This window comes from Megascapheus bottae, chromosome 1 (genome assembly GCF_031878675.1).
Source record: "Megascapheus bottae isolate mThoBot1 chromosome 1, mThoBot2.hap1, whole genome shotgun sequence".
Lineage (NCBI taxonomy): Eukaryota > Metazoa > Chordata > Mammalia > Rodentia > Geomyidae > Megascapheus > Megascapheus bottae.
Window position 1 is genome coordinate 16,077,592 of NC_143509.1, and position 65,007 is coordinate 16,142,598.

At 43.3% G+C, this 65,007-nt stretch overlaps 1 protein-coding gene across 3 annotated transcripts; it reads left to right on the plus strand.

Annotated features, from left to right (window-relative positions):
• Positions 1-23,132: 23,132 nt before the first annotated feature.
• Tiparp (TCDD inducible poly(ADP-ribose) polymerase) lies at positions 23,133-56,278 on the plus strand. 3 transcript variants are annotated; one of them, XM_090338057.1, is made up of 6 exons: positions 23,133-23,219; positions 26,566-27,530; positions 44,459-44,627; positions 46,575-46,735; positions 53,084-53,362; positions 53,827-56,278. In XM_090338057.1, exons 2-6 carry the CDS (start codon positions 26,599-26,601, stop codon positions 54,272-54,274), a joined length of 1,989 nt encoding a protein of 662 aa, XP_090194183.1. In that variant the 5' UTR covers positions 23,133-23,219; positions 26,566-26,598; the 3' UTR covers positions 54,275-56,278. The 3 variants fall into 3 exon arrangements, with proteins under 3 accessions (XP_090194183.1, XP_090194177.1, XP_090194192.1); XM_090338051.1 differs by lacking the exon at positions 23,133-23,219 and adding an exon at positions 23,226-23,400; XM_090338066.1 differs by lacking the exon at positions 23,133-23,219 and adding an exon at positions 24,221-24,294.
• Positions 56,279-65,007: the final 8,729 nt, after the last annotated feature.

The window sequence follows — 65,007 nt, forward strand, 5'->3', positions numbered from 1 at the left end:
CCATCTCTGGTTCAACTAATAGAAGAGACTGGACTTGCAGAACTGGAGGCAGGCGATGGAGTTAGGGCCCGTGGGGGTACGGTAAGCCTGCCTGCCTGGCACTGAAGACACAGAGGCAGGCTGTTCTGGAGGGCTGACTGGAAAACCTCCTTCTCCATTCACTTCTCCTCACTCCTTTCAGATTGCCTGACTTCCACCGGAAGCGGCATGTAATTATTTTTATCGCCTCTATTCCTTCTGCGACAATCATTTCCAAACTCCTACACACTCTTTCTCCTACACGTTCCTTTTCTCTTCTGGCAGAGCAGTGCACCATAATGGTACAGCATTACTCCACAGCATGGCACCATGGTGGGCCAGAGCCAGGCCTGGCTACCCAGGATTGTTCTGCTTTTTACCAGGTTATACTCCACAACTTCATCTATATAACCTAACAGTCACAGTACTCTTTCTAGAATGCTGAGGAGAAAATTGTGAGACAATACTTGAATGTTTCACATGATATGGTCAACCATTGTGCTGTTGGAGCCTGTTCCAGGGAGAAGATTGCGCCCCCCCCCCAAAGTAGCCAATGAAGTAGAGTGGTAGAGACATGTGACACTTCAAGGCTGGGACCTGACCAGCCATGGTCAGCCATGTTCCAAGGCAGTAGCAAAAAGGCTACAGAAAAGACAGAGCTGGCATGCCTTCCTTCATTGGCATAGCGCAGAAACAACAAAGCCAGCCAGTCACGGACCAAAACTTCCAAAATTGTAAGTCAAAACAAATCCTTCCCCACCAGAGAGATCTTTTCCTGGGATTTTATCACAGTGATGAAAAGTCACAAATACCCAACTTCACCATCCTCAAGGATGTGTAAATTAAAACCTCCAGTCAACCTTCCATATCCACCAGAAGAGCTAAAATGTAAGGGTGCAACACACTGTCAATGAGACGTGAACAATTAGAAGTCTCATACTCAGCATTATTGCATATTATTCAACATGTTGAATGTTTATACATTTCAAGTCCATCCACTAGCCAAGTACTTATGAAATATTCGTCATGTGTATAATTCTGTACTGGAAACCTGAGATACACAATGTGAAATGAATAGGCCTGAACAATGACCCCACTCTGAAACTCTGTGACCTGATGACAAAGTTTTTATTTGGGATGACGAAGGAATTTTTGGAAGAGATGGATGAGTGTACATTATGAAGGTTACTGAATTGTGTACTTTTTCTTTTTTAGGTCTGACACCAGGACTCAAACTCAGTACTGGATGTTTTTGCTTATGGCTAGAGCTTTACCAACTGAGCAATACCTCTAACCCCTGAAGCATACACTTTAGATGTCATTTTATGTGTTATATTTTACCACAATAAAAATGAGAGTCCATATTTATGTATTGGTTTAAAAAAAAATCCTAAAATTTTCTATTCCAACTTTGCAACCTGTAATCCCAGCTACTCAGAAGGCTGAGATCTGAGGATCACAATTCAAAGCCAGTCCTGGAAGTCCTAAGACTCTTAGCTCCAAATAAGTATCAAAAGGCAGGAAGTGGATCCGTGGTTTGAGTGGTATAGCATCAGCCTTGAGCAAAAGAAGCTCAGAAACAGTGTTCAGGCTTTGAGTTCAAACTCCAAGACTAGCATAAAACACACACAAGAAGAAAGAAGAGCTGGGCACAGTGGCTCACGCCTATAATCCTAGCTACTCAGGAGGCTGAGATTCAAAGCCAGCCCAGGCACAAAAGGACCTGAGACTCTTATCTCCAATTAACCCCAAGAAAATGGGAAGTGGGGCTTGGCTCAAGGGTAGTAGGGCGCCAGCCTTGAGCTGAAGAGCTCAGGGACTGTTCCCAGGCCGAGTTCAAGCCCCATGACCCACAGAGAAAGAAAGGAAGGAAGGAAGGAAGGAAGGAAGGAAGGAAGGAAGGAAGGAAGGAAGGAAGGAAAGAAGGAAGGAAGAAAGAAAGAAAGGGGAAAAAAAAGAAGAAAGAGAAAATCATATATATACCTCATAATTGTTTCATTTTATCTGTAGCTAAAACATGGAAAAAAATAATATTCATTGGTAATGCATTTTAAAGTCTTTAAGATAAGGGTGTTTGTGAACAACCTGGCAGGAAAATGAAAGTGAAATTTAAATTCATGTTGGCATATTTTACATACCAAAAAATGTCTCATCTATCAAACATTTGTCTAGTAAGATAAAACTGCCACCAACTCCACTATGGCTTGCTTCCTACACAAAAGCTATAAAAATATAAGAGATCCTGCACCTGTTAGCAGAATTATGAATTGAACTATCTTGACTTCCGGTGTTATATTGAATGACTACATGATTAATGTTACTGTGCTTTAGAACTTACATAACATTCCTTTTGGCATATTTTAGATGCCTTCATAGAAACTGCATTTGTTGAAATGGTCAGTTTTTAGGACATATTCTCAAAAAGGCACCATGAAAGTATCTTTAGTTATTATTTCAGACTTTTAAAGCATACAGATGAGTGCTTATTCATGTATATAAAATATTTACATATTTCTCATCCCTTGAGAGAAATTACTTCTTGAGAATGTATGGTATCTCAAATGATTAAAATTACATAATAAGTTCAGAGAAAGAACAGAGAGTTTTGTGGTTAAATTAGTTTTGACTGGCATATAGCGCTACTTCCTACCATAAAAGCAGAATGAAAAAGTACCCCATGGTGTGTTAAAAAGTCTTTTATCATACTGATATTTTCTTTATGTGCCAGCACTGGGGCTTGAATTTGGGGCCTCCAACACTCACTCACTCAGCATTTTTCCTCAAGGAAAAAGGCGCTTTACTACTTGAGCCACAGCACCACTTCTTTTTTTCTGTTTATGTGATACTGAGGAATCAAACCCATGGCTTGAGGAGCTTCAGGCATGCTAAGGCAAGTCCTCTTCCCCTAGGTCACATTCTCAGCCCCAGGAACCTCTTCAGTGTTTACTCTTGTTAAAGTCGGTGAACTGGATCCATGTTTCTCGCTTCTGATTGAGAATGGCAAGAATCACATCAGAGAAATCTGTCTGGAGGCGGAGATCGCCAGAATCTGTTTTGGCTTCAGCCAAATTGGTGGAAGGGAAATAAAGATAAAACAGATTTGAAAGTCATTGCAGAGAATCACAGGACTCACCGACAGCCTAGGGGATGAGGAAAGGGAGCAGCGTTGGCTTGAATAAATCTTTTATTGAATTGGAAATGCTTGGGAGCAATACGTTATGCTAGGGAGCTCTGAAAGAATAAGGAGGTTGCCTGAACCAGCCCAGTGAGGGAGCTCACCCCTGGCATCCCAGCTATAGTGACTCGGGATAGTAAGGCAAGGGGACTGTGAGTTCAAGGATAGCCTGGACATAATAATAAGACCCTGTCTTGAAATAAATACTTTAAAAAAGTGCAACTAAATATGCTTTTGATTGACGGTATATTATGTTTGAGGGGCTGGGAGGGGGGGCAGTCCCACAGTCACTCAGTTAGCATGCATTAATGATATTTAAAGAAATGCCAAAGGAACTGCATGGTCAGAAGCTGCAGAAAAGATGGTAAGGAACTGGAGATGGCACCACCAAAGAAGCGGAAAGAAAACCACAGTGAAGGTACCAGAGAACCAGCAACGGATGAGGAGGTAGCTTGAACACTGATGAGTAATGAAGACTAACTCTAGACTGGGTCACTGGAGGCCTTTACCAGACAGTTTTAGGAACACAAAGGATCCTGTAGACAAACCAGAGAACATGAGAGAGGTGGGTATTTTGAGGCGACACTAGCAGACAACTTTGGGAGCCTAGATCACAAATCACATGGGATAGTGCATGCCTGTACTCCCAGCTACTAAGGAAGCAGAGAGGGTCTCAAGTGTGATGCCAGTCTGGGCAGTTAGTAACAGAATAAAGGCAGGGCACAGTGGTCCATGCCTGTGACCCCCAACCTTTTGGAAGGTGGAGAAAGGACTATAGCAATTCATAGCCCACCCAGGCAAAAGAGTTGTGAAACCCTATTTCAAAGAACAAGCAGGATGTGATGGCATGTGTCTATTATCACAACTACATAAAGGGAATAGGTAGGAAGATTACAGTCTGAAGTCAATCAAGGCTCAAGGCCTGAGATTCTGTCTGAAAAGACAGAAAAAACAATGGCTTGGAGATGTGAGAGTGGATTGTAGGCTGAGAGTGCTTTCTTTGCATGCAAGAAGCCCTGGGCTCTTCAGGAGAATGAAAGCAAAAACAAAACAACAATAAACCGGAAAGTCTAGAGAAGGAGACAGGAGTTACCGAAGGAAGCTGGTGGGAGGATGAACTAAACTGAACTAAGCTGTGAGAACAGCGCAGAGCACCCAAGGTAAGTCTGTCCAGACTTCCAGGTTCCTGTTCTGAGCGTACCACCCCTCAGCTTGATGTCCGGAGACTTTACATGATAAACCCAGAGCTTCATCTTTCCCAGCAGAAGTTAGTGTGATCTTTTGGGCAAGTTTTGGCCCGATAGTTTCCTTCAAATAATGAGAGAGGGCATAAAAACCACAGCTGGGGAGGTATGTGAGAATGTAAGTATATATGGCCTCGTTGTCATTTTCTCTTAGTTTTACTAAAAAGTTTTAAGATTCTCAAAGGAAATGCTTTCTTGTTAGAGTAGCATGCAGACATAGTTTACAAGATGTTTGGGGTTTCTTTTTCTTCTTTAAAGTGTTGAACACAGCTGGGTGTCAATGGCTCATGCCTATCTTCTAGCTACTCAGAAGACTGAGATCTGAGGATTGTGGTTCAAAGCCAGCTTGGGCATAAAAGTTCATGAGACTCTTATCTCCAATTAACTACCAGAAAATTGGAAGTGGCACCATGGTTCAATTGGAAGAGTGTTAGCCTTGACCTGTAGAGCTCAGGGACATCACCCAGGCCCAGAGTTCAAGCCCCATGACTGATAAACACAATATATAAAATAAAACACACCTCTATTCAAGTAAAAGTTCCCATGACATAGGAACTGACTCAATTATTAACAGTAAGACCACACCCGATGTGGCTGACCAACCACCAGAGACCCAAAGTTGTCAGGTTTACAGCTTCACCAAGTGGGAAAGCAGTGCACCCGCCTCTTTTTTGTGTGCTAATGTCATTCACTGACTTATACCATTTTTTTTCCATCTAAGAAAGATTGCAAGTTCACTGGGCACAGTGGCTCACACATGTAATCCTAGCTATTCAGGAGGCTGAGATCTGAGGATCAAGGTTCAAAGCCAACTCAGGCCCTGAGACTCTTATCTCCAATTATTCACTAGAAAACAGGAAATGGGGCTGTGGCTCAAGGGGTAGGGCAGTAGCTAAAGAGCTCAGTGACAGTGACCCAGGGGTAGGGTGGTAACCTTGAGCTGAAGAGCTCAGAGACAGTGCCCAGGCCCAGAGCTCAAGCCCAAGGACCCCCGCCCTCCGCCCGCCAAAAAAATAAGACTACAAGTTCAATATTAACAGAATAAGAACAACACACAAGAATAGCACAACCAAGAAAGAACTACTTCACGTGCTGGGGGCATAGATCAAATGGTAGAGTGCCTGCCTAGCAAGCAAGAACCTTGATCCAAACCCAAGGAAAGAAGGAAGGGAGGGAGGGAGGGAGGGAGGGAGGGAGGGAAAGAAAAAACCTCAGTGTGTATATGCCTTTCCTAAGGCTGTTAAAACAAAGTACCACAGTCTTCTTGGTTTAAAATGACACAAATTTACTGTCTCTAAGTTAGGACTTTTAAGTGCCTTTTGGGAAAAGATACAGTCATAACACTCATTTTCACAGAAAGGGAAAGTAATAGTTAAATGTAATGGGTTAACACTTTTCAGAATCTATTCAGAACACTACAAGTTAAGACACAGTACAGACATTTGTATATCCATTTCCATGTCTGCATTATCCGTGCTAACCAAGCTATGGAAACAGCCCAGATGCCCTACAATGGTTGAGTAGCTCAAGAAAATGTGACAGACAGACAGACAGACAGACAGGTAGGCAAGCAGGCAGGCAGGCAGGCAGACAGACAGACAGACATACATAGAGGATTTTTATTCATTTATCAGAAAGAATAATAAATATTATGTCATTTGCAGGGAGTCAGAAGGGTCTAGAAAAAAAGTTAAGTGAATTAAATCAGGCTCAAATGACAGGTTTTCTCTCATACACAGAAGTTAGATTTCAAATGCCAATGTGCATGGAACTATACTCAGGGTTTTATGCATATCTACATAAATTGACTAATGGGTAGTATACTCAGGTGGTGTAATGTCGCCGAGCAATGAATGAACTGTTTAACAAAATGAACACCAGGATGCTGAAAAAGTTGGGGTGATGATGGGTGGGGCACACAAATGGAGAGAGAAAGGGTGAACAAATGCAGTCATTATTTATGTTCAATGTACATTATGTAAGAGTAGAACTACATAACTGAACGGTAGGGATTGGATGTAGAAAGAGGGGGAAATGTCTTTTATGTCAAACAAATGTGTATTTGTATTGTGTACGGATATTTCCTGGGATTATTGGCTTTACTGACTTCAGGGGTAGCATTACTGCTTATTTCCAGCTAGCATGCCAGGGAAATATTTAGACGGTGAGCCTAACTCCTTGACAAGGAGAAGGGATAGTTTGGATTGAGATCAAAAACTAGCAAACTGCCCTGTGCGGTGTGCCTGGGCAGAGTGACAGCATTGTACCCTTTGCACAAAAGTTGCCTCGACAAAAATCTCCTGTATCTCTTCTCTGTCTAGTCATTTCTGACACAGGAGACTTGTGCATTTCTAACTCAAGTGGTAACTGTGAAGATGTATTATACTTACAATCTGACTTCCAGAACTGAAATCCCATTGTATAACTGCCTCGAGATAGCAAATATTTAAAACACCACCACCCAAAGAGGAGAGGCTGAGAAGGTAGTTGTGGCCATTGGTGTTTCCAGGCACTCCTTCCCCGCTCTCTCATCTTTAGGACTTCCACTGTTTGGTTCAACTACACTTTCTTCTCTAGATGCTGTTGTGTTGGTCGGTTACTTCTGTCCACTAAGTATCTGGGTGTAGTTGCTGGGATTGTGGGAAAGCAAGGCAGAGGCCCAGGCCCCACCTGTGTTACCAAGCTGGGTTTTCTAGGCTTTCCTGGGACTCCCTGGTTCTTTTGGAGCTAACAGATTCCAGAGTTGGAGAAGCTTGGGCACACTGCTTACACTCCACCATCACCTTTGCCAGCACCACACACGACTCCATCACCCATCACGGTGACTCAGCCAGCACCAAGTCCTTTTACCCCCAATGACATTCCCGTCCTCCTCATCAGAGCCAGCCCCTCCCACAGCCTGGCTCTGGATCTTGTCATGGGTTCCCCAATCCAGTGTAACCAGTTTTATAGTGAATGAGCTGCATTCTACAGGGCACAGTGACAACATCGATTCTTTCCTTTGCCCTTTCCACCTCCTTTGTCAGCTACTTGTTTTCTATTTGTTTCCTGCTCCCAAGGGCAGGCGACTAACTCTGGCTACTCGCAAGTCATAAAGCTTCTCCGGTAGCTCTCAGTCACAAGAATAGTCTCAGTTCAGCAATTAGGATGCTCAATAAAATTCAACCTACCTCCATCATAAAATGTGACAACCAAAGGACAGGGAAAGCCCATGCAGGGAGGGAATACAAATGGCTGCTTCTCTTTTCCATCCTGACTCCCTGTCCTCACTCCCATCCTCACAGTCCATATCCCTGTCTGACTTCCTCTGTCTCCTCCAGAAACGGATCCTGGAGAGGGAAGGGAGGCCATTAAAGCATAGACTCTGTCACTCCAGGATCACTTGGTGTTCATTCACTGGGTGTTTTTATAAATTGTGGGCAGACTGCACACGTGGCTACTGATACCAGCTAGCAGAAATGTAACGCATCTGGGAACTGTATTCTATAGAGCTAATAAATGGTGGAATAAGCTGGCCACCCCTAAACCCGCCTGACAATGAAATGGAGGTGGGGGGGACCAAAGAATGAGAAAGTAAGGACAAATGAATGAGGAAATAAATGAGGACAGTACATTTCCTGCAGGCATCACAAGTCTACAGGAAATAGAGGAGACCCAGCAATCAGAAAGCCATCCTCACTATTGAATCAGGGCCAAGCTCTGTGTTGAGCAAGATGAAAGAAGATGACCCAGGATAGCAGAAATAAGCTAAATTGCTATAGCCTTTCCACATGCTCTCTCTTTTTTTTTTTTTTTTGCCAGTCCTGGGCTTGAGCTCAGGGCCTGAGCACTGTCCTCAGACTTTCTCAAGGCTAGAGCTCTACCACTTGAGCCTCAGCACCACTTCCGGCTTTTTTCTATGTATGTGGTACCGAGGAATCAAACCTGGGTCTTTATGCACGCTAGGCAAGCACTTTAACCACTAGGCCAAACTCCCAGCCCAAACACATGCTCTCTTTCTCTGCCACATTTTTCTCCTAACAGACTTTCCTATTATCATTACTTACGTTTGTGTTAAGCCTAAAGGATCAAGGTGGTCTGGTCTGGTTTATGTATAGTATATTAGCCAGGATATGAGATTGTGTCTTTTCTTTTCACTTTTGCTCTTCTCCCTCCCATTAACCTTCCCGTTCCCTACCTCGCCTGGCACTTAAACCAGGGTCTGGACACTGTTCCTGAGGTTTTTATTCTCACTCAACGTCAGCACTACTTCTTGAACCACAGCTCCACTTCTGGCTTTTCTTGGTGATTAATTGGAGATAAGTCTCACAAACTCTTCTGCCTGGGGTAGCTTTGCACTGCAATCCTCAGATCTTAACCTACTGAGCTGCTTACAGTTAAAGGCAGAAGCTAGAGCACCACCTGAGTATGACTTTTTCAGACTTGACTATACTCCTGTGATGGAGGTTGCACTTCTCTTCCTGCTTGGTCCCTTTACCTTCTTCCTCAGCTCTGGCTGGCTGTGCCACTCCCTGTCTGTGGCCACACAGCTGCCTAGAGGCAGCTGGCTACCTGGAAGTCTGCTGTTGTCCAGGCTGGTTCCCTCACAGGCCCTCTGGCAGGAGGAACACTCCTCTTTGGTCCGCAGGCAGCTTGCTCCTCCCCTAGCTCAGGAGTTACTCAGAGCTGTTCCTGCTAGACCTTGATGCTCTTCAAACATGGAAGGAAACTTCAAAGCTCTTCAGATCCTTTTCTTAAAATATCCTTCTCATCTAATTTTAGAAGAGGAAGGGTAAACGCCAAGGCACTGCAACACTTGCCAACAAAAACAAAAACAAAACCACCCTGTTTCTCAGTTTTCAACGCCAGCATTGTACACACATTCCAAGCCCCTGGGTAGGACAGCTCTCAGTCTCACCTATTTTCATGTGTACCCATGTGCTAGTGCTTGGGTTCAGACTCAGGACTTGTTTTTGGCTCTCTACCATTTGAGCTGCAACTCCACTTCAGGTTTTTTCTAATTGGAGGTAAAAGTCTTGAATTTGGGGACCAGGAGTTTGGCCTAGTGGTAGAGTGCATGCCTAGCATGCATGAAGACCAGGGTTTGATTCCTGGGTACCACATCTATATAGGAAAAGCCAGAAATGGTTCTGTGGCTCAAGTGGTAGAGCTCCAGCCTTGAGAAAGCCCAAGGACAGTGCTCAGGCCCTGAGTTCAAGCCCCAGGACTGGTTAAAAAAAAAAGTGAAGTTGAATTAGAAATATTTTTACAACATTGTAACTACAAAGATAAAATAATGCAAGTGAATCCAAACTTAGAAAAGACTATGACATTTTGTGAAGGCATGAAAAGATGCTTAAGCCATATGGTAAGTTTTAAGATCACAAGAAGTACTTACGTTCAAACTATTATGTCAAGGGTTTTTACAAAGAAATGTAAAACACTTGAGCGTCACTGTGATGTTTTAAATACATTAAAGAAAAATTACTTTTGCTATCTTTTTTTCTCTTTTTCTTACATTTAAAACTGTCCATAAGCTAGGCACTGGTAGCTTACATCTGCAAGCCTCGCTACTGGGGAGACTAAGAGTTGAGGATCGAGGTTCAAAGCAAGCCTTAAGCAATTAACAGGCAAAAAGCCAAAAGTGACGTTGTACCTCAAATGGTAGTATGCCAGCCTGGGGCTGAGGTCAGGCCCCAGTAAGGAAATGCACAAAAAATAAGACAGTTCTTAATATCTTAGTAATGATTGTAATTTTTCACACTGATTAAGATCATTTCGTTTAGTCATTTTGTGTGCTGGTCATAAGGCTGGAACTCAATGCATGGGCATTGTCCCTGAGCTTTTTGTTGTTGTTGTTCAACTCTAGTGTTTTATCACTTAAGCCACAACTCCTCTTCCAGCTTTTTGATGGTTAATTGGAGATAAGAGTCTCATGGACTTTCCTAACTGGGGATGGCTTTGAAACAAGATCCTCGGATCTCAGCTTCCTGAGTAGCCAGGATTGCAGGTGTGAGCCATTGCATGGATTATTTTAAGATGATAAGAATGCCAGCATTGCCGCTTTGAGGGGCAATTTGTCTTCCACACAAGATATTTATCTGGAATTTTGTCTTGACTGGAGCTCAAGGTGATTGGCACAACTCAGATCAAAGGACATAGATACAAAGTTGGGGAGGGGGGTCTAGCAAATTAATTTGCCGGGTCTAGCAAAAGCATCTTTTAAGTTGCCTCTTACAATTGGAATTGCCCTATTTTGCCCAGCAGGACCTTTGATTAGGCTTATGTCCCTCGAGTTGTCCCACTGACGCTTGGGTGCTTACTGGGTATTTAATGCTGATATTATATTTGGATAAATGTAAAAACATTTTTATATCTAAAGGAAGATTCACTTCTTCCAGAGAGTATTCACAACTGCTTGCTGTGAGAGGTCAAGACCTATGACAATGATAAATCCCCTTAATCCTGATCAGTTAAGAGGATGCTAGAGGATTTCCAGGTGGGGGGATCAGGTCTTCTGGAAGGCCAATCAATTCCTGGTCGATCCAATCTAGATCTTTGGTTTCCAGCACAAAGCCTGGGGGCTGAGAATGTGGCTCAGTGGTAGAGTGCTTGCCCAGCATGCATGAAGCCCTGGTTTTAATTCCTCAGTACCACATACACAGAAAAAGCCTAGCATTATTCCCTTTGACTTCCTCAAATTTCAGTTTTATATCTCTACCTCTATCAATTTGCCAAAAAGTTCTCTGTACAGCTGCCCAAGCCACTGCTTTGGGAAAAGTGACTTTAAATTCTTTCCTCAAGTTGCACATAGATCTTCTTCCTTTCATTCCTTGTTACCGCTCAGAGTGCTTTTAAAAGCATTGTGTCCAAATTTTGTGCGTTTTCTTGGTAAATTAGCCTGAATTACCTACTCTATTACTGGAAGTGAAAGATTACCCTTATTACCTATTGGCATTAAAATAAAAATATGGTCATTTTTTAAAGTAGAAACAAAAACTAGAACAACTTGCACTGTCCTTCAGAATCCTTAATGAGGCTGATTCAGCACAGCCCAGTCGCACCCCTCCACTCCCTCCGAATGTCAGCACCCGCTCTCTCTAAACAGATACACTTTCACAATTCTGCCTTTGTGTCTGTTGTCCTTGTCCCTGATAAGGTTTGAAATTTCAAAGTTTGAAATTATATTTTGACTTTTTCATTTAAAAATATTGTTGTATTGGCAGCTAGGTGAGTAATTCATGCCTGTAATCCTAGCTACTCAGGAGGCCGTGATCTGAAGATTCTGGTTCAAAGCCAGCCAAGCAGGCCAATTCCAGAGGCTCTTATCTTCAATTAACCATCAAAAATCAGAAAGTGGAGGTGTGCCTCAAAGAAGTAGAGTGCCTACCTTGAGTGAAGGAGCTAAGGGACAGTACCCAGGCTCTGAATACACACACACACACACACACACACACACACACACACACACACACACTATACAAAATGGTTTCACTGTACTATTTACAGCATGTACATTGGTCAGATTTCTGTATTTTTATTTCAGTGAATATTCGAGTAAAGTATTTCTCCCACATGCTCCATGAGGGCCCATCCTTGGTGTCTTTACTTGGTCCTTGGAGCAGTAGAAATTCAGTCATTACTAGAGGATCCGTGACTTATAATTTACCTACTCCTCAGAAAACAAAAAGCAAAACAAAAAGCGAAAAACAAAGTATCTCAGGCAAGTAAGTAAAAATAATGTGTAAATTTTTTTCTTAGTATAGACTGGACTGGTACAGTAAATTTCCATCTGGTTTCCATTTGAAAGTAAGAAACGGCTGCTTCTTTCAAGTGCCCAGGCAAGAAGCCAGCAAATAATAACTCTATTCATCCTCTGCATTTTGGTTGTAAAGCCAGATTTAGAGCTGGGCAGCCCTGGCTCACAGCTGTAATCCTAGCTACTTAAGTGGTTGAGATCTGAGAATTCCAGTTCAAAGCCAGCACAGGCAAGTAAGTCTATGAGACTCTTAGCCACCAAGGAGCTGAAGTGGAGCTGTAGCCCAAGGGGTTGTGCCTGGAGCACAAAAGCTTTGGTATAGTGTTCACCCCTGAGTTTAAGCCTCAGTATCAGCGCTCTCTCTCTCTCTCTCTCTCTCTCTCTCTCTCTCTCTCTCTCTCTCTCTCTCTCTCTCTCTCTCTCTCTTTCTCTCTCTCTCACACACACACACCAGATTTAGCTTAGATTACTAGAAACTTGTATATGCCACTTTCAATTTTTGTTTTCATATTTTAATACTTGACCTGGCCTTTTCTTTCCTTACCACTAAGGCCGTGTTTTATGCCTTTAGCCACTAAGTCATTTCCTAAGTCAGCTTCTTTGAAAGGGGTCTCAGGTCACCTTAAATTAGCTCATGTTCATCAGAACTACCATTCTCCCTGCTGCAGGAACAGGAAACTGTTCGCTGCTAGGCAGGGCTGAGTGGGTAGGCCACTTGTGCTGGAGTGGGGAGTTAACTCTCAGATTGTCTTGTTTTCCAAAGGCCACTGCAGAGAAATGCGTGAAGAATTAGTCAAAGTCCTTTGTCACTCTTCCCGTTATAATACTAAATTCTCTCCCCAAGGCATTCCCCACCCTCATTTTGGACCCTATCTCCCAGTGTGGAAGAAACTTTCTTGTATTAATATGCATGAATTTCTTCAATAAAAGAGACATCCCCTGGGAGCTCCCCTCGCCCCAGACCAGCCTTTCCTCACTCTTCTTTCCTAGATGAGTCGGTTGGCTTTTCACCTGCCTAGAGGCAACCCAATGTATTTGGTTACAAAATGAGGTTATAGGCCAGCGGTGACTACAGCTCACACACAAGTTTCCAGAAAATAAAAGGCCCTCCTTTGCAAATGTAGAATGCAGCCCACCCTTCCTTATTTCAAAGACCCAAGTTTAAGCCCTCCTAACTGCGCAGCAAGTGGAAAAGAAGAACCATGGGTTTGTGTTGTAAGTGTAGAAATGGGCCATTCTTAGTTACAATGCTAGTGTTTCCTCTAAACTCTGAACTTCATTATTCAACAGCCTACCAACTTCTCCACTTGTATCTAATCTGTCTCCATAACAAGGCCAAAATTACACTCCTGTTCCTCCTGGCTATCAAAAGCCTGCTGGTCCCCCAGTCACCACTATCTCAATAAACCACAACCCCACCCTTCCAGGTGCTCTAGCTAAACTGAGGAGCCACTCCTGCCTCTCCAGCCCCTCTGTAAGCCCATACTCAAGTCCATCTGTGGTCCCCTCAGTATCAGCACGAAATTCCCATGTTCCCTTGCTAGTCCAAGACACCTTGAACCTCTTTCCAGAACTATTAACTAACCTTGTTTTACATTCCTTTCCAGAGTAAACATTACTTTAACATTTAATTTACATTAAGCATGTAATGTACATTGATTTTGATCTCAAGGTAAAATCCAAAGAACTTATAAATGCACACCTACATAAACTGCTCAAACAGTGCTCAAGTCCAGACCAGATTGAGAACCTATGGTGTGGGCATCATCTGGCTGCTGAGAAGTCAGAAATGAAACGCAGCCCTCCCGACAGTCTGCCAAATCACTATACTGAGTTTGGACATCCACGTGAAATCTTAAACCACGTGCAAGGGTCCCCAACAGGCACAATCCTTAGCTTTCATGACAGTGCTGAACTAAAAGTTCACTGAAACATAGAATGCTCGCTTTGCAGAGACCCAAGAGTATAAGTGGAAAGTATTTGTGGGCCAGAATGTCTCACGGCAATATAAGTGAGGACTGAATGAAATTGGATGCCAAGACCCCACTTTTGTGCCTGGACTGGCACAAAAGTGCCTAAGATCCTAAGATCTCAGCCTCCTGAGTAGCTAGGATTACAGATATGTGCCACTGGTGCCCAGCAAAAAGTGTGTTTTAATAGATATTATAACTGAGAAATATTTTTTATTTAGAAATGGTCTTCAAAATGAATATTCCATTACCTTAGGAAAAATGAAATTTAAATTTACAGTTCTGAAGGCATGTTTATGACAAACTCTAAACCAACTTACCTTTAAGCATTGAATTAATTCACCCTTAATTTATGCTGATTAAGTTCTCTACTTTAGCTCTTTCTTTTTTTTTTCATTTTTTGGTGGGTCATAGGGCTTGAACTCTGGGCCTGGGCCCTGTCGCTGAGTTCTTCAGCTCAAGGCTACTGCCCTACCCCTTGAGCCACAGCTCCACTTCTCATTTTCTAGTAGTTAATTGGAGATAAGAGTCTCTTGGTCTTTAGTGCTCAGGCTGGCTTTGAACTGAGATCCTCAGACCTCAGCCTCCTGAGTAGCTAGAATTACAGACGTGAGCCATCTTGCCCAGCTTCTACATTAGTTCTCATGATAGTGTTTTGAATAGTATTTTCCAATTTTCTTCCACCAACACTCTTTAAAAGACACTTGGAAGGGGTGATATTGATTAAGATGTATTGTTCTCATAAACCCAGTTTATGGAATTGTAACCTCTTTGTACAAATACTTAATAATTAAAGAAAATAATAAAAGCAACTCGAGGTAAATGCATTTCTGGCAAAATCTTATCTTGCTCTAGAACTCCAGAGAAATAAGAAATCTTCCCTCAACTGGTCATTCATGGCTCAGGCCTAAACTTCTAGTTACTCAGGAGCTTGAGGAGGTTCAAAGTCAGCCAGCCAGGGATGAAAAATCCATGAGACTCTATCTTCAGTTCACTACAAGAAAGCTGGAAGTGAAGGTATAGCTCAAGTGGTGAAAGGCCAGCCTTGAGCAAAAAAGCCAAGTGAGAGTTGATGCTCTGAGTTGAAGCCCTAGTATGTTTATACCACACCCCCAGCATACACACCTGTTTTTCCTTAAGTAAATTCTAGAAGTTAGCACATTAGTAATTTGAAGATAAAATAGCAGTACTATTTTTATATTTAAAAAGAATAAAAGCCGGGTGCAGTGGCTCACATCTGCAATCCTAGATACTCAGGAGGCTGAGATCTGAGGATCAAGGTTCAAAACCAGTCTGGACACAAAAGGACCTGAGACTCTTATCTCCAATCAACCTCTAGAAAAGGGAAGTGGGGCTTGACTCAAGGGTAGAGTGATAGCCTTGAGCTGAAGAGCTCTGGGGCAGCACCCAGGACGAGTTCAAGTCCCATGACCAACCAAAAAAAAAAAAAAAAAAAAGAAAAAAGAATAGTAATTTCGTTATGTAGATAAGCATAGTCTAACTTTTCTTTGCTACACACATACACACACCAATGAATTTTTTTTCAGTTAAACAATAAATTGCCCTAAATCTAAGTTGATTGTAGAAAACATAACTTGAACTTAATACTCAAAAATTAGGAGTTGGGCTGGGAGTTTGGCCTAGTGGTTAAGTGCTTGCCTAGCATGCACGAAGACCAAGGTTCGATTCCTTGGTACCACATACATACAAAAAAGCCGGAAGTGGTGTTGAGGCTCAAGTGGTAGAGCTCTAGCCTTGAGAAAGTCCAAGGACAGCGCTCAGGCAGTGAGCTCAAGCCCAGAACTGGCACAAAAAAAAAAATTAGGAGTTATGGGTATGTCATTTTTATATAGTCTGTCATTTTCCCTACAGAAATACTAAACATAAAGCTTTATTCAAATCTTGGTCTTTTCTTTGTGCTCTTACTTACTTTGGTTACTGTTTTGTTTCTGGCATGTTATCAAAAGTGGTTATCTTTTCAGCAAGAGGTGTTGGGAAATCAACTATTACTGATAATTTCCAAAATAGAAAGCAACCGAATATTGACATTTACACTTGATAACATTTACTGTTAATGAAAATGAAAACGGAAGGACCTTGAGTCACTTGAAAGCTCCAGAAAGAAGTCTTGGCTTTCATGTTGAAATTGTTCCCTGTGAGTATAGACCCATGATGATAAGGCAAATCTAGCAGATAAGAATGCTGGAAATTAGAATTAAAAAAAAAAGAAAATTAAAGTAACTCCATTTTATAAGCCTATTGCACAAATCCAAGTATATTTACTAATATAAAAATAAATAGCCATGGTGCTGAGAGTTTGGCCTGGTGGTAGAGTGCTTGCCTAACATGCATGAAGACCCTGAGTTTGATTCCTCAGTATCATGTGGTATTGTGGCTCAAATGGCAGAGGGCTAGCTTTGAGAAAGTCCAAGGACAGTGCTTAGGCCCTGAGTTCAGTCCCTAGGATTGGCTGGCAAAAAAAAACAACAACAGTAAATTCAAATACAGAGCATATTATTGCATAGATATGTGTCTTACAGGGTTGTTGGTTGTTGTTTTGTTTCTTTCTTGGTTGAGATAGTGTGTCCCTATGAAGCACAGGCTGGCTTGGAAGTCAGGATACTCCTTCTGCAACCTGCTGAGGACTGGGGTTGCTGCTGTGTATCACTGTTCCTGGCTTATTTTGTAGTTTTATTGGGACTCTATGGGAGTCTTGGCCTGTGAACTCAGGCTTTGTGCTTGGTAGACAGATACTCTACCTCTAAGACTGCCCCCAACCTATCCTGTAGTTTTGAAGCACATTAAGGAATCCATCTCATTCCTCCGTGTATACTCATAATATTTAATCCTTGACTTAAATGTAGAGAAATAGTGAATAATTTATTTGCTAAAAGGTAGCTGGCGGGGGTGTGGGGGGGGAGGGAAATGGGTACCAAGACATGTGAAAGGGTATCAATGTATGTGAATTAATGCACCTTCTATCTGGCAAATATCATGTAACCCTTTTACTAATTACAATAAAAAAAAAAATAAAAGGTAGCTGGTGGCTCACGCTTATAATTCTAGCTGCTCAGGAGGCTGAGATCTGAGGATCAAGGTTCAAAGCCAGCCCGGGCACAAAAGGACCTGAGATTCTTATCTCCAATTAACCTCTAGGAAAAAAAAAAACACACAGGAAGTGGGGCTTGGCTCAAGGGTAGGACGGTAGCCAGGAGCTGAAGGGCTCAGGGACAGCCAGGCCCAGGGGGTAGGGTAGTAGCCTTGAGCTGAAGATCACTTGGACAGCGCCCAGGCCCAGGGGGGTAGGGTGGTAGCCTTGAGCTGAAGAGCTCAGGGACAGTGCCCAGGCTGAGTTCAAGTCCCAGGACCCACAAAAAAAAAAAAAAAAAAAAAAGGAAAAAGAAACTCTGTAAGACTTTTATTCTCATTAACCACTCCCCAAAGACCCAGAAATGGAGTTGTGGCTCAAGTGGGAAAGCACTATCATTGAGCAAAAACACCTAAACATGCACACGCACACGCACACACGCACGCACACACACACACACACACACGCACACACACAGAGTGAAATAATATGCTCAGTGACAAGAAGCCAAATAAGCCGAACTTGTCATTGCTATTTTGAATATTAGTACTCTACTTGTTTAAAAGAATATGCTGGAATCTTTGTTATGCCATGTAAATTCCCTTTTTCATATAATTAAAGGAAGGTTATGATAGAATGATTAATTTATTTACATCCACTTGTAGCAGTTACATGAGAATCTGAATTTTGTCGTCTTTGGGTTTGTTCATTCCTGTGAATGATGGTACAGTTAGGTGAGATTTTCTGTTATGGTACCCAAACTCACCATTGGTCCTCTTTTAACCTTTAAGGGTTTCAGTAAAAATTGTTCACTCATTAAAAAAAAAAAGAATATGCTGGAGTTTTTAACTCTAATTACCTGCTTGGGGAACAGGAAATGTTTGTCTCTTTTTCTATTTCTCCTTACTTTAACTGGGTTATACTAAAATAAATGCTTGCTATAAAAAGGATTATGTTAATATAGAAAGCTATTTATGAATGTTAGGTAAACATAAATATGTCACAATGTTAGGAAAATTTTTGAATATAATAAAACAAAATATAACTATACCAAAATATTAAAATAAGACTAAAAGAATTAACTATTGTTATTTCTTCTACTTCCTATTTTTATTTGATACATGTCAATCTTAATAGTTTGATATATACAGCATGAATTAGTGGGAATGGTACAGTGGGAATGGTCATCTGATTTGTAAAGACTGTAAGCAAGAAAATTAGCCAGGAGTTGGGTGTGGTGGCTCATGCCTGTAATTCTAGCTACTCAGGAGGCTGAGATCTGAGGATAGCAGTTCAAAGCCAGCCTGGGCACTAAAGACTAGAAGACTCTTATCTCCAATTAATCACTAGAAAACGGTTAGTGGGGCTGTGGCTTTGGGGGTAGGGTGGTAGTCTTAAGCTGAAGAGCTCAGGGACTGGATCCAGGCCCTGAGTTCAAGCCCCCTGACCCACCAAAAAGAAAGAAAGAATGAATGAAAGAAAAAGAAAGAAAGAAAGAAAGAAAGAAAGAAAGAAAGAAAGAAAGAAAGAAGGAAAACTAGTCAGGAGAAAACTTACAACAGTTCATCTATTAGCCAAGAGAATGTTCAGTAGTTCATTCCAGGAGGCAGTATAGTAAATTGGGATTTATTTCCAGATGTAGATCTAGAGGTAGCTATTCTAGTACCATTGTAGCAGCTTTAGGATGCCATGAATGACCCAAGTTCCTCCTATCTTTCTGCCCCAGAATCCTTAGCTTGTGGCTTTCATCTCCACATTTTTCATATCACAGCTTTATTTTTGTCATGAGACTGTATCTTCATCCTCCTGCCGGTATTTAAAGGAAGAGGAAAAAAGAAAAATTGGAAGGTGGCTGGGTAGTAGGGAAGGACCTGTTTTTCTACAAATCTTGAGCATATGACTTCAACAATCTCTCCTGGACACCTGTGATTGGATGGGATGTAAGGAAATGATTTTTCAGCACTCTGACCTCCCCTTTCAGAAAAAAAAAATACAGTAAAATTTATGCCAGTACTAGGGCTTGAACTCAGGGCCTTGAGTTCTTAGCTTTTCACTCAAGGCTGCTGTGGTACTATTGGAGCCATACCTCCCCTGGGATTACAGGAGTGAGCTACAGCACCCAGCTCAGAATCTCAATAGAAAGAAATGGAGATGTGTCTTCTTGGAATGGTCCTCTCTTGTACCTCTGAGAAGACTATTCTGAGGAGGCCCTAAACTACCCCCAAGGACCAAAGACAATAGTCTTCTTCTATACCAACTTTTTTTTTTTTTTTTTTTTGCCGGTCCCAGGGCTCCTTCTACCACTTGAGGAACAGAGCCCCTTCTGCTTTTTCTGTGATTCACTGGAAACGGGAGTCTCACATACTTTCCTACTCAGGCTGGCTTTGAACTCCAGATCTCAGCTTCCTGGGTAGCTTGAATTCCTGGTGTGAACCACTGGTGCTTGCACCAACATTTTTTTGTTGTTGTTGTTTTATGATTGTATTTTATTGTTGGGGTAATGTTAGAGGGGTTACAGTAACATTCATCACGTAGTAGGTGCATTACTTCTCCAACCTTGATACCCCTTTTCTCATGTTTTTGTCCCCCTTTCCCTCCTCCCACCCCTACCTGTACCAACGTTCTTTTTTTTTTTTTTCCGGTCCTGGGCTTGAGCTCAGGGCCTGAGCACTGTCCTTAGATTTTCTCAAGGCTAGAGCTCTACCACTTGAGCCACAGCACCATTTCCAGCTTTTTCTATGTATATGTGGTACTGAGGAATCAAACCCGTGTCTTCGTGCATGCTAGCCAAGCACTCTACCACTAGCCCAAACTTCCGGCCCTGTACCAACATTCTTATCTTTGTATTTACCGTATTTTTGTCATGAGAGTCCGCTTCCATCCTCGTGTCATGAGATGTGATACAAGACACTGGAGCAATTCTAGTTGGGCCCTGGCTATCACAGACTCGAGCCACTTGTTCTGTGTGCTGACTAAATTCTTGAACAACAGAATCTGGAATCATGAGCAAGTTAGAGTCATTGTTTAAAGTTACTACATTTTGGGATGATTTGTACACATCAGTAAACAACTGAAACATTACCCCAAATATCAAATCACATATATCAAATAACTTGTTGGAAGTGAATGGAACTTTTAAAAAGTCCCAAAGAAAGCAAGAAAGGAAAGGCAAAGGAACATAGGATAAGACAAATCAGACAAAAGCAGGAAGGTGACAGACTTAAATATCTGCTTTGGGAAGGTCTACTTCAGAAGAGTAGACACAGGTGAAGATCTTGTGTTTGTATAGTTTTTAGCCTAAAGATACTGTCTTTTGCTACTATCACCTGTAAATTCCAGCCAAGTCACTCTCCCTAGAGTTTAGTGGCCCTGCCTTGTTTGAGATAAACCTGTTAGGGAGATACCTTTAACCAGAATTAGAACATGAAGATAATAAAAACTAGGAACCAAAACTTCTTATTCCCCAGGGTCTGGAATTACTAGGAATTTTTGTGGATGTGTGTTTGTTAGTACTGGGCTTGAATTCAGGACTTGAGCGCTATCCTTTAGCTTTCGCACTCTAGGCTGGTGCTTTACCACTTGAGCCACAGCTACCCTTCCAGTTCTGCCAGTTACTTGGGGATAAGGGTCTCCCGGACTTGTCTGCCTGGGCACCCTCAGATCTCAGCCTTCTGGGTGGGTCAGGGTTACAGGCCCACCTGTAACCGGTCACCTGCTCCGGTGACACCAGGAAGTTTTGCTTTCCAGAGGATTCTAGGAACTCTGGGTTTCTCTCGGCTTTACTGAAACTCAGATACGCTGACTTAGAACCCAGAGACACTTTACAAGGCAAACAACATGGCAGCCTCATGCCTCTTGCCTGAATGCCTTGCAGGTATTTATCTGTAAGCACACCCCCAACAGGCGTGGGGAGGGCATGTGAGGGCTCAGTGTTGCCAGGTCCTGGGGGACTGGAGTTGCAGGGTCACAGAGCCTGGGGGGTCGGGTCACGAGGTGGGAGAGGTGGGGGGGAGACCTAGCTGCGGGGATCCTGGGGGTAAGGTCACAGGGGGGAGACCTGGATTAGGGGGTCTTGGGGTTCGGGTCACAAGGGGGAGACCTGGGTTAGGGGGTCCTGGGGGCCGAGTCACGGGGGAGAGACCTGGGTCGGGGGTCCTGGGGGGTCGGGTGTGGGGGTAGACCTGGGTTGGAGGGTCCTGGGAGGTAGGGTGGGGGGGAGACCTGGGTTGGAGGGTCCTGGGGGGTCGGGTCACGGGGCGGAGGCTTGGGTTGGGGGTCCTGAGGGGTCGGGTCACGGGGCGGAGGCCTGAGTTGGAGGGTCGTGCGGTGTCGGGTCAGGGGGCAGAGGCCAGGGTTGGGGGTCCTGAGGGGTCAGGTCACGGGGCGGAGGCCTGGGTTGGGGTCCTGAGGGGTCGGGTCACGGGGCGGAGGCCTGAGTTGGAGGGTCGTGCGGTGTCGGGTCAGGGGGCAGAGGCCAGGGTTGGGGGTCCTGAGGGGTCAGGTCACGGGGCGGAGGCCTGGGTTGGGGTCCTGAGGGGTCGGGTCAGGGGCAGAGGCCAGGGTTGGGGGTCCTGGGGGGTCGGGTGTGGGGGTAGACCTGGGTTGGAGGGTCCTGGGAGGTAGGGTGGGGGGGAGACCTGGGTTGGAGGGTCCTGGGGGGTCGGGTCACGGGGCGGAGGCCTGGGTTGGGGTCCTGAGGGGTCGGGTCACGGGGCGGAGGCCTGAGTTGGAGGGTCGTGCGGTGTCGGGTCAGGGGGCAGAGGCCAGGGTTGGGGGTCCCAGGGGGGCGGGTCAGGGGACAGAGGCCAGGGTTGGGGGTCCTGAGGGGTAGGGTCAGGGGCAGAGGCCAGGGTTGGGGGTCCTGGGGGGGTCGGGTCAGGGGACAGAGGCCAGGGTTGGGGGTCCTGAGGGGTCGGGTCAGGGGGCAGAGGTCAGGGTTGGAGGGTCCTGGGGGGTCGGGTCAGGGGGCAGAGGCCAGGGTTGGGGGTCCTGAGGGGTCGGGTCAGGGGGCAGAGGCCAGGGTTGGGGGTCCTGAGGGGTCGGGTCAGGGGGCAGAGGCCAGGGTTGGGGGTCCTGAGGGGTCGGGTCAGGGGGCAGAGGCCAGGGTTGGGGGTCCTGAGGGGTCGGGTCACGGGGCAGAGGCCAGGGTTGGGGGTCCTGAGGGGTCGGGTCACGGGGCGGAGGCCTTGGTTGGGGGTCCTGGGGGGTGGGGTCACGGGGCGGAGGCCTGAGTTGGAGGGTCCTGGGGGGGGTCGGGTCACGGGGCGGAGGCCTGAGTTGGAGGGTCCTGAGGGGTCGGGTCACGGGGCGGAGGTCAGGGTTGGGGGTCCTGGGGGGTCGGGTCACGGGGCGGAGGTCAGGGTTGGGGGTCCTGGGGGGTCGGGTCACGGGGCGGAGGCCTAGCCTGGGGGTCTGGGATCCAGGGGGTTGAGCGCGTTCAAGCCGGTCCACGCGCTTCGGCCATCCGCCCCCTCCCCCCGCCCCCGAGGCTCGCGGTCCCCGAGCGCCTTTCCCGCCCGTCCGGCGCGGGGCCGGCGACCCCGTCCGGCGGTCGCAGCCGTAGCAGCCGTTGGCCTCCTCTCAGGATCCAGCGGCGTCGGGGGAGGCGGCGAAGGGACAAAGCAGGCCCGCACCGAAACGGGTCGTTCCGTCCCACACCCTCCCTCCGGCGCGAGCCGGGTCCCCGCGGAACAAAGTGACCCTCTGTCCCTCCCGAGCCGCTGCCCGCCCCACGCAGGCGCGACGCCCGGCCCTCGGGGACAGCGGCCGGCCCGCGGAGGGACACGCCCCCTCGCGGAAGCGCGCGCGCACGCACACCCGCACCCCACTCGCGCGCGCGGGGCGGGCCCGACTTCTGGGCAACCAATGAGCGCCAGGATCTTCAGCTCGCCCCGCCCTCCAGCCGCCCAGACTCCGCCTCCGCGACGGGGCCGTCGGGAGGAGGCGACCGGAAGCCACTTAAAGCGGAGCTCGCGGTGACAGGAGGGTGAGTTGGACCCGGAGCGCGGACTCGGCTTTCGGCGCTCCGCTCTGAGATGGCCCGCGCGCGGCTGGCCGCGTCGCCAGGCTGCGGTCCCTAGGCGCCGGTGCCCGCCCTCCGCGCTGACCCCGGCGCTGCCCGCGCCGCGGCTCTGTGGTCAACACTCGCCCGTCCTCAGCGCGCTGAGGTAAAGGTGGGCTCCGAGCGGCGCGGGGACCCCGGGCGGGCAGCCGGGCGGCGGGCGCGGGCCGCGCGGCACCGACCCCTGGCGGGCTGGGATCCTGGCCGGCGCCGCCGGCAGGGCTCCGGGCATCTCCGCGCCCCTCGGCGCCGGGACGGGCGGGGGGTTACACTTAGTCCGGGAGTCCGGCAGGTGTGCCGGCGCGCCTCCCGGGGCCTCGCCGCGGTCTCCGGGGCCCGGCGGGCGGGGCGCGTCCCTGCGGGCCGGGCGGGCGCCGGGGGAGCCGGCGAGGACTCGGTGCCCGGCGCCGCGGGAGCCCGGGCCGCCCCGCCCCTCGGCCGCCACCCCCAAGTTGTACGGGTTGTTTTTCAGGACTTGGCGGGCGCCGGGCCCTCGCGGTCCCCCGCCACCACCCGCACCCCCCGCGCTGCGGGGCCCCGGGCTCGCGGGACGGAGCTCGGACGGCGCGGCGGAGCGGCCGGCGCGGAGCTCTGAGGGGCGGCCGGGTGCGTGCGTGAGTCGGGGCGCGGGGGCCGCCGGGGCCGCTGGGGCCAGGGATGCTCGGGACGCCCCGCATCGCGGCGCCTCCGCGGCGCTGGCGCGATAACGGTCGCGGCCGGCAGGAGGCGCCGCTCGGACCCGGCGCGCATGGTCTGCGGCTCCCGGGGTCGCCGGGGTCCGTCGGGCGCGTGGGGCCGCCCTCCTCGGGCGTCACGAGGCGGAGGCTGGCGCGGAGGAGCCGCCGGCCGGGGCGGCTGTGGAGGCCGCCCTCCCGGACCGAACGTCTCTGTTATGCAAACTAATTGAGGAACTTGGTTCCAGTGGCTTCCCTCTTCTTTGCGTCCGCTCCCGTTGTTTCCGAGTTCCAGGAAGGGCAGCAGCCAGGAAAGTTGTCTGAGTGTGAGTGCGACATACACAATCGGTCGTGTCAGGTTTATGTTGATTGGGCGTGACGGGTGGTTGCTGTGTGTGTGTGTGATGACAAACGATTGTCTTGTTTGCGTTGATTGGGTGTGACGGGGTGGGGGGCGGGGTGTTGCTGTGGGTGCACGTGGAGAAAGGCACAGGCCAGTGGGCTGGGGTGGTTGCTGTGTGAGTGTGCGCGCGCGCGTGGAGGAAGGCACAAGCCAGTTTGGCGTGGCAGAGAGGGAATACCACCATCTGTGCCAATAGAGCCTGGAGGCAAGACACCGAGTGAGGAATAATAACGCCTGGTTTGGCTGCTTTCCAGTTGATTTATGGCTCCTGTCAGATCCCTCTTCATGAAGCTTTCCCTCACCTTGCCAGCTCGCAGCGAACTCTCCTTTTCCTGCCTTTTGTACTTACAAGTAACACTGTTATTCACAGTGCTTTTGTGTTTAATTTTTCCGAGCTTGACAGTTGGGCACTTTTTATACATAGATTCATGAATTTCTCCACTAGATCATTAATACTCATTTTTCTAGGGACTCAAGTTTTATCTTTTTTTGGTTTTGACTCACAATTCACTAAGAACAAAAAATTGAACATATGCTTTTTTTTTTCTTAAGTAATCCAGCCAACAAAATGTTTGTGGAATATCCAATGTGCATTGTGCCAGGCTTCCCACCATGCACACGTGATTAAATCGAGTGTCCTTGTTTCAGAGATCTCCAATCTGTGGAACAAGAGCAAAGAAGATTGATGATCCTTGCCATCCTTTCTCAGTCAATATTTCCAAAGTGTGTCTGTGTGCCAGTTTGGGGGCTTAAACACAGGACCTGAGCTGTTGTTGCTGTCCCCGAGCCTTTTTGCTCAAGGCTACTACTTGAGCCACAGCTTCACTTCTAGTTTTTAGTGGTTAATTAGAAATTATCAAGATTTTCTTGTCTGGACTGGTTTTGAACCTTGATCTTTAGAACTCAGCCTCTTGAGTAGCTAGGATTACAGATGTGAGCTTGTAAAAATTTTGTTTTTATTTTAACCAAGAGTTCTAATTCTTATAAAACATTTTAAAAAGTAAATCTTTTAGTAGTTCATTTAGAATCTGAAATTTGGTATGGTATGCTTTTTGTGTTTTGTGCTGCTCTTCTATGTATTCATTTGCTTTTCAAAATGTATATATGTAACTGTTCTGAAGACAAGGATTGTGAGATCCTTTCTGTGTTATAGAATTGCTGTTATTTCTAGCACAGTGTACAGCGATTATTGATAAAGATAAACACTGCTATATTCTTTCAGCAGTTGTAATATGCTTATTGCAAAAGTAGGCCTTGAATATTCTTGGAACACGGCAGAGCTTATAAAGTATAAAAGTGTTTAACAGGTTTCTGGCTTTCCTTCATGTAACAGTTTAGTTAATGAGCACTTGTGTTCTGTATATATTCTTATGCTCCGAATTCATTTGCTGTTTGACAGTTATTCTTTATTTCATAAACTTCCCCCCCCCCCCATGAGATAAGTTTTTGAGTTGTGTACTTTTGGCTCATGCTTGTAATTCTGGCTATTGAGGAGGCTGAGATCTGAAGATCACAGCTCCAAGCCATACAGGGCAGGAAAGTCCCCAAGACCACCAGAAATACAGTTGTGGCTCAAGTGGTAGAGCAATCGACTTGAGCAAACAAGTTCAAGGACAATGCCTGGGCCCTGAATTCAAGCCCTAGGATTGGCTCATGAGACAGATGATACATAAACAACTGTGAGGAGAACCACAGAGCTGGGGGAGATGTGGTTTACCTCTTAGATAATTTTGATTATTTTTACCTGCCATCTTCTACCCATCTCTACTTAAAATTATAGGATTCTCTTCCTTTCTCTCTTTTTCTTTCTCTCTCTCTCTCTCCCTCCCTTTCTCTCTCTCCCTTTCTCTCTCTCTCTCTCTCCCTTTCTCTCTCTTTCTTTCTTTTTCCCAAAGAGTTTAATAGAGAAAGCAGAGAACACTTATTAAGGGACAAAAAAAGGCTATCACGAGAAAATTTTATACCCCAAGCTGTTAACATCCATTTTAAGTTCACAAATAATACTAAAGTCCTACAGAACTTTGGAGCCTTCAGTTGTCAATAAAAATTGAATTCAGTTTATAAAGACAATATGTAGTATAGTGAAAGACAAAGGATTTCAGGGGTTTATTTAAACTAACACAAATCATTTTAATGAAAGAATGAGATTGACTTGTCACTTTGCAAATGATCCTCTTCCTTCCTTTCCTGATAGAATTTTCAGACGCTATTGAAACTAATCTACATCATGGAAATGGAAACCACTGAGCCTGAGCCAGCCTGTGTAGTCCAGCCTCCTTCTCCTCCTGATGACTTTTCATGTGAAATGAAGCTCTCTGGGAAGATTGCCCCTTTGAAGACTTGTTTTAAGAAAAAGCAGGACCAGAAAAGATTGGGAACTGGAACCCTGAGGTCTTTGAGGCCTATATTAAACACTTTGCTAGAATCTGGCTCTCTTGATGAGGTTTTTAGAGCAAGAGACCAGAGTACAAATGAAAGCAACTTACATGAACCTATGGTGAAAAAGCCTCTGGAAATCTCTCCCTCATGCCCACCAGCAGAAAACAGTGTGTCTGTCCTGATTCCTGATGAGGCAAATAGTGAGAGCCAATTACCAGAAGCCCATCCTTCCACTGAAACTCCGGAACAAGTGGTTCCAATCCAGGATCCCAGCTTCCCATCTGAAACCATTAGTGGAGCAGTGGCAGAGGCAGCTTCTACACCTGGGCCCTTCCAGGCTGAGGTTTTACATTCTGTTTCAGGGGACGTTCCACCTCCTACTAGCCCTGACTGTGTTGAAAAAGCTGGAGATTGTGTTCCCGGAGTTTTCGAAGAAAATACTTTTACAATTCAGTACATTTTGAACACCAGTAGTAAGTTGAACACGGAGCTGTTCCGGGACAAAAGTGAGGAGGCTTCTCTTGACCTGGTGTTTGAGCTGGTAAACCAGCTGCAATACCACACTCACCAAGAGAATGAAATTGAAATTTGTATGGACTTCCTGCAAGGCACTTGTATTTATGGCAGGGATTGCTTGAAGCATCACACAATACTCCCGTATCATTGGCAGATCAAGAAGACAACTACGCAGAAGTGGCAGAGTGTGTCCAATGATTCACAGGAGCACTTGGAAAGGTTTTATTGTAACCCAGAAAATGATAGAATGAGAATGATGTATAGGTATGTATTATAATAACGTAGGAAACTGTTAAATGTCCTAGAGAAGATAGACTAAAAGCTTAGTATGGTGGTTTCTTTCAGTACTAACATACGGCATTCTTTTTTCTGTTATTTTGGTTATTATGCTACACTGATTTTTCATGCTGTTTGAGTGGAGGCTGTTTACCTAACTAAACAGTGAATATTATTTGAATAGCTTAGATATCATTCTGTCCCATAGGCATGTGACTAATAAGTTGCATATACATTTGAGTGTTGTGAATCAAATACTCTATTTAATCAAATAGGAAAACTTGATTTCCAAAGGAAGTTCAAGGTTAATCTTATAACATATTTCCTGGTTTATTTAAAGTCTTGTATGTTATCTGTTTATTTTTGTGCTGGAGATAGTCTCATGGACTTTTCTAGCTGGCTTCGAATCTTGCTCTCCAGATCTCAGCCTCCTGAGAAGCTAGATTATAGGCATGAACTGCCATTGCCCAGCTGACTTATTATTTTGTGTTGGTCCTAGGGCTTGCATCTGGGAGGGAGGGGCTCTAGCCACCACAACAGAATTTTTATGCTCAATGCTAATGCTCTACCACTTGAGCCACAGCTTTACTTCTTTCTTTTGAGTGGTTCATTGGAGCTAAGAGTCTCATAGACATTCCTGTCCCAGGATGGCTTCAAACCTTGATGGCAGTCTTTGATTTTTGGTAGTTTATTAGAGATAAGAGTCTCATGGGCTTTACTTCCCTGGCTGGCTTCAGACTGCAGATTGTGAGCCTCAGATCCTAGTTTCCTGAATAGAACTACAAGCTTCAGCCACCAGCACCTGGCTCCACTCTTAAGAACTCAATTTCCAGGCTACTAAGTACTTGAGCATCTTGGTACATTTTCTGTTCGAATTGATCAGGAAGGAAATAGCAGATTTTTAACACATTGTATTCTGTTACTTTACTGTGAGCAAGGCAAGACAGTCATTTTGAGCCTAGAAGGTCCAGAAATTCTTAGCAAGATATTAGGTATTTATCCTTTGATAAGATTTGTTTTGACAAAGAGTATGTTGCTGTAGACTCAGAAGTGTACATTGTTAGATCAGTTATTGAAGTAGTTATAGTGAGTGCTTGATTTCCAAGTCAGTTTTACTGAGGTAATATTTGTCAGATATCAGGAGAGGAAAAATGAGTTACTACTCCTAACTCCTAATATCACTACTAAGGTACCAGTGGTTAAGGCCTATAATCCTAGCTACTTAGAAACCTGAAATCTGAGGGTCATCTGAAGCCAGTCTGCTCAGAGAGTGGTTGAAACTTATCTCCAGTTAACCAGCCAAGGTTGAAGTGGAAACATGGCTATCATTACTGCATTACAAGTGGTCCTGCTGAGAGAATAACCCCATCCCCCAGCAAATGTATATATTGTTAACTATTAATTAGTAAAGCAAAATTCTCAATGGGCTACAGGAAGAAATGTAAGGTTGTAGTCAGCTGTCAAAAATTAGGCTTTTGGGAAGTTGACCTGTGGTCATTGCAACCTGGCTTTCCTTGTATTCCAAAGCGATGTTGTGTTTCCTGGCAACAAGATGCAGATAACGGCATGTCGAGCCTTGCTGAGAGATTCACAAACAAGCCGGAGCAGCCCAGGTTCACATGGTTACCACATTATTTGGCTAAAGTTATTAATCTCTGTGGTCAGGCCTGTAAAGCTGGTCTATCTGTGCAGATTGCACAGAACCAGTAAGTGTGTGTTCAGCTGTGTATATGTCCAAATTAGACCCAGTAATTTTTGGATTCATTTGTTCTAATTTAGCATTGTTTATGATTTGGCAAGCCATTATCACATACTACGTCATATTACCTCCCTTGTGTGGAACTTGGGGAAAGTTATACAGTAGTTCTAGGTCTCCAACAGACTGAAGTAAAATTGTTTTGCTTTTTAAGCATGAGGCTTTAAGTTCTAAGTTAATCTTAGATGTGTTACATTTTGTTGAGAAGGAAATTGAGGTAGGTAGGTTTAGTTTTCTTCAGCTCTTTAGTCAAAGATGCTTAGATAATAAAAACATTTTAAAAGATTTCAGTAAGTTTTTATAGTGAAATAGTGATCACCTTTGCTTTCTCACTGTTTATATTCATCTGGAGATGTTTACTACCAACATCAACTGGAAGCTAGTATGTAGGAATGCCTCAGATTGATGTTGAAGCTTTTGTATATTTCTAAATTCCAAAGTACACACTTGAGGAAACAGCAATGAAAAAAAATAATAGTGGGCACTCATTCTCAGTAGATGGTAATATTTATTGGATGGCAGAACTAAACAGTTTTAAAACTATCACCAATTGGGATATGAATTGGGATCATTGAAATTGTGGAGGCCATTTAAAGCTCTGCTTAGCACTGAAGATCAACATTGGTTTTACATTTCATTCATTCTAAACTGTGCCAGGGTAGTCTTCTAGTTACTGTCACTCACCAAGAAGGAAGGGATATACTACAAACTAATTTTGTTTGTGAGGGTACTTGAAATGTGATCAATTTTACTTCTGATTCTGAACTTGTTGAAAGAGGAAGTAGTAAAGAAGAAAACTGTAAACTGAATGCATGCCTAATTTTTCTCAGAGGATAATTGTTTTGGAATTGATGCTTATCGTTATAAGAGGTCTTTTTGCTCATAAGACTGAAGCCTAGACTGCTGCCCTAGTTATGGTTGCTGGTAGTTTTGATTGACAGTGGCTTTCATGAGCTTTTTCTTTACATCTTTTTTTTAATGTTATCAAGAGACAGTGTCAGCCAGATGTGATGGCTCATGCCTATAATCCTAGATACTCAGGGGGCTGAGATCTGAGAATCGAGGTTCAAAGCCAGCCCAGGCCCTACTAAAAAGTTTGTGAGACTCTTATCTCTAATTAATCACCAGAAAACCAGAAGTGGTACTGTGGCTGAAGGGTGGTAGCCTTGAACCGAAGAGCTCAGGGGGCCAAGGGATAGGGTGGTAGCCTTGAGCTAAAGATCTCAGGGACAATGCCTAGGCCCAGAGTTCAAGTCCCATGACTGAAAAAAAAAGAAAAAAAGATAGTGCCATCAGTGGCTTCCCAGAAGGTGTGTTAAGACATGCGTATTAATTGTAGGCACATATATCGATGTGGTTTCTAGAACTTGCAAAGTGAATATCTAAGATAAGCAGGCTCCTGAGTGAAATCTACTACATAGTTAAAATTAGCCAAGTGAGTGCTGGCCTACACAGCTGTGATGTGTGAGCCAAGTTATTATGTATTATTGATAACACTGGAGAGAAAGCAGCTGAAACTTACTGTGCCTTGGTATTTCTTGAATATACACAGCTGTATGAGTTTGAATTTATTTTTAAAAATTCCTGTTTAAGAAAGAGAGCTCCATAAGCAAGAACTGTATTTGAAGTGACTTTGAAAATGTATGCCTTGTGCTTTAGGATAAAGCAGGCCAATGAATTATGCTGCTATTTACATATGAAATAAAACTTAATTGGCTTCTATCTATACTAATCTAGAGAAGTTACTGGGCCTGTGTAAAGCTATCATGGGAATCAATAGCAATCATTCATGTAGTTCTTTCTGGCTTTTCATCAATAAGCAGATTAGATTTTCTGAAGCAGCTGTCACCTGGCTTCAGGTTGGGGTCAGTCCTTTACCGACGTGTTTATGTAATAAAAGTGAACGTTGGAGAAAGCCAAGGTTTTATAACTTTCAAATTAGACAGTTGGAAAAAATAGCTTATGAGGTTACCTGGCAATTCATATGAGTAATTGCATGACACATTATTTGATTATTGAGTTAAATCCAAATTTTCAATTTTGATTATATCCAACAAGAAAAAAAAAAGGAATAGCAATCACAACTTTGGACATTTAAAAAAAGCAATTCTGACGCCGGGCATGGTAGCTTTTGCCTATAATTCTAGCTATTCTGAGATCTGAGGATCAAGGTTCAAAGCCAGTCTGGAGACTAAAATCCATGAGACTCTTATCTCCAATTAACCACCAGAAAACTGGAAGTGGCACTGTGTCTCATGGGGTAGGGTGGTAGTCTTGAGCTGAAGAGCTTAGGGACAATGTCCAGGCTCAGAGTTCAAGTCTCATGACCCACCAAAAAAAAAAAAAAAAAAAAAGAATTCTGGGGCTGGGAGTTTGGCCTAGTGGTAGAGTGCTTGCCTAGCATGCACAAAGACCCAGGTTTGATTCCTTGGTACCCCATACATAGAAAAAGGTAGAAGTGGCACTGTAGCTCAAGTAGTGAGCTCTAGCCTTGAGAAAGCTCAAAGACAGTGCTCAGGCCCTGAGTCCAAGCCCCAGACTGTCAAGAAAAGCAATTCTGCATATAGTGAGCACATAAAAGAATACTACTTTGGGGGCTTGGAATATGCTTTAGTGGTAAGAGTGCTTGCCTAGTGTGCATGAAGCCCTGGGTTCGATTCTTCAGTACCACAGAAATAGAAAAAAATGGCACTGTGGCTCAAGTGGTAGAGTGCTAGCCTTAAGCACAGAGAGGCTCAGGCCCTGAGTTCAGGCCTTATAACCACCCCCCCCCAAAAAAAAAAAAAAAACTACTTTTGACAAGGGCTTTTTTGTGCCACTGTCAATCTATTTCCTGTTCAGCCAGGATTTCTTGATTTTAAAATAACATTGTACTTTAAGGAATGATAAATTTGTAAATTCTGTGTTCTTATCCTGACCCGTGAGCTACCCTTTTTTTCCAGGTCTGGGAACAACTACTTTTCTTTTTGTGCTGGGTCTAGATATTGAACTCAGGGTCTGGGTACTGTTTCTAAGCTTTTTCTCTCAAAACTAGCTAGTACTCTACCACTTGAGTCACAGTTTCACTTCTGGCTTTTTGATGTCTGGGCTAGTTTTGAACCAAAATCCTCAGATCTCAGCCTCCTGAGTACCTAGGATATAAGATATGAATTACTGCTGCCGGGCAGGAGGTTATTTCTAAAGGATGAATCATTTTGTTTACCTATAGACCCTGACTAGGCAAAAAAAACTACTAAGATCCAGTCATTTGAGACTGAAATTTCCTATGGCATATTTGTTTCTAATCACCCAAATTGAGACCACTCGATTGTACTTTTTTGTCTGGTGGTGGTGATTTTGGATTACATTAAATTAGGACTTAAGATCCTCTTTGTCATGTGTAAGGCCCACAAATTCACGTGGTACATGATGGGACCAACATGTTTCATCAGCTGCTCTTGGCCATGTGCTTGTATTTTTATGACCCATAAATTATGTTATAGATATCCTAAGGGCCTTTGGCAGGTAAAAGGTTCCTCATTCATGATAGATCAATAACTTTAATATTACCAGTCTTCATGAGTTAGGGAAGGAAAACAAGTACATGTATGTGTCACTTCTACAAAATAAATTTTGAGTTGCATGATGATTCTGGCTAGTTCAAAGTGGATACTAGTAAATTTGAAAGAAACTCACATTGTGAAAAGCTGTAGTTTCTCCTTTATAATTAGTCTGAGAGTTTTAAGATAAAGTTAGTAATTTTGCATCTGTAGAAGATAACAGAGGGCAGAAGTCGAGCCATTTTCTGTTTCATTCTGGATTTAGAATTATTAGGTTAGAGCCTAAGGGCTTGGATTGGATTGTACTTTGCAGCACCATAAATTGTTGTACAAAGGATAAAGTACATTTAAAACTCACCATTTCTGGGAGGAAAAAAGGTAAGGCATTTTAATAAGGAATTTAAGTACTAAGTATTTCTTATTTTATATGCTTTTATTTAACTTATTTTTTTTAGTGGTCACAGGGCTTGAACTCTGGACCTGCCTGCTATTCTTGAGCTCTTTTTTTTTTTTTTATTGTAATTAGTAAAAAGGTTACATGATATTTGCCAGATAGAAGGTGCATTAATTCACATACATTGATACCCTTTCACATGTCTTGGTACTCATTACCCTCCCCCCCCACATCCCCCACCCATCTTGGTTTTCCCCCCTTCTCTATCACATTTCAAATAACCAAATACAAATAAATTCAATATATCAGCTAACAAAGTGAGATACTATAACAATATGAGATAACCAAGGGACAGCAAAGGCTAGCGCTCTTCCACTTTGAGCCACAGTTTCACTTCTAATTTTCTAGTGTTTAATTGGAGATAAGAGTCTCAGGACTCCTGGGCTACCTTCAAACCAAGATCCTCAGATCTCATCCTCTGGAGTAGCTCAAATTATAGGTGTGAGCCAATGCACCCATATATGCTTCTTCTGGAACATTAACTTAAAAGCTGCAATTTATAATAAAAATTCCTTGTTAATAGGGGAATTAGAAATAACAAATGACAAGCCCTGAAATACATTTTGGCAAGCTTTGAAAGTAAGGATATAATATAAGATAATTATCCAAGTTAGTATTTTGCTAAGATTTAATCAGTGTGTGCAAAAGATAGCATTACAGACAGCTAGATTATATTCAACCAGTTCTGTAGTCAGGAACTCAGATTCTAAGAAATTAGTGGTAGTAATAAATTGTGTTGTCAAGTGTGAAACTTCCAGTTTCCCTTGCTGATTCATCCAGTTGGTATTGCTAAGACCAGCAGAGCATTAACAAAGTGTCAGAGTTGGCTGTTTCCACACAACAATCTTCTCAGTCTTTCTCTGCCCCATGCTGTTTACTTATTGGGAACACCCAGATGTCCAGCAGAGAGCCAAGCCCTGTTCTCGGCTTTTTTTTTGGTGTGTGGGGCCGTCATGGGGCTTGAACTCGCCCTGGTCGCTGTCCCTAAACTCTTCAGCTCGGGACTACCACCCTATCCTTGAGCCAAGCCCTACTTCCCATTTTCTAGAGGTTAATTGGAGATAAGAGTCTCCGATCTTTTTGTGCCTGAGCTAGCTCTGAATCTTGATCCTCAGATCTCAGCCTCCTGAATAAGTAGGATTATAGGCATGAGACACTTCTTCAAAGGACAAGCTCATAAGAGAGTGCTAGAGAGACATCGTTTTCACACTGCAGACTTTCCAATTGTATAAGGAGTGTTTGAGAAAGAATTTAGTAAGTGTGTGTTCTTTGTAGAAGTGCAGTTTGGGTGCATCAGTTTGGGGCATGCTGGTTGAAATGGCATTTCTCAGAATGATTAGGAAGTAGGCTTAGCTTGAACTGACATATTTCTCTACTAGCTTTTATTTTTCCTTTGTATTAGGATTGTTATGCTATTTCTTAGAGTTCTTTGCTGTAAGTTCTTACCAGCACTGAGTAGTTAGTGAGGAATGGCAGAGGTGGGAGGAGGGTGAACTTTGTTTACAGTAGTCCACATGTTCTCCAATTTTTCCCTGCACCATGACCTTCACAGTTCCCTCAGCTGATCAGGGCACAGGAAGACTACCCTAGATAATTTCCTACTGTGGTTGGCCTTTGCTTTCTGACTGTTACCTGGTCTAGCTCTTTTATTTCCAGGCCTTGAGAAAATAAAAATAAGCAGTAAAGAAATACTAGATTTGCCTTTCCATGGTTGTTTTAATTAAAAAAAATTCTTGAATCCTAGTATAGTATGTGAAACAAAAACTTTGCTTTCTGACATTTGGATTATCCTGATAGTGCCAAGCATCAGAGTCGTAATGTAAGGCTGTTGCTAAAACTTCTTTAAGGTTAGTCTATAAAATTGACTGTCTTAGATATACTTTGTTGAGTCCTCCCCCCCCCCAAAAAAATCCTTATATGTTTTGTAGGAATCTTCCCCACCCTAGAAACTTAAAGGGCTATTGGAAGTGGATTCTTAAATTAATTTGTACTATTCAAATTTCTTGTTTTTGCAAACCTTTTCATATACCGGGTCCTCAGTAAGATGCTTTTATGAAATCATAATAGTATATATTATGAGCTAGATGCTAGCACATAATAAGGCTATCAAGTTCATTTGCCTGGATTGCCAGGCACTGTGGCTCAGGCCTATAATCTTAGCTACTCAGGAGGCTGAGATCTGAGGATCATGGTTCAAAGCCAGCTGGGGCACTAAAGAATGTGACTCTTATCTCCAATTAATCACTAGAAAACGTGAAGTGGGGCTGTGGCTCAAGGGATAGTGTGGTAGCTTTGAGCTGAAGAGCTCAGGGACAGAACCCAGGCCCAGAGTTCAAGCCCCATGACACCCCCCTCTCCCCCCAAAAAAATTACCTGGATTGAGAGAAGAGATAGCTAAATTAAAAATTCTGAATAAAAGCCTTTGTAAAAGTTATTTTTAAATGTCAAACCAGAAATTAAGCTAATACATTTTCTAGATTATTAGTGGATTTATAATTAGGATTTTATTTATGTGCAAATGAGTTCTGAGGTGTTAGATTATTTGAAAATTTACTTTGTTTTTTTTTTTGTTTTGATTTTGGTGGGTCATGTGGCTTGAACCCAGCCTGGGTTCTGTCCCTGAGCTCTTCAGCTCAAGGCTACTGCCCTATCCTTGAGCCAAGCCCCACTTCCCGTTTTCTAGAGGTTGAGATAAGAGTCTCAGGTCTTTTTGTGCCAGGGCTGGCTTTGAACCTTGATCCTCAGACCTCAGCCTCCTGAGTAGCTAGGATTACAGGGGTAGGTCACTGTGCCCAGCTTTGAAAATTTACCTTTAAGCAGTCTTAGTAACATGTAATATCTTTCATGTACTTTTATTTTTATTGTATTTTGTTGTTAGGGTGATGTATAGAGGTGTTACAGTTCATCAGGTAGTGGATACCTTATTTTTTGAACATTGATACCCCTTCCCATCTTTTTCTCTCATTTCCTCTCCCTCTACCCCCTCCCAATCATCTTGTTTTTCCCCTTCCCTATTTCAAATAAACAAACATACAATATAACAGGTACCAAAGTCAGATACAGTACACAAGTTTATCCCTTCATAAATACTGCCAAATTCAGGAAGTTGAATATATTTGTGAATTGACTATATGGCAGACTTTTTGTTTTAATTAGCTCCTTTGAGGTAGGTAGAAACTTCCAAGTATTTCACTTCAGAAAGGAGGTATTCTTTCATTGTGATAGAGATGTATTAACTGTATAAAGCTATATTAAGTGTGAGATAGTTTTAAAGCACAGTTTCTAAAAACTAGCTTGCCTTTGCCCCAGCTGTTTTTTGTGGAAATTGTTTTCACGTCTTCATTAGGTCACAGTTGAAAATTGTTTCACTCACCTTCCACTTTTCTTAGGACATGTGACTGAATTTGGCTATATGATACAACTGGCAATCTCTAGGTACAGAATTAACCCCAAGCCTCTGTAAATAGCAGTGAAATATTACAACTGCAGTTTTTGTTTCTGGAGATTTCTGAGCTAATCCACATCTTATTAGAAAGGCACGTGTGTGTGTGTGTTGTTTGCATTAGTCTATAAGGTTTGTTTTGGTACCAGTCCTTGAGTGCAGTGCTTGGACTCTGTCCCTGAGCTTTTTAGCTCAAAGTTAGCATTGTACCACTTGAGCTATGGCTCAACTTCTTGTTTTTTTGGTTGGCTTTTTGGAGATAAGTCTGAAATCCTAGCTAGTCAGGAGCCTGAGATCTGAGGATCAGTGGCTAGAAGCCAGCCCAGGCAGGAAATTCCAATAAACTACTCAGAAAAGTGGGAAATGGCATTATGGTAGTGTGCTATCCTTGAGCAAAAGCTCAGGTACAGTGCCTAGGACCCTGAGCTCAAGACCTAGAACTGACAAAAAAAAAATAATAATATTAATAGCTTTTTTTTTTTTTTGGTAGTCATGGAGCTTGGACTCTAGGCCTGGGTGCTGCCCCTGAGCTGTTCAGCTCAAGGCTACTGCCCTACCCCGTGAACCACAGCCCCACTTGCCATTTTCTAGTGGTTAATTGGAGATAAAAGTCTCTAGTGCCCAGGCTGACTTTGAACGTCTCTCCTCAGATCTCAGCCTCCTGAGGAGCTAGGATTATAGGCGTGAGCCACCTCATCCAGCGAATAATAAACTTCTTGCTTGAGATCCTTCTCAAGCCTTCTGAGTGCTGGAACATCCTATCTGGTTAGATGGGTAAATTTAACTCAACTTATAATTGAGAACTGGTAGTTCTTCTACAGCTTATAGTTGAGTCAACTTGTACTTCTTCATTTACTGATAAGTACTGAAGTCTGTGCATAATCGAAACTTCCAATTTTGTTGGGGAGCATGGGATTGTAAGTTACTTCCAAATACAAAAGGAAGAAAACCAACAAGTTGTTAACAAACCCCAGTGTTGGAGAAATTGAACAGAGCATTTTAACCTCTGCTGAATGTGAAAGATGCTGCCTTGCATGTAAGCATTTTAAATAAGTTTTGTTGCCTCTCGACAACTCTGCTCTTGATTAGAGACAGTGTTGGTAAAAATCTTTATTAGTAACAATAATTGATAGTAACTATCAACTATAGCATAAGAGGTATTACAGACAGATGCTGGTGGCTCATACCTGTAGCTACTAAGGAGGCTGAGGCCTGAGGAATGCAGTTCAAAGCCAGCCAAGGCAGGAAAGTTCATGAGACTTTTAGTTCCAATTAACTACCAGAAAACTGGAAGTAATGCTTTGGCTCAAAGTAGTAGAATGCTAGCCTTGAGCAAAAGAGCTCAGGAACAGAGCCCAGGCTCCCAAGTTCAAGCCTCATGACCAACAACAAAAAGTTACAACTACATACATTTTTTTCCCAGTCCTGGGACATGAACTCAGGACCTGAGCACTGTCCTTGGGCTTTTTCATCAAGGCTAGTGCTCTACCACTTGAGCCTCAGCACCACTTCTGGCTTCTATATGTGTGGTACTGAGGAATCGAACCCCGGTTTTGTGCATGCTAGGCAATCACTCTACCACTAGGCCAAACCCCCAGCCCTAGGACTACATACTTCTCTAAAGTTTAATAACTACACTGCTTTCACAAAATGAGCTTGTACTATATATGCCATAGCTTTGCTTCTCATCATCTTATAATATTTTTGAAGGGTATGTAAGCTGTCAGGTACTCCAGCATTACTAAGCCCTAGAAACATCAAAGCCCGATATCAAAAGCTCCACTGCATTTTGTGTGCCTGTAAAATTTCTTTGGCAGCTGTCTCATGCTAGTAGCAGAAGAGCTGAAATTCTCTCCACACTTTTCATTTTTATCCTTAATATCATTATGATTCCTCATGTGATGAAATATTTTCACTCTACTTAATAGTATTAAGAGGCCCTGACAATCTTAGCTAGTTGGTTTAGTTGATTAGGTGGATGTTAGTAGTTTTTCAGGTCACAGATGTATCCTTATATAGAACTAAGTTAACTCTTTACAGGCAGGAAGCCAAGGTTCCGAAGTCTAACTGGTCTGGCTAAAACAGAACAAGGTACTTACTGTTAGAAAAGTTTATACCTAATTGACCTTTGCTGAAGTCTTGAGTTGGAAATTTTGTATGCATTATCTTCCCATTCAGCCCTTTTGTAATTCCTATAATTGGCATTTTCCATTTATTCAGCTCAGTCATCCTTGACAGTGTGGGTTTTTTTTTTGTTGTTGTTGTTGTGTATTTGTTCGTTTTGAAGCAGTCTTGCTATGTGTGCCAAAGTCCTCCACTTGAAGTTCAAGCATTGTGAGTATATGTGGGCATGCTGCCAGCCATCCTGAACGTTCCATATCTTCCCTAAATGTACTACCTCTAATCCTTGAATGTTGCCTCCTCAGATCTCCATCATCATCTATCTCATTTTTAGCTCTGTAATTGCAACCAGCTAAGCATAAAATAATATATTCTAATAAATGACTATACTAGTTTATATCCTGCAAATGAATGCTAAGTCTCTCCCCTTCCCTCTGCTTTCCCCACCCTCCTTGCCGATAATCAGTCTCTTCAGCTCTTTATTCCACTGCTGTTTGCCCTTGAAATGGCAAACCGGAATCTTACTGAATATCCACCAGTGATTCTTACTGCCACCGGATCGAGTCTGACCTCTTAACCTAGAATCCAAAGCTCTCTCTTATCTGACTTGAGCCAGCTTCTCCAATTTAGTCTTAGCCCTTATCACCTCCTTTCTGAACACACATACACACCTGACCTCCCACATGAACTGCATGTGCATCTCACACACTGTCCTCTTAACCTGGTTAGCTTTTGCACATGCTGTCATCTTCTGTCCACCTGTGTTGGCCTACTTCCCCTTGTCTGCCTGGTGAGGAACTGAACTTGGCTCACATTTCATGCACTGTGGGACACCGCTGAACACCTTTTCTAACCCCTCTCCCACTAGGCCACTCTGCTTCTGAGTAGTCTCTGGACCACCCTTCTACCCCACCTCACATTGCCCATGGGTTGTTTGCTCCTCTGGCAGATGTCATCTTTTCTTTTCATCCTCTTTTCCTCAGTTCAGCCTAGTACTCAAATCAGTGGATCTACTTAAGATTATGATTATTTATTTTAAAAATGACCACATTTCCTTTTTGGTTTCCAATGTTTTGTAAATAGAATTGTCTAACATTATTAAACTCTTTACTGAGCTCCCAAATACACAAACCCAAGAACCATTTGTATATTTGATCAAGAAATGGTATACTTACAGATTCCTGTTTCATTCAATGCCTGGTTGTTGTTTTTTTTGTTTTGTTTTGATGGTTTTTTTCTTCTGCAGAATTTTTTCTTTTTACCATTGCCATTTAGTATATGGAATGTGTGTAGAAAAATCACGTGTGAGGTGTCCTTTCTTAGTGTGGGTGTTAGTGTTCTATGCAATGCTAATTTATTATTGTTAGAAAATGTGGCTTAATTATGGGTAAAAGATAATTGGTTGAATGAGAGAACCGTTGCTATAAAGCATCTAAGCTATGAGAATGGCTGTTCTTTTCAGAATTTTAAAAATAGTTTTGTGCCTGGATTGTGTGTGTGTTCATTCCATTCTTGGAATTTGAACTCAGCCTGGGCACTATCCCTGAGCCTTTTTGTTCAAGGCTAGCATTTAGGCCACTTATAGTGGCCACAATTCTACCTCAAGCTGTTTGGTGTTTAATTGATAATTGTTTAATTGATAATTCCTCCCCTGACTGTCTTTCAACTGCCATCCTCAGATCTCAGCCTCCTGAGTAGCCACAATTACAGGTATGAGCCACTGCCCAGCCTACCTTCTCATTTTAAGTTGAGAAACCTATAGCTTTGGATGGACCGGATGTATTGTTGTGGTGTTTGTTTTACTTCCAAAGACTCTGTGGCTCAGGAATCTCACATGGGTCTAGCTGGGGAAGTTTCAGATGATTGAACAGTAGGAAACTGCTGGCCAGAAGGAAGCATTCACTTCAGCTGTGGGATACTTTCCTGTGGGATACTTTCCTGTGGATACTCTGTGCTAGTGTGAACTCTGGGTCTCTCTGTTTCTAATCTGTCAAATAGGTACTCTACCTTGCTTCTTGTGCCAAGTGTATGTCTGGATTCTTGCAATATGTTGTGATAAGTTCATTTGGAAAAGTATATAAAACTGTTAATATTTCTACAGTTCAAGTTTATTTTTCTTTCATAGAAAAACTCTATAAAACCTGTTTACAATATTTTTCCTGCCCTTGACTCATGATAGGATTTATATTGGTAATAAAACAATTACTGGGCACTGGTGGCTCACCTAACTACTCAGATTAAGATCTGAGGATCATGGTTCAAAGCCAGCCCAGGAAAAGAACATCTTTGAGACTCTTACTTCTAATTAAAGACCAAAAAGCTAGAAGTAGAGCTGTAGCTCAAGTGATAAGAGCCTTCAGCCAAAAAAGCCTAGGCACAGCAGCCAGGCCCCAACTTCAAGCCCCAGAGCTGGTGCTCGCTTATGCATGTGCGTGCACACACACAGATTGATTTCACTGCATGATGATTTAGCCAAAGCTTACTCTTAATAAATAGCAGCTTTCCACCCTGTTTTGGCCATCTCTCTGCAGGAATGTCCCTATGCAGATTGGATTCTCATCTTCCAGGATCATTGTACCCTGCTTGTACCCTGCTTTCACAGTAACAGCTCCCTTTATCCCCTAGCCTGTTTTTCACATTCAGTTTTCACTTATTCTTTTATCCTTTATCTGCTTTTGTACACTTGTACCTTAATCTGAGATCCTAGACTTCCTCAGTTCATGACCTGTCCCTTCTCACATTGCCTGCCCTAGGACGCATTTCTTCTTCTCATGTAGCCTGTTGGGAAGGTCTCCTCCAACTATCAACTGCTCCCTTGGTCCAAGAAGTGAGGTACTTGGAAAACTCTTATCTTGTTCTTCTACATAATCCTTTACTAATAACCAGTAGTGTTCTGTATGGAATATTTTAACTGTTCCTACAATTCTTTTACACAAAACTTATCTTGGACGGATTAAGCCTTTTATTTTTCTGACCTTTATCTGTCCCTGGACACCAGAAACAAAAATCTGTTCTTTCTTCATGCTCTCATTTTCTGACTAGTGAATGTAGATAGGAAGATGTACTGCTGCTTTGGTTTTACATTGTTAGATCTTCCTCTCTTTTGAAGACCTTGGAAAACAGACTACATCTGTTTAACTCATTGCCTAATTCATTATCACACATAGATGACTCATAACTGCTTTCTGATAATAGGAAACAATGGCTTGATAAAGAAGAGTGGTGGATGTTGAGCATTTGGCAAGTGTATTGCACACATTTACAATGATGCCGATTATAGAGGAAAAAGCTATTGGCTTTGGATATTTAAAGCATTCCACAGTGCAGGTGGTAAAATTAATCTTTTAAAAAGATAATTTAGTGTTTTTAAAGTTTGTTATCTTGTCTGTCAAGTCTAGAAAAGCATATTGAAAAGCAAATACAGCTAAAACAGTACTTTAGTACATCTATCTAAAGAACAGTTGATTGTACTAAATTAGAATTTGTCACAGAAAAGTCATAATGCCCAAAGGCCTGAAATGCACACAGAATGTAACAAAAAAGCTGCATTTGTTTTTTTTCTCATGCAAATCATTATCTGTGAAGTTTTAATAATATAAGCTTGTGCAGAAATTGTTTGTGATGTCCAGAATAAATCATGACACATAAACAGCAAAAATCATTGACTGCATATACATGTTGTAATGTTTGCTGTTCCAAAAACTCAAAGGAAATACTGAGGGATTTGTTAAAATCTTAATTGGTAGCATTTACTAGGGAATGAGCTTAAAAAAGGAAAATATGTTTAGAAACTTGAAATGGTCTTACAAGGGGAAAAGATTCATTTCTCTTTACAGTTACATGATTCTCCTAAAATTAAATGCAAATTAATATGAAGATTAATTAAGGCATAATTGTTCTAGCAGAATTTCTTTTTAATCTTTTTAAAGACTTTCCCAGAAGGCTAGGAGCATAGCCTAGTGGTAGAGTGTTCGCCCAGCATGCATGAAGCCCTAGGTTCAATTCTTCGGTACCACATACTTAGAAAAAATGCTGGAAGTGGTGCTGTGGCTCAAGTGGCAGGGTGTTAGCCTTGAACAAAAAGTATCTTAAGAGTAGTGCCCAGGCCCTGCATTCAAGCCCCAGGACTGGCAAAAAAAAAAAAATCGTAGAAACATCTTTCCCTTTTAATTAAATGTTACTATGTACTGTATATAAGATACTTTGATCAGGGCCGGGAGTTTGGCCTAGTGGTTAAAGTGCTTGCCTAGCATGCATGAAGACCCGGGTTCAATTCCTCGGTACCACATACATAGAAAAAAGCCGGAAGTGGTGCTGAGGCTCAAGTGGTAGAGCCTTGAGAAAGTCCAAGGACAGTGCTCAGGCCCTGAGCTCAAGCCCAGGACTGGCAAAAAAAATACAAAATTAAAAAAAAAAAAAAGATACTTTGATCATATTCTAATCATTTTCTCTGTCCCCCTTTAACGGTCTCCTTATTTATGTTATTTCAAACTGTGGCTTATTTTATTGCTTTATTCCTGTCTTGTGTTTAATTAAAATTGTGTTTGTTTTTAACTACATCGTAGTTAGTACCATTTCTAAGCAATGGGGGTTATTGGAACACCTTTAAAGGAGCATACTGATTTTTACAAGTTATGTGCTTTATGATACCACTGTTTGGCTATTTTATGATATATTTAATTTTTTATGTTTTGTTAGAGAAACTTCAAATAAAAAGACAAAAAGTTATAATGAACATTTTGCCAGTTTTTTGAAATAATGACTGCTTCAAATAAAAAAGAAACATCCTATTTCAACCATGCTTTATAATTGTTTTTTTATAGTTGATTGAAAAGGACTGACTCAGTAACAGCAGATTATCACTAACAAATATCCTCAGAGTTGACTCTCATAATAATGTAGAAGGTTTTAGTCCATGTTTGGCCAACACGTTTTCTGTCACACAGGATAAATTGTAGTATTGTTGTTGCTGGATTGGTAGTACTGGTTGGTGGATTGGTAGTACTGGCTTTATCTGCGGTATTCTTTCTTCTTTTTTTCCAGCTTTTTTCCAGACAATCTTGTATGTTCCTGTAATGGCCCAGATGGCTGGTGCCTTGGAATAGTATTGTTGGAGTAGTAGGGAAGGAGGATCTTTGTTTCTCTAGTCTCTAATAGCTTCATCCTCAGTCTGACTCCCAGTTGGGCTAGTGCTAGGATTTGGTGCCTTCCACTTGTGGGAGGCTTCAGTTGGCTTAGACGGGTGACACAATTAGTTACACTTCACAGTCTGGAGATTTTGGTGGGAATGTGATACTGGGAAATCACCAATAATACCTTTTATTTGTGTATGGAGAGAACAATCACATTGACTTTGCTGCCTGTGCTGACTTTGAACTTGAGTCCTCAGATCTCAGCTTCCTGCATAGCTAGGATTACTGGTGTGAGCCAGTGGTGCCAGGCTCAGTCTTGCCTTTTTAACCCATGTAAAGCAGATTTTGAAACTTTGGCAACAGCCTGTATAGTTACGTTTTTTTGTTGTTGTTGTTTTGGTTTTTTTTTAAATGTTCAGTAGGGTATTTATTTAGGTACTTTGTTCAGCAGTTTTTTCTTGGACTTTTTCAGAGGACAAGAGTTTTGGGCGGATTTTAATGCCATGAACGTATATGAAACAACTGAATTTGACCAACTACGGAGGCTGTCCACACCATCTTCCAGTAATTTCAACTCTATTTACCACACATTTTGGAAATACTTCTGTAGAGACCACTTTGGATGGAGAGAGTATCCTGAGGTATTTACATGTTCTTTTGTTCCCCCTCATTAAGTACTTCTAGATTGTCTTTCCCTGTTCTGTCTCTCACATGACTAGGCAGAACTACAAGTCATAATCAAAGAGCTTAAAGGAATTAACTTTAGAGTCTTGTTAATACAGGTAAAATCTCTCTCTCTCTCTCTCTCTCTCTCTCTCTCTCTCTCTCTCTCTCTCTCTCTCTCTCTCTCTCTCTCTCTTTCTCTCCCTCTCCCTCTCCCTCTCTTTCTCTCTCTCTAGCTCCCTTCCCCTCCTTCCCTCTCCCTTCCTTTCTCTCTTCCCCCTCTCCCTTCTTCCATCCCTCCTAACACTTACCTCCCCCCCCCTCTCTCACCTGTATCCTTTCTCCTCTCTCCTTTCCCCCTTCTCCTCTCTCTCCTCTCAGTCTCTTCTTTCCCTCCCCTCTCTCCCTGCTTCTTCCCAATCTCTCTTCTCTCCTTTCTCCTCTCTTGTCTCTCCCTTCTCCTTTCTCTCTCCTCTCCCTCTTCTCTTTCTCCTTTTTCTCCTCTTTCTCTCCTTTTCTCTCTCCTCTGGTTTTGAACTCAGGACCTTATGTTCTGACTCAGCTTTTTAGACTTGGGGTGAAGCTCTGTCACTTGAGCCACACCTTCAGTTCCTCTCCCATTTTTGTTTGAGAATGGATTTCTTCTCATAAATCTGAAAAAAAAACTATTATCAGAGAACTAAAATCTTACACCGTGGAGATGAAGACCTAAACTTGGAGTCATCTTTGGGATAATTTTTTAAATGTAATTCTATTGTTTCATGACAGTGTTATTCAGAGGGCTACCATTTCATAAGTCAGGTCATGAGTGCATTTCTTTATGGTAATTGTCATGAAATGAGAACTAGCATCTTTTGTCTCTGCCTTTGGCTTCTAGAGATTGAATCATGTGTTTTACTTGCCAGTTTTAGAATCCTAATGGAAGCAATCATTCTTCTGATCTGGAATCAGTAGTTGGGAAGGTTTATTAAGTAGTGCGGGCTAGACTAGTCATTTAATTAGAATTTGTCATCGGTGATGATGTATTTTGCCTTAGAATGATAATTCCTAGTCAGGTTAAATACATTGAAATGGACTTCAGAGATTAATTTCACATTTTAATAATCTGCTTTTTTTAATTGATTAAATTCGTTTCCAGCATACAAAAAGGGAGAAGCCAGGCTCGGTGGCTCACATCTGTAATCCTAGCTACTCAGGAGGCTGAGATCTGAGGATTCCAGTTCAAAGCCAGCCCAGGCACTAAAAAGTCTTATCTGCAATTAATCACCAGAAAACTGGAAGTGACACTGTCGCTCAAGGGGTAGGGTGTCCCATGACGAACCATAAAAAGAAAAAAAAAAGGAGACTGACTTTTAGAGTTTTTTTTTTAAGTGGTAGTTATAAAAGAGCATGACTGTTAGTAGTATTTAACTATTATAAAACAAAAGATTGTGCTAAACATTTTTTACTTTTTCAAGTAATCACTAACATTTCCATTGAAAATGAAAAGGTTATTTAAAGTGTATTAGAATGCTATTATTCCTGTGTTTTTCCTCTCAGAGGTATCTCCTATTTAGAAGTTGGAGGGGGTTTTTGTGCTTTTTTATTTTTGGTGCCCCTGGAGTTTGAACTCAGGCCCTTGTGTTTGTTAGGCAGGTATTCTACTGCTGAGCACACCGCCAGCCCCTGGACTTTGTACATTATTATCTTTAATCCTCATTCTGAAAATTCCCTTAAGAAATAGGAAACCTGCACATACCCTATAAGACAGTATTATGGTTACAAGTAGGGTAGTGTAATGGGTCTTACCTGCCTGTTTGATGAGGTGGTTTGTCTTTCTCCTCTGAACTAAAAGTATCTTTCCATTCTGCCTTTCGGGGTTGTATGTATACCAAGAATTTACTTGACATTTTGTCTTTTGTTCCTTCCTATTTTCTGCTCCATAGTCGGTTGTTCGGTTGATTGAAGAAGCCAACTCTCGGGGTCTGAAAGAGGTCCGGTTCATGATGTGGAACAACCACTACATACTCCATAACTCATTCTTCAGGAGAGAAATAAAAAAGAGGCCGCATTTCCGCTCATGCTTTATACTGCTTCCATACCTAAAGTAAGTGTCCGGTGGAAAGTGTCATCTTTCCTCTACTTATTGCAAATGCAAGAGAGGAAAATAGTTTAAATGAAGAGCGCTGTCTTGGTTATTGCTGCCAGAATGTGAATATCTTTGGACTTAACTCTTGAGTTAATCAGGTTTGCTGCAATTAAGCCAATATAAAGAAAGTGTATATCCTGTTGAATTTTGAGCTATAAAGCAGAACAGGCCTAGTATTTTTCCACAATTAAAAGTAATTTGAGATGAGGCACAAAGTTTGCTGGAGCATTCCTATTCTCTTGCGTAGATAATACTGCCTGCAAGGCAATGGTATACTTTCTTTTTTTCCATTAGAATTAGAATCAAAGGAGGAGAAGCACTTTTTCAAATGATTTATATTCTTATTTGTTAGGTTAGCCATGTCTTCTTGAGATAATAAGAGTAAGGCTGTTTTTAGTTGCTTATTGAACTCTTCCATTTTCCCAAGTTTTGCTCAGTCCCCTCTAAAGGCTGGGGTAGATTATCTTCACTAGGGCCATCTTGGATTAGGGTCTCTGGTGAAATTCCATAGAGCTTGATTTTTCAGTGAGGCTAGGTTTACTTGATTTTTATCAACTTTATTGTCTATTACAATAATGGTTGGTCTCTTCTAATCTGATTTTGAGATTGCAAGAAGAATATTAAAAGCAAACAACTTATCTCTGAAATGGTTCATTTCCAAAGAAATATTTTAGAAATACACCTTGGCTTGGGTTAAATGTATTCTTTCTTCCAAGTCCAAATGTGAAAATCTTTTCCTTGTAAGGTTTTGTTCTTTAATTGAAATTAATAAAAATGCCATTCCTGGGATTTCACTAGCACAGCTGGAGTGTGTGTCAATGTCTAGTAGCCAGGAACATACTGTCCTCCGGGTGAGACAGAACTCATTAGTGAAACCAGAAGCATGGCCTGGCCTGCAGAGTCAGGCAGGTAGGGTATTGCTCTGTGTTCCCACAAGAGCCTTCTTTCAAGTTCTATGGTATTGGGGAAAATAGATTGCTTTGATTCTAAAACAATTGTAGGAAATTAGCACATATTAATTATGCAAAGTGATGATATTTATGGTATTTCCATACAGGCATATAATATATAATGTACTTGATAATATCGTCCCTTCTATTACTTATGCTGTCCTTCTCTCTTTAGTCATATTCTCGTCATATTCTCTCCACCCTCTTTTCCCGCTCTCCTCATAGTTTCTCTCCCCCAATTATCCCCCTTTATTTTCACAGTTTTTTTTTAAGATCTAAGTTCTGCTTATGATTTTAAAAAATGTAATATTTGTCTTCTGCATCCATTTTATTTCACTTGATAATCTCAGTTCCCTCCACTTTCAGGACATAATTCATTCTCTATGACTAAGTAATATTCCATGGTAAATATATGCCATATCACCCAGTCATTGCTGGAGGGGTGCCTGAGCCAATTCATATCAGCTTGGCTGTGTGACTAGTACTATAATAATCGTGGGTGTGCAGTAACTCTATTGTGTGCTGATTTGGTGTTCTGGTGTCCCAGGATCACAGGATAGTTCTATTTTGAGTGCTCCCCCCCCCCAACCTCCTGTCCTAGGTCTTGAACTCAGGGCCTGGGCATTATCCCTGAGCTTCTTTTGCTCAAAGCTAGAGTTCTACCACCTGAGCCACAGCACCATTTGCCCCACTTCTGGCTTTTTCTGTATGTGGTACTGAGGAATGGAGCCCAAGGCCTCAGGTACACTAGGCAAGTACTCTATGCTAAGCCATATTCCCGGGCCATTTTTTTTTTAAGTAAGGATTTGTTTTATTATAAAAGAATAAAGTGGGGAGAAAAAGGAGATACATTTCCTACTCTGTGTGAAGGAAAAAAAGAGACTTCTTAGTGCCGAACTTGGACCTTGTGCTTGCCACACCAGCACTGCCCTGCTGGAGCGCGGTGTGTTCATCCTCCTAATGGCAGTTATTTTAGAGGTGGGGTCTAGTAAGTGGCCTCTGTTCCTCCTCCTAAAGGCAGTTATTTTAGAGGTGGGATCTAGTAAGCGGCCTCTGTTTCTCCTACTGGCAGTTACTTTGGAGGTGTGATCTAGGAAACTTTTTCCACTCAGTTTGGCAACAAACTCCCTAATTCTGCAGATTTTTTTTGTTGTTTCAAGTCGTGGGGCTTGAACTCTGGGCCCTGGGCATTGTCCCTGAGCTCTTCTGCTCAAGGCTATGGTACTGCCCCTTGAGCCAACATGCTACTTCCTGTTTTCTAGTGGTTAATTGGAGATCAGAGTCTTAGGAAGTGTCCAGGCTGACTTTGAACTGTGGTCCTCAGATCTCAGCCTCCTGAGTAGCTAAGATTACAGGTGAAAAATGTAAACTTTCAACAGTGATAAATATGGCCCTACTACATTTGAATATTATAAGAGAATACAAGAAAATAAAATAAATGATTTCCTCTTCCCTTTCAGATTTTTCCGTGTGTGTGTGTGTGTGTGTGTGTGTGTGTGTGTGTGTGTTTGCGTTTGCTGAGCATTAAACCTGAGGTTGAGTTTCACTCCTAACCCTTCATTTTTGTTTTGAGATAGAATCTCCTGCTACTTTTGCTCAGATTGTCTTAGAGCTCAAAGCCTTTTACCTCCACTTTCCAAATAGCTGGCATACAGGATATATCACCATGCCTGGATAAAACTTAGTTTATTCCCATCTGGAGCAGTGATAATCAAATTAAAATAGCAGATCAGCAGGTCAGAGAGATCAGGCAGCAGCTTCCACAAGAAAAGAGCAAAGGCAGGGCTGAGAGTTTGGCCTACTGGTAGAGTGCTTGCCTAGCATGCACAGAGACCCAGGTTCAACTCCTTGGTACCACATACTTAGAAAAAAAGGCAGAAATGGTGCTGCATCTCAAGTGGTAGAGCTCTAGCCTTGAGAAAGGCCAAGGATAGTTCCTAGGCCCTGAGTTCAAGGCCCAGGACTGGTAAAAAAAAAAAGAGCAGAGCAGAGACAGGGTAAGTGCCTTGGTAAGTGCAGCTGTCTGTCCTGCCTTTGGTCTGTCTTTAAAGCATTCATGCTGACATAGTGGAGGGAAGGCCTGCTTTCAAACACCAGTTCAGAGCCCATTCTCTTAAGCAGAGAGTCTTGTTTTGTCTTCTACATTTAATTGGTCTGAGACCAGGACTTGAACTTAGTGTCCGATGCTTGCTTTCACTCATTATCTGGCTCTCTACTACCTGAGCCATGCCTTCAACCACTTAAGTGCTGTTAAAATAGGCATGACTGTTCAGAAAGAACAGTACCTCACATTTACAATAAAAATAAAATGTAAAAAAAAAAAAAAAAACAGGTAAATATGAAAGAGACCACAGCTATCACGGACAGAAATGTCTTAAGAATTGGAAATGGGAGATGAGAAGATTGACTTAATAATTCCTGAATTTCCCACCAATTGGCTGTTTTAAAATTTTTAAAGTTTTCTCTGGTGCTTCTGAAAAAGAATTATTTTTTTTATTGTAATTAGTAAAAGGGTTACATGATATTTGCCAGGTAGAAGGTGCATTAATTCACATACATTGATACCCTTTCACATGTCTTGGTACCCATTACCCTCCCCCCCACACCCCCCACCCATATTGGTTTTCCCCCTTCCCTATCAAATTAAAAAGAATTATTTAACTTGACCTGAGGTAGTGGTACAGACAAGGCAGGTGTAGGGGCTTGGGCAGCCATTTCTTAAGAGGTGAAAGGACACTGATCTCATGCAGTCACTTCCTGGTCATGAGACTGCATCACACGGCTTCTTCCACCCCTCCCCCAGCAGGATAGCATGAAGGGAAGAAGGAATAACCCAGGGAGGTCCATGATTATAGGCTTTGATCTGTTCCTGTAAAAAGGCTACTTTAACACGTGAAACATACATAACGTCACTGGCATAGTAGGCACTGGTCATATTTCTCAGAAAATAAAGACACACTTAAAACTTTTGCTGAGATGTGCACTGTGTGTACACGTATTTTTTAAAGCCCATTGAAATTTGAATGTAGAAAGCCCTTCAGACATCTGGTCATGTGAATTTTAGTCCAGCAAGGATATGAACCACATGTAGAATCTAATTTAACATCTCAGAATGTGCAGGATTTATTTATCCATGCTCATCTTCCAAGCATGTATGAGTAAATACCAGATCAGTATACTGACCAGAAGATTGGAGAAACAGCACCGCTTTAAATTGATGCCTAAACTTCAAGCACCTGGGGGATTTACCAAGCCCTAGATCCAGTCACTCAGAACCCACATGCTCAAAGGACTTGGGATGTAATGGATTGGATTGGGCAGTTGTGCCTCCATACCTTTTTTTTTTTTTAAATATAGCACAGGCCTGCTTGCAAACCCTCCTGCCTCAGCCTACCTGAGGGCTGGGTTATAGAATGTACTACTATACCTGGCTAGCTTTTAGCTTCTTAATAAGCATCTGTTTAAAGTAGACTGGAAGTGACACTGTGGCTCAAGTAGTGGAGCACTAGCCTTGAGCAAAAGAGCTCAAGGACAGCACCCAGGCCCAGAGTTCAAGCCCCACTACCGACAAGTAAAAAGCGTAAAGGCATAGTGGTAGTGCTGGTAGCAAGAGTCCAGATGCACCAGAGGCATCTGAGCACTCCATAGAAGGCTTTCTTCCTAGCCTTTTATTTTTCTAAGTATAAATTATGAAGTACATAGAACAATGTGAGTTTAGAAATAGCTCTATAGACCTAGGTTCAAAAACAACTGCCTCTTGCTCTTAACCAGCTACGCTAGGGCCATTAACCTTTCTGAGCTTCTGTTTATTTATTAAGCAGACAAATAAGGCTGAGCATAGTTAGCTCATGCATGTGGTCTTAGCTACTTGAGAAGTAGGAGTGTTGCTGTCCAAAACCAGCCTGGGCAAAACAAAGCTTGAGATCCTACCTAAAGCAAAAAGGGCTGCAGCTGTGGCCCAAGTGGTAGAGCACTTGCAAGCACATACCTTGAATTCCAACTCCAGGATTAGCACCAACCCCCACCAAAGAAATCCAGAGCTGCTCCATCTTGTGAAAGCTGCTATGACAGTGCTGCAATCATGGTGTGACTAGGGTAGAGTGTGCTCTTTGTGGAGATGAGATGTGTGTGCACACATTTGCAACCTCTGTGTCACAAAGCTCCTTTGAAAACCAGTTTCCTAATCCAATTTGGCATCGCCAGTATTTCCTTGTGACCTTGTGCTGATGGGTGTTACAGTACCTCAACCCTGGAGTTAGGTCTCAGCCTCAGGATTTCCTTAACTCTGCTTCTCCCTTTCTTCTGTTGTGAGAATGCCTCAGAAGTAGGATTTAATCAGGCAGGAGCAAGTGATTAGAGGCTGCTTAACTAAATTCATCTTTTCAGGTAATGTGAAATTTAAGGTTCTGTGAATGATAGCCATTCTGGTACCTAGGGCTGCCCTTTTTTGGGGTGTAGGGAAGATGGACTGAACTCAGAGCCAGCTGGGTGCAGGCACTCAGCCATCCCCCTAGCTCTTGCTGCTGCTGTTGCTGTTGCTGCTGCTGCTGCTGCTGCTGCTGCTGCTGCTCCTCCTCCTCCTCCTCCTCCTCCTCCTCCTCCTCCTCCTCCTCCTCCTCCTCTTTTGGCAAGGTTTGAACTCAGAGTCTGGACACTGTTCACTAGCTTTTACACACAAAGCTGATGTTCTACCACTTGAGCCACAGCTCCACTTCTTTTTGCTGGTTAGTTGGAGGTGAGAAAATCTCATGATTTTCCATCTTGTGCTAGCTTTGAGTCTCAGTTCTGAGAACTGAGCCTCCCGAGCCACATGCACTCTACCACACTTGAATAGTATTGGTGATTTGAGTAGTAATCTTAGAAAGTGAAGGAATTGAAAGCTGAAAAATCTTTAATGCCTGCTTCATGATTTTTGTTTGTTATGTAGAAAAGGAAGTAAGCTTTTTAATTTCTCCCTAAGCTCCCTTTCCACACGCCTTACCTTGCTTTATTTCCATCTCACACAGCCTTTAGTGGTATATTTTTTAGCCAAGTTTGGAGAAAGTGTATATAAATTATCATTGCTCCCTTGGATCCAAGCTTCATAAGGTATATAGGCAAAAGAGACCTTAAGAGGATTCAAAAGTAAAAATATTTATAACTTGGCTTCAGCTTGTTTGCCTACATGTACTATCTTATAGCAGTGCATTCCAGAGTTGTCTGAGGGAAGAGTCCGTGTTTGTTTTCTAAGATTTTCTTTAACATTTTCAACAAGCATTTAAGCTGACTCATTACGTCACCTGCTGCCACTGTAGAGCACTAAACAGGATGAGGTATACTTCAAGTATTAGGCTTACATGTTACTTCTCCATTTTAGGACGCTTGGTGGGGTTCCTGGCCAGGCCCCCTCACCTCTGGAAGCAACTGCATCATCACAGATCACCTGTCCGGATGGGGTCACCTCAGCAAACTTCTACCCGGAGACTTGGGTTTACATGCATCCCTCTCAGGACTTCATTCAAGTGCCTGTTTCTGCAGAAGACAAAAGTTACCGAATCATCTACAATCTTTTCCATAAGACTGTACCTGAATTTAAATACAGAATTTTGCAAATACTGAGGGTCCAAAACCAGTTTCTTTGGGAGAAATATAAAAGGTGAGTGAAGCATGGTCAGAGTTTGGGAGAACTTTTATTAATACTAATGTCAAATGCACACCATAACATTTATATGTGGGAACTTGCAAGATGATGTAGAACCCAAGTGGGTCAGCCCTAGAAATGCACTTAACCTCACGTGGCACTTCGTCACCAGTAATGAAGTATCACAGCAATGAGTAAAGAACCCTGAGCATTGGATGAGGACAGAGAAATAGGAAAATCAGCCTTGGTGTGAAAGAGGAAGCAAGTTAGTGTAAGGGTGGGGGAGGGGAGAAGGAAGGAAGAGGGCTTATTCTGGAATGAAGGTAGAAACACACAAGTGTGCCTTTGACACTAAGCCTAGTGTGCCTTTGCTCTCTTCTTCTGTATTTCCCCTTGAAGAGAGAAGCTTTGTGACTATACCTTGCTATTCAATTGATCTCTTTTCTTTTTCTGATTTCCCCACCCACTTTTTGCATTAGGAAAAAGGAATATATGAACAGGAAAATGGTGGGCCGAGACAGAATAATCAATGAGAGACATTTGTTTCATGGGACATCCCAGGACGTGGTGGATGGCATCTGCAAGCACAACTTTGACCCCCGAGTGTGTGGGAAGCACGCCACAATGTTTGGACAAGGCAGTTATTTTGCCAAGAAGGCAAGCTACTCTCATAACTTTTCTAAGAAGTCCTCCCAAGGGGTCCATTTCATGTTTTTGGCCAAGGTGCTGACCGGCAGGTACACCATGGGCAGCCACGGCATGAGGAGACCCCCACCAGTCAACCCTGGCAGTGTCACTAGTGACCTGTACGACTCCTGTGTGGACAATTGCTTTGAGCCTCAGATTTTTGTCATTTTTAACGATGACCAGAGTTACCCTTATTTTGTTATCCAGTATGAAGAAGTCGGTAACACTGTCTCCATTTGAAGAGAACCATATTGGCACCAAGTTACTTGACGTGACCTCCACCCTGCCCAGTGCTGGTGGCAGTGTGCGTGGCAGCAGGGCTGGTGGGAAACCACTGGACACAGCAGGGCACTTGTCAGACCCATTCTCCACATGCTAGAAAGTGTTGTTTTTAAGAAAAGTTTTAAAGTGACCACTTATTCCTTATAATTACCAATTGTTAGTGTACTGGGTATGGAAAAGAACTCGAGATTGCACACTTTCTTTCACACTATACATATGGGCAGCAGCGATATTAGAAGCATTTAGAAAAAAACTGAACAGCCTAGCCAAGTAGTGAAATGCTGCTGGGGTCTGTAGGTTTGCCATGCTGAGTAGAGGCTGTGCGCAGTCTGTTTACTTACACTGAAGGGAACTGGCAGGAACTGACTTGGCCCCTGCTCATTTCCTAGCCAAAGCATCCTCACGTTCGGGTACTGTAAGTTCATGACATTTTAGTTGGTGGAAAGGAATTTGTATTTCTGTCAGCAGGTCTGAAGTACATCACCAGTCATTAGTGATCTACAGAGTTTTCCTGAGAATTCAGTTCCGTTTAGAAGAAATGTTTTAAAAAAACAAAAACAAACACCTGAAAATTGTATGTTACCAGCACATTTTTCATTAGCACATTACATGAAACGGGATTCTTGTGTAAACCTCAGCTTTGGAAAACCGATTATCTTCCACTGTAATTTGAATAAGTTGGGCAGCTAATGTGCTTAAAGCCAGACTTGAGGATTAGAAGTGTTACTTTCTTTGGGGGTTCCAGACCTACCCCCCCCCTTGCTGATAGTTTTGGAGAAAGGAAGACATTTATAGCCAAATTAAAAAAGGTTTAGTACTGTATTTTGTACAAAATAGATTCTCAAAAGTATTTGTTGAGTTGAAGTGACTATTAAAGGTGGTAGCCCCACCTCTCCGCCTGTTTTGCCAGGAGCAGCTGGCTTCCCTGGCCAATCCTCTTCCTTACACTACTTTCTTAATAGAAACACAAACTTGGAAGTTGTGGCAGTAGCCAGCCAGAGCCTGGTCAGGCAAGTGTGTTGCTGCCTCAGTGTAGAGGCCATGGCACCTAGACACACTTCTCTACTTCACCCCAAGCAGAGCCAACACTGGGTTTACAGAGTGATAGTAGTTGTTCCAAAATTGCTCCACAGAATTCCTGCAAATACCACCCTCTCCTGTGTTTCATTTACCCGAAACTTTTTGGGAACTTTTGTGTTTAAAACAGTGAATAGTCTGTTTAAGGTACTTACCAGGGCTTCCACACAGAGATTTATTTTGCCCTAGTCCACCCTGTCCACTGCCTTTGGTGTGAAAGGGAGCAACTGTGGTAGTTGGTTTTCATTCAACTCTAACTCGTAAACCAGTGATTGATTCCCAGTCCTTTTCAAGTTAAAACACCTTACCGTTGTTTATTTGATTTTATGAAAGTTGTTCCTTTTATTCTCCCTAAAAGAAACGGAAGCTTTATGACATATTTATTTTTTTAATAAAACGAAGCAAGTTATAGCAGTTCTTTAAAACTTGGTTTTGTTTTGTTTCCATTGAACCGCATCGAGCACACAGTTGATGGGAGGCAAATACTGGGCAGTTGAGTGAGTGGGTGTGTTTTCTGTTGGTTAGCGGGTTGGCCTGGTTGTCTTTACAGTTGGGTGAATGAAGAGATGAACACCTTCCAGAAGATGCTGCTTGTCAACTTGTGACTGTAAGTCACAGGAGAAGAAGGAATATTTTGTAAAAGTGCCATGGATTTAAAACATCCTAAAGGCATTTGGTAGTTTTCTTCTACCAGCTCATCGCCTACACAATACCATTTTAGAAAGCTTGCTGCTTACTCCTTTAAGTTATAGGGATACCTTGGAGGTGAGAGTTTGCAAACTGTTCCATTATCATTTAAATCCAGAAAGATTTTTATATGCAAAATTTATAGATACTGGATCCCTTATAAATCCAAAGCTCAACTGTTATTTGTTACCTGTGTGTTTAAATAAATGATTAGTTACAAAGTAATCTTGAGGTTATAAACTAATACAGAAGAAATTTGTAACTTATTTCAGTTTCTCTTTATTGGGATTGCTGTGAAGTTTCATTCTAAATGGTATTTCTGGGGACTGTTAGCCTACCCTCATGACAGTTTTTAACTGGGGTCTTCATGACAAGGGTGCCATACTTGCAAACAAGTTCACTATCGTTCACATGATTAGATTCTCATTTTTTTTTAATGTGCCTTTATAAAAGGACAAGAGCAACTGCTGATGGCTTCACACCTATAATCATAGTTACATAAGTGGCTAAAATCTGAGATCCTTCAAGGCAGGTCAGGGCAGAGCTCCAGCTACCCTACCCTAAGGCTCAAAGTGGAGCTGTGTGGCTCAAGTGGTAGGGTACCAGCCTTGAGCAAAGAAAGAGCATGAGGCCCTAAATTCAAGCCCCAAAACTGACAATAAGTAAATAATGAAAAGGACAGTGATAGAACGGTTCTAAATTCGGATGATAAAATGCAAACAGACTATACAGTGTTGTACAAACAAATGATAGCATTTATGAACTAAAAGCTAGGTTCATTTTCCTTAGGACAGACAGTGTTTTTGAAACATTCAGTTTATCATTTTTTAGTACTGGTCCTGCAAGCAAGTTAAGGAAGTATGTGAACTCTGAGTAGCTTTGAGCCGCGTGCACGTGAATATTTAGATATTTAGGTGAGTTAAGTTCTGAAATGGTCTGAAATCCTGACATACTTAGAATGCTTGTTCACCACTCCATTTGCTTCAAGGATTTAGCAAGTGTTGATGAGACATTTCTAACACAAACTCATTCATGTGAGATTAAAGTTCAGAAGTTGCCATCTGCCAGTTCTGCATAGACATCACATCTCTTAAAGAATACTTTAGGAGCAAATTAAGCAACACAAGACCAACTGATGATATTGATGAAACTTTTCAACTATAACATTGATGAAATGTTCCAACAATGGCCTACCAGTAGTGTTAAAACTGGGGGAGTTGTGGAGAGTGAGCTAAGGAGGGTAAAAAGCGTTAGAACAGGGTTAGGTTCAAAGGAACTAAGTACAGTTCACAGGACCAGAGTGTGCAAAATGGGGCCCCTGACCACAAGCCACTGGCAAGTTACTATGCAACCAGAAGTTTCTGACTCATGGATGTGAGATAGATTTGGGTCATGAACCTAGACTTTTTCTGACAAAATCCCACTTGAAGGCTGTGCATTTCAGTGTGGTTCACGGGCGTAGGCTGTGTGCAGTTAGCTTTCATTGATGGACATGAACCACATCTAAGTAACACTGGTCTCTGACTTAGGCTGATTATACCCAGTAGTTGTAAACTTAAGTAGATGACACCACTTCACACCCTTCCATTTCTACACACAAGGCTACAGATTTATAACTCACTTTGTCCTAAACCTGCAACTTTGTGGATAGCACTAGAGGAGTAGGTGTGACTCATTGCTGCTCAATTTTGTGATCATTACTGTCATCCTGTCCAAGGAATGTCTTTGCAATAGTGATTGGTTGGTTCCAAAGCCACTGTAACCATGCCTCATGTGGCCACATGTCAATCACCTTTGAACCCCTGCTGCTAACAATGGTAACAGCAACAGCAAGAATAACAGCGTGGTAAACCAAACAGGGCCCCAAAGATACCCACATTCTAACCCCAGAAACCTGTCTGTGCACTGCCTTACATGGCAGAAGGGGCTTGACATGTGTGATTGAGGGTCACAGGACCGAAAATTACCTTGGTTGGTTTTCTGTGGCATTATGTAATGCCTAGGATCCAGTCATTCCAAATGAAAGACCTGTGGCTCAAGCTACTGGTGATCCAGCCTCATGCTTTGTCATTAGATGGTGGAAAGGTGTACCTGGAAGGACCCAAATTGATTTTCCTGTGAAAATCCACTTAGGAGGGTTTCGTCCTCATGACCCACGCACCTCTCACGTACCCTCCATACGCTTGTCGGCTGCATTCAGTTAGGAACAAACTATGTTCAAATTATAGCAGGCATTGGTAATGTTCAGTAATATTGTAATCACAGGAGTGTTCCTAAGAAAGGCAGATCAGCGGGAGATTGGAAATACAAGGCTGCTGGTTGAGGCCATTAGCCAAGGAATGTAAGTGGCTTCTAGAAGCAGAGTCGGCACAGGTATTTTCTTCTGGATTCCTACCAATTCCCATGATTCTGTGTGTCTACAGGAAGCTAAATGTAAGTTTGTCAAAGGAAGCTAAGAATGGTATCTGGAGAATCATCAGGAAATTGCATATACACTAATGATTTAAAAAGCTCTTCAATGTGAGCATTTGAAAGTTTTCAGGTTACACGAAGTTTCAAAAATACCAATGTTAGTTTAGCTCTGGAATGTGCTCCCCACATTATGCACCCCTGTTATTCTGTCTAGAAAGTTGAAGCCAGAAGTGAGCTTATTGGGTCGTCACTTCTGATGTACCCAGGCTGGCTTAAAACACTGGTCCTCAGATCTCAGCCTCCTGAGTAGCTGGGCTTACAGGTGTAAGCTTAGTTCAGTTTAGCAAATGATCAATGGGATTGAGAGTAAATATTTGGGGATTTGTAGTACGTATTTCTTTACCTCTACTCCTCACCCACAACAGCTCTTCAGCCATCATTTCCTGAGAGTCACCATGGATGAGCCAGTGTGGCTGTACCCAAATCCAACTCTGCTTACAAAAGTGGTGCTGGGGCCCTGGGTTGCAGGTCTCATCAGATGACAGAGTGTCAGTGCCACTTGACTAAGCATGACAAACCAGCAGGGAAAGAGTCAGGGAACTGCTCCTCTCCTGACATGCACACTTGATATGTGCCCATCCAGCAGGCAGATCTAGTGAGGGAGCCAGGCTCATAAAGACAAAAAGCTGGAAGTGGGTCTGTGGTTCAGGGGTAGGGCGGTAGCCTTGAGCTGAAGAGCTCAGGGACAGCATCCAGGCCCAGAGTTTTTAAAAAAAAGGTAAAAAGTTAGGAAAACATAACATTCTTAACTGTTAGCATAAAAGGGACTATAGCCGCATTCTAGGATCCGCACCTTCCCTCAGGATTCACTCCACTCCGGACCCTGGCTGGGAGCTGCCACACTTCTTTCTGTCAGAGCAGGACCCAGTGATGGATGGTCAACTGCCCCAAGGTCATGTGTTGGAAGTCTGGTCCCTGGGGTCATGGTGTTGACAGGGGTAGGGCCTTGAATAGGTGGGGCCTCCCAGGGGTCAGTCGCGGGGTTGTGGGGGGGCACTACACTTGGGGACACATTAATGCAAGTCCTGTTGAACTGGGCTGTGGCTCCCAGGAGCAAGCAAGTTCCTGCCAGATCGTTATTATATGCCATCAAGCCAGCTGTTTTCCATTCTTTTGCCACATGATCTCTTCTGCACTCCCTGTTTACCGTGCCCTCTGATATATTGCAATCCTTGGCAGAAGCTAAGCCCACAAGCAGTCAACCAGGCTTTCTGACACCAACAGGATGAGCTAAGGAAATGTCCTTCCTGGATAGCTGCACCAAGCCTCCGGGACTACATTATAGCAACACATCGTGGACACAGACAAATAGCCACTTCCAGCTATGGGCCACCAATGTGACATTCTCCAAGGGAAGGAAGCTCAAGAGGACAGAAGTGATCGGCCTGGCGTTGAGGAATATGCCTTGTACTCATAACCTGACTGTGAAGCTGAAACTCCTTTATGTGAATAAAAAATAACAGTACGTATAAATCAAGAAATCACAACAAAAAAACCACCAAGATGAACAAATGCAAGAAGAAACAGAACAGGTTATGTGGCTACAAGACAAACCACATGGAGCCTCTACCCTCACCACTGCCCCTGTTTGTTTAAAAGCATGACCGCACCTAGACTGGGGGCCCCTCCAGGTGCCTTCATGTCCTTGAGGCCTTGACTTCCAGCTCCTTCTGCTTTGACATTCCCAAACACAGAGATTACAGGCATGCATTACCATCCTGAGCTTCCATGCCTTCTTAGAATCTAGGTGTCTTAAACACCACACAGTGCATGTGATTTGAAACTCATTCTTAAAAATAAGGCTGAACGTGAGGTTAAGATTAAGACAAGACAGACACGTAACACAGGCAGAAGTGAGCCCTCAGCCTTGACCCGCTGTGTCCGCCGCTGTTCCTGGCCCAGCACTGGCAGTGTGTTACAGGAGGAGGCTCAGGGCCCTGAAGCTTTGATTCGATCTGTACAGATAGCCAGAGTGGCAATCATTTAGTTGAATTGATTGAGACTGCCAAACTGGAAATTTCTGGCAAAGCACCATGCACTTGATGCCTAATTATGTGGTTTGTGTAGACTTAGTGAACTGGCAAATGCCAGATTCTTTTTTCTCTTGGCATCAAGTCAGTATTACCTGTCGGGACTAAGCACAAGCCCCTGGCCTAATTGAGGCATGGCCCATTGCTGATTTGCAGTCCTTGCAGAAAGGTCAATGTGGACTCCATCTTGACTTCATTTGATTGAGCTGGGGTCAATTTATATGTCTCAAGTGTGTTTAGAGCTAAACATTTGTCAATTGAGCTTCCTTTAACCACAGCTTTTTGAGCTCTTATTGATAGGCTAGAATTAAGTCTCTCTGTCTTAATTCTTGCTGTGTCAAAATATGCAGTGTGTGTGTGTGTGTGTGTGCAGATGCACATGCTTTTGCCAGTCCTGGGGCTTGAACTCAGGACCTCAGCACTGTCTCTGAGCCTTTTTTTTGGATCAAGGGTAGTGCTCTACTCATTGAGCCACAGCTCCACTTCTGGCCATTTGGTGGTTAATTGGAGCTAAGTCTTGTGGAGTTTCGTGCTATGGAACAGTGATCCTCAGATCTTAGTCTCCTGGGTAGCTAGGATTACAGCCTAATCATCAGTACCCTGAAATATAGTCAGTCATTTGGGAACAGGGAACTAGACCATATAGTTTGAAATAGAAGTGTGGATAAAATGTGAAAAGTGTTGCTTTTCAAGCATCCAGGATCTCTGCTTGGAGAAAGAAGGCTTGAATTCTAGTCCCAGATTTGTGTTCCAAGGTTTGACCAGCTCACTTAATCCCTCCAGTGCTGTTTCCTCATCTTTAAAATGGGTAGTTTGGATCTCTACTGTTCTAACTGTAGGATTCTAAGACAAACAGGGCTAGAAACATGGCTCTGCTCTAACATGCCAGCCCAGCCAGTGCAAGACCTTGAGTTTAGGACTGAAACAAAATGAAGCAAAGGAGAAAAAGAGAAAGGAAGGACGGAAAACAAAGGAAAGAGAAAAAAAAGAGTACATCTAAAACTTGAACCACGGTTAGAAAAGTGCTTGTCCTGAGAGGTAAAACAAACTTGTTTCATGAGGAAAGTCATCTGATTGAGGCTTTGCAACTCCACCAAGTGGAAAGTGGAAAACCCAAGTTCAGATCCAAGCTCATTCACACTGTCACCCTGATTACTGGCGTGAGTAGTGTTCTGATTTCTCTCCTCCTCCCCCACCCTCTTTTCCCTGCCCCTTCAGATTCTCCTCTTCTTCCCTCCTCCAACCTAGGGCTCTGTCTCCCTCTTCCTGCAGAATAAGAGTGTGTGTGATCACACCAAGAGAGGCCTTCACCTAAAGCCCGACTATGACAGGAGACTCTAATTCAGAGTGGCCCAGCTCGCTCTAGGGACCCACTTTTTAGTACCCTCCTCTGTTGTGGCTGGTGACATCTGCAGCCTGGAGAGCCAATCAGGACATGGAGCCTGGGATCCCCCCCACTCCCCAGCTGCCCTCAGATACAGCACACAGAGCCGAATCCAGGCATCATGGCCATCTGTGTTTGCCCTCACCGTGGTGACCAGTGTGTGTCTGACACAGTGCAGTGATTTTCTCCAAAGAGCCAGGTGCCCTTCCGAACACCCCTCCCCCTCTCCCGATTCAAACCCCACACCCCATCTCATGCATCTTAAAAACAGAGACAAGCATGTCTGCGGTGTCTTCAGATCATGTAGATGTAGCTTCTGGATAGCCCATTTTCTTTTAGTTGAAAGATATACAAGGCATTCATGCTTTATTTGATACAAGACAGATTTTAGTACCAGGTGAGTGGAGATTGTAACTACCATTTGTTCTTTATTGACAGAGGGTGGACATGTGAAAAGTGTTTGATTGCCTACGATACAGACACAGCCTGAGGCTCTGAGTCCATCCTCTTAGGCTGTGAGGACAGAGGAAAACTTGCCTGCTGGAGCAGGTTCGTTTTTTGAAACCAAAGTCTGTCCCAATGCAGAAAGCACCTTTAGGTCGCACCGACTGTCCACAGCTCACTATAGGTGTTTGTCCACAGCTAACACTTCAGATGCATTCCAGCTGGGAATGTGCTCTATACACATAAAATGAATTTCATATGGAAACTGTATAATTCTTTATACTGCAATGCATCTATTTATTTAACCAAGGCATGCACAAGCAAAGAGTTGGGAAGTTAGAAAAGACGAGGCAGTATTTCATTTTGTTTTTTGCTGAGGCAAAAAGTATTATCAGTCCTCTGCATCTGTGCTAGTCAGCCTTTCTTCAGGTAAGACAATGCCTGGCACAAACAACTCAAAAGGGGGTAGGGGCAGGAAGAGGGACCTGGCAGGAGCAAAGAAAGGGTTGATGATGTCCACAAAGTCATAACCTGACCTGTGGGATTGGAACTCCTTTGTACAACTTTTTTTTTTTTTTTTGGTAGTCCTGGGCTTGAGGTCAGGGCCAGAGCATTGTCCTTGGGGTTTCTCAAGGCTAGCGCTCTACTGAGCCATAGCACCACTTCTGGCATTTTTCTATGTATGTGGTACTGAGGAATCGAACCCGGGTCTTTGTGCATGCTAAGCAAGCACTCTACCACTAGGCCAAACTCCCAGCTGTACAACTCCTTAACATGTTTTAAAAAAGATCAGCTGGGTACCAGTGGCTCACGCCTGTCATCCTAGCTACTCAGGAGGCTGAGATCTGAGGATCATGGTTCAAAGCCAGTCCTGGCACTAAAGTCCATGAGACTCTTATCTCTAATTAACCACCAGAAAGCCAGAAGTGGCACCGAGGCTCAAATGGTAGAGAGCTAGCCTTGAGCTGAAGAGCTCAGAGACAGTGCCCAGGCTCAGAGTTCAAGCCCCATGACCGACCAAAAAAATAAAATAAAATAAAGGAAGCTATGGGATTGTGGCACATAAGAAAGAAAGACAGAGAATTGTGGTGGCACAAAGTGTGGTGACCAAGAATCAGAGATTGGAAGAGATGGGGAAGGAGAGAGGGAGGGGAAAGGAGAAGGGGAGGGAGGCAGAAAGAGAGGCTGGGAACAAAATATTTCCCGGGAAGGCTTCCCCTCCACAGTCCCTCCCTCTTCCCTCCCTCCTACCACCCCTCCTCACCCGCCCACCCCCTCCCTTCCACAGCCAAGCCTTCAGCCTTCAGGGATCACAGCAAGGCATGCTGCCACAGCATCCTTCCAAGAATGTAGAATTCCACGGTGATAAGTTCTAAACACACGCTGCTGGCTCCTTGCTTTTTGTCACTTGGCAACTTCACACTTAGTGCTGGCTGTGAAGTGTTCTGTCTTATGAATGAACGTGATCTAGTGATGAATTGCTCTTGGTGTCCTGCTCCTGCAGGCAGCGTGTGATGAATATGGAATGCCATTGCACACACACGCATCCATCGTTATTTCTGCGCGTTCACACAGCAGCACATTTTACACTGGGATACAGCATGCAACCATACCCGCCCTGGAGATGGAGCTGGCATTCCCCAAACGCCTCCCCCACCCAGAGGGCCCAGGACAAAGGAGCTCCTTGCTCTGCTGGACTTTACATCTTTGTGGAGCTGCTTTCCAAACAGAAAAGTTAGCATTGCATCGCTCAGTCTCAAGGCAAATCCTATTTTCTCAGCAAACTTCCCTACCCCTAAATGCACACTCTGCCTCACTCACTCCCTAGCCCATTAGCCTTTCTGCTCTGTGTGTGTGTGTGTGTGTGTGTGTGTGTGTGTGTGTGTGTGTGTGTGTGTTGCTAGAGATCAAGCCCAGGACCCCACACTTTGGTAGGCCCGTGCTCCCCCTCTGCTGCATTTCTAGACCCACTGGGCTCTGTTAATCTGGTCGTCTCTATCGGTGGTATGGGAACATAACGTCAGCTGTTGTTGGTTTTCTTCCCTTCCCTGGCCTTCCTGTGGGAAGGCTACTTTCTCCCAGCACTTTGAACAACCCGGGCTCTGATCTGCACCCAATGAGCCCATGTTGACTGAAGCATGGACCAGGCATGGAATAGTCTCTGTGCTCCAGGGCCTAACAAAGAAGGCACCCATTCAGCCGCTCGCAGAAGTTTCTAGCATTCTGGAAACATTTTGCAGTCTTTGGGGAGAAAAAATGGGGCTTGCATCAAAAATGGGGACGGTTCTTTATTTGGGCTTGAAGAAAATGTGTCCTTGGCTCAGCAAACCAAGGGCACCCTCGAGACAGGGATTCATACTTGTGAGCGGGAACCAAGGCTGGGGTGTGGGCATCTCTGGGGCCCAGGTGTTGCGTGATTCACAGACCACAAGGGGCAGAGCTCCTGGAGCTGCAGCCTGGCAGCTGGGGCCCCGGGTGGGGCTGGCAGGCTCGGCGAGGTGAATTAATTGGGCTCAGTCATATGGGAAGCTTCACCATTTTGTTCCTGGCCTGAGGAAGACCAGAAGATGCCACTTCTGGATGCTGGCTCTCTGGGG

Coding starts and splice junctions, on each gene's coding strand:
- Tiparp (XM_090338057.1), top strand. CDS start 26,599: ATGGAAATGGAAACCACTGAGCCTGAGCCAGCCTGTGTAGTCCAGCCT. Junction 46,736..53,083: donor ATACTGCTTCCATACCTAAA/GTAAGTGTCCGG, acceptor TCTCCATTTTAG/GACGCTTGGTGGGGTTCCTG. Junction 53,363..53,826: donor CTTTGGGAGAAATATAAAAG/GTGAGTGAAGCA, acceptor TTTTTGCATTAG/GAAAAAGGAATATATGAACA.